Raw genomic sequence first — 72089 nt, forward strand, 5'->3', positions numbered from 1 at the left:
TAAGTTGATGGATGTGATCCTAAGTAAGAAAAATGTGAATATTTTACAAAAGAAATTTTCCTTAAAAAAGCAACTAAATTTTAAAGGTTATGTCTATTTTAAGAGGTTTATAGTTAAAAGAGAAAAAAATAATAATGGTAAAACAAATTGTATTAAGCTAGCGGAACATTCGCCTGACTTTGTTCCATATATGTACATATGTATATATGTATGTATATGCACTTGACTATAAAATATCGTAAATAACTATCAATGTGGGTGGGTGTAACATTGAGTAGAAAAGTCCGTCTTAAGTTCAAGGATACTTACATACATACATGTGTACATATGTTTGTATGCATGTAAGTTGGAATGTTTATCCGATTCGAACCACTGTAGGTGTAACATCTAGCCAGCGCTCTGCTCTGCTCTGCCCGGTACGTCGTCACAGTCGACGATGCCGCTTAGAGCTAGACGGAACGGAACGGTAGATGGGGGTGGGTTGTAGAACAGGGAGAAATAGCAGAAGAGCGGTGAGGGGAGCCAGAAGAAATGCACAACGTGACTCAAGGTGTCTGTTGGGAGAGGGGGGGATTTGCCGAAGGAACCTGGAACATGGACAGCAAACGGAGGAGCAGAGAAGAAGCAGCAGCAGCACCAATTCGGCAAAATGTTCGTTCCGTTGCATGCCCTCGGTCGCTGTTGCAGCAGCAGCAGCAGCAGGTCTGCTTTTGCTCTGTGTAGTTTTGTATTTTTTCTTTTTACTCTATATTCGTACGTATGCACACGTATACATATATATGTGCATGCATATATATATATATATATATGTATGTACATATATATACTTAAATATATGTAGATATATATTTCACCGCATACACACAAAGCTGCTGCGCTGCACTGTCGCTGTCGCTGCCTCAGCCTCAGTCACAGCTGGCGTCAACGCCGCAGTCCCTCCCGCTAAAAGCGCTGTCTCACAAACTGTGTCTTTCTCACTCTCTCGTTCTGAGTGTGTGTGTGTGTGTGTGTGTGCCGCACACATTTTTCAGTTGACTTCGTTGAAATAATTTTCGTAACAACGATCACACTCGTTTGTTTATTGCGAAGACGGGAGGACGTTGTCGTCGTGGCACTCGTACAGTCCGCAGAGTGAGAGAGCGAAACGCAAACGCGAAAAAAAGTCAGCAGCCGCAGCAGAATAGTAGTGTTATTTTGTTAACTTTTTTTTTTTGGTTTTTTAAAATACCAAAACCGCGTCACCCTTGGCTGTCACGTGTCTGTGTGTGTGTGTGTGTGGAAACCCACATAGAATTGTTACACCTTGAAGTGAATAAATATAAAGATTGCAAACTAACAACAAATGGTTGAGCGGATCATCCAGAAAATTGGTTATAGTATTTTTTTTTTTGTAACCAATCTGAAGTAAAATCATTGAAAAATCATGCAACAAAAGCAACAACAGCAGCAGCAGCAGCAGAAGTCACAGTGTGTTTTGTGTAAGAGTGGGCGGTGATAAATAATATATAGTAAATGTAAATAGACGTTGTGTATGTCCCGAAATTTGTGTGCATTTGTGTGTGGAGATTGCAAATTGAATGAAAAATGCAACAAAAATTACAACAACCAAAAAGCAACAACAATTACAACGGCAAAAACACCACAAACAACATAAAATACCAACAACAACAAAAACTGCCAAAAGTGCGCGCTCGAAAGAAACAGCACGACACACACACACTCGCAGCGAGAGAGAGAGAGAGAGAGATTGAGAGAGAAAACACCAAAGAAACATCACGTTTCAGACGTTTACTTGCTTGTGTGCGTGTCCAGTGTGGCCATATCTGTGTCAACTGTGTGCGCTAAAGACAGAGAGAGAGAGTGAGGGAGAGCGCGCATACCGGCCACTAAAAGTGTGGCCGCCCCTCTTTCCCACGTATGCCAGGTGCCCATATGTGTGTGTGTTGTGTTTGTGTGTGTGTGTGAGTGTTTCTCTAACAAAACGTCATCAACTGAGTTTGAGTGTGGCAGAGAGAGAGTGCTGTGCATTAACTGTTTTTTTTAAGTGTGTTTTAACAGAATTATCTTTTCTGATTCTTCCTTTAGCCACTGGGGGGAAATAAACAAATAAAACGAGTAAAATCCCTTACAAACAAAACCAAACAACGGGAGTGTGTGAGAAAGAGAGCAACGAGCAACGCTGCCACAAGGGGAGAAAGAGAAAAAAGAGATAACAACAGAGAGCGTGCAACATCCGCGTCATGTCGGACGAGGATGTGCAGATCACCAGCGTCGTGGACGCCAACGGCCAATCACTGCCGCTGCAAGGCAACAGCCTGGGCGGCACCCCTGGCACCGTCAAGCAGGAGCGTCCTGACGATGCCGAGATCCGGGAGCTGGCCGCCAAAATTAAGGAGCAACAGAAGCACCAGACCGCTCAGCTGGCCAGCCGCCAGGCCATGCAGCACTCCAATGGCGCTGGCTCTGGCGGCGGGGCCATGCAGCCGCCCATCACCAACGGCAATGGACAGACAAACATCATGAGCTACTTGTCACGACACCAGAAGCTGCCCAACGGTACCATGCAGGTGGTGCCCGCCCTGGCCCCCAACGGACAGCGGGCCAACGGATCGGTGCTGATACAGAATCAGGCCGCTGGCGCAGGCGGCGGAGAGGCCGCTGAGAAGAAGTCATCCTCGGGCGGGCCGTGCGACGAGGAGTCGATCATGGGTCGCTTCGGGTGGGCCCAGTTCGGCAAGGTCTCTATCCCGTACATCTACCGGCAGACGGAGAAGTACTGCTCGGTGCGGATGATCGAGCTGAAGCTCCTCGGCAAGTACCTCAACTGTTTGCACCCAGACATCTACTCGAGCTGCACGTGCGTGCGCAGCTACTATATCACAGACTCGGAGGCGCGCCTCTTCATCGAGGTGAACCACAAGCACTGCGACGGCGAGTTCGGCCGCGACATATTCACGCAAAAGGATCTGGTTGTGCGGCTTGGCGACGCCTCCAAGTTCTTCCAGTTCCTGGACATCTGCTACCGAAAGCTGGTGACCGGCAGCAAGACGCCCTCGGAGAAGTGTGGCTTCATCCGGATCAACAAGGAGTCCGTCGTCCCGTACACGGTGCGCAACAACCAGCAGGTGGTGCCACTCTTTTACTTCGAGGGCGAGACGGAGAACCTCAAGACCAAGGCGGAGCTGCTCAACGGCTGGGACCTGGCCTACCTCAAATTCTGCTGCAAGGTCCAGGGCATACGCAACGAGCTCTTCTCCAGCGAGAACGTCGCCGTCATCTCGCTGACGGACATCAAGAGCTACTTCCCCAACGGCACGGAGTTCGAGGACTACTGGCCAAGCAAGGTGGTCGACTCCAACCTGCTCATTGGCAATCGGGCCAACGTCAACAACTCCGTTAACTGGACCCGCCAGCCCTCCGCCCCGCCCCCAAAGATCACGACCACTGTGAACACAAACTCCTCAAGCAACGCTGGCACCGCCATCAGCAACAACAACAACAACAGCGGCGCCAGTGGTGCTGGCGGAGGGGTGGTGGGGTAGGCCGGTAAAAAGTCCCAGCAGCACAGCTCGGGCGTGACGACAGCTGCCGCACAGCAACTGATAAAGCAGCGCGCGGCGGCTGCGGCCAACGCCAACGGAGTCTCAAATGCCAGTGGCTTCGGCGCCTCGCAGGCAGCGGCGGCAGCAGCGGCCTTCAATACCCAGGCTGTCGCGGCGGCAGCGTCGGCAGCGATGATGCAGCAGACAGCGGGCAACAACCGCATGCTCTCGCAGGCGACGGTGCAGGCGCTGGCCAGCAGCGGCTGGATGTCGGGGCAGAGCAACCTGCAGCTGCACGCCCAAATGATGGTGAGTACCGATTGGTATCCTTTGTCGGACACTTTATTCGTTACCGATCACATCCGTCACCCCCGATACCTTATTGGCGCCCATAGTAGAGCGGGAAAGTCAACGGAAACATCGGAAAAGGCTCATCCCTAAGTTTGCAGCAAAGCAGCAACGTAGGCGCTGCTCCCCCAGCTCAACTGGAAGTCAAGCTGTCGTAAATATATATTTATCTTGCTCTCACTGCAGGCTTTTCCCATGAGGCTATCTCTGTTTTCGCAGTTAGTCCGTTATGGTGTTATGACATTAGACTTTGCTAACTGACTAGCTGCCAAAATTGAGATAGCCTTATGGGAAATGCCTGCAATCAGAGCGAAAGATATATATATATGCAGAAATTATGTACTTTTCAGAAACAATTTTTCTGGCTTTTTTGGCTGTGTTTGCTGGAAAACATAATTTTGTCTCAAGTAGTGTTCAGTAGAGGTGTCTAGAGTCGTCTCTTATGCTATCGCTCTCTCTCTCTCTCTCTTATCAGAGTCTAATGTCATATGGCCATAGAAATTATCGGCAGAAATGATCGATTGTTACACTTTTCAGATCCAGTGTTAGGAAACATAATTTTGTCACAAATAGTGGCCCAGCTCTTCGTCTGATAGCCGGGAGACGTCTACAAACACTAATTTTGTGTGTTTGTCACGTGCTCTCGTCGCAACAAATCATAATTTCATAGCTACCATAATAATGGCCATATGACATTAGACTTTGCTAACTGACTAGCTGGAAAAGTAAAGATGGCCTTGTGGGAAATGCCTGCAGTCAGAGCGAGAGAAATATATGAGTCCAGTTGGCTTTCCAGTTGAGCTGAGAGAGACGGCTGCGAATAATAATGTTGCATTTTGTCTCTCATGCTATCCCTCTCTACGCAAAAACAAAACAGTGTAACCGTAGTAGATGTGCATGCACCTGGTCTCACTCTTCCGTTAGCGAAATTTAAATGAAACTTATGCCAGCTAAAAAAGGAGCGTAATTAGACTCTGTCCATGTGGACTCTCCTCCTGGCATGGCAACCGTGAGATATTGGTTGATCTGATTTAAACATGGCGGACGGGATGCAACGACGATTAACTTAAATTATGGTGATGGTGAGCAAACAATTGGACAGCCAATGACATTGGGAACTAGGTAAGGGGATCTAGGGATATTAGGGATCTGAATAAGGTATCGACCGATGGGTCCCGATATTGCTCGAACTCAAACAAAACAAACAAACATCCATCAAATTGGCTTAGAACCAATGTTCTGTGGTAGCATATTTAATGATTTAAAAATGAATGAAAAGGCTCGGTGGCAATTTCATCAATGAAAAAGGTAGATTTTGAGGACATCGAGATAAGCTATTACACATTTGGAATATTGGGAAATTGTGGAAACAAATGCATTGGGCTACATATGTATGTATAAACAAACAGATAAACCAAATGCAATTCAAAATACATATACATACACTGAAACGTAGCAGTGGACCAAAATTGCAGGGCCATCGATTATTTTTCCAGTTCTAGACCATGGCCCAAAAAAGGTTAGATTAGCGTCAGATAATTACAATTACGATGCACAAGTACGAAGGGCTAGAAAATGGTATGATATCACAGGGGCGGCGCACATTATTCGCACAAAAGATAAATAATCTGTTCTTGTAGTCCGTCTAGACCTAGGCATGCTACATGCTATACTTCTAAGAGTACCGCTTATAGAAATGGTTATTGGTGCACAATGCCTAGATAGGGATGAGCATTTATTGGCTTCAGGTGAGCCCCGATCGAATAGAGATGATTCGTGTTTGGTTATAGACCAGGGGGGTCGGCACGGTCCTATCTATTGTGCATGGGAAAAGGCGCTGCTGCTGCGCTGCCGCTCACGTACACGTGCATTACAGTTTTTCCTGCTGTATACGCACACAGTCGCACTGCAGAACATTTGATTGAGTGCGTGCCTACCACTGTTATATATGGTTACGACAACACACATTCATACACACATACATATGTACTTAACATTGTTATTATTGTTAGTAATTAAGAGTAAGGGAAACAGGATCTATCATTTCCAAACCAATGCTGGATTGGATATTCCACATTTGTAGGGGTCAATATCTATTCGAACTTACGCTAATTTTCATACTTTAAGCTCCATCAGCTGTTACAGCCATCGTTTATCCGATTCTTCCACTTTCCACGCCTTTTAGACAGTTTTGCCCAACTGTTTGACTGATTCATTAAACTAGCTACAGGCAGGTCCTAAAATAACGTAAATATAATTGCGATTGCAGCTTGCGACAAATATTGATAATTAAGACAAGAGTTACCCTGTAATTGCCGAAAATGATGCACATCCCATAGCATACATTCACATGTTTTGTACTGCGGTTGTGTGCGTAGACGACAGACCAGCTACTTCGGTACGTGTAGAGCGGCAGCGCAGGAGCAGACAAAGAGAATATCCTATGCCCAAGAGATAGGACCGTGCCGACTTCTGATTTTGTTTTTATAAGTAAAATTTCATATAATTTTTTGTTCTGCACCTCCAATGGGTATATTTTGATAAAACTCCACTTGGACTTGAAAACGAATAAATACATAAAACAGGCATCTGGTATTTATTTATTTTCAATATATTTCCAATCAGCTTTATTACCGGCTAATTATGACAGAATGCAATGCATTCAATGCAATTGAAATTCTCATATGTACATAGTATAGTATGTAACTTACTTGTGTATGTAGTACATACTGCCATATGCAAATTGTCTTTAGCTTCTTGCTCCAACTTAGGATACGGCGGTTATAGACGAATAAATCTAGCTGTGTACTAGACAGGGTGTACTACAGTAGTACGACAGTGTACAAATAAATGTGGGGCCCACTGTATTATGTGCATATGTATGTATGTGCGCTCAGCTGGGTTGAGTTTTCTAACTGAGTTTTTCACAGTTTGGCAACCGCACAGCAGCCGCGCAGTCGGGGAAACTAGGTCAGCCGTCGTGTGCAGCAGCAAGCACGATGGTGGAGCAGCGCCTCTCCCTCACCTCACACTTGCACACTTGTATGCATATACAAGTGTGTACACACACACACGCACACACTCGTGTGTACACATAGTTAGTGGCAACCTGTTGTTGCTGTTGATTGTGCGATTTCTGAAGCCTCCCTTTTGCAGTTGTTTTAATGCGGCAACTCTCGTTCTTGTTCTATCATTTTTGGTATCTTCTCGATGGACGGAACTGAAACACAGGCGCAACAGTCGCATGCGGCGAACGCGAACCGCGTGGGAAGCTACCGCGAGCATATGAATAACCTGATGATGAGTAATAGCAGCCGTCAGCCGTACTCCTACAACAATCCTGCGATCTCCATGTCCTCGGTGAACAGTCACAACGCCAGCGGCGGCGGCAATGCCCCACCACCATTGGTTCGTTCCGCTGCCGGCCAGAATGCCAATCACATGTAAGTGCCCACCACATTCGTCTATCGATTGTTGTTATTACCCTCCTATCCTATTTATTTTCTGCTAATAGTAAGCAAACAAAAAAAATATTAAAAATACAAAAAAAAAAAAAAAAAAATAGAAAAAAAAATCTCATTTACGTACTATACTATTTGATTTTGCTTTCCTTAATGATATGTACTACATTGATTACATTTACGACGTTAATTTTGTTGAATCTCGATGCAAATGCGCAGAAATTGTGTTTTTCAAATTTTGTTGTAATTCGTTTTTGCCAATCAACCTTACTCTATCATTTTTCTTGCTGTTGTTTTATTTACACATAGCAATGGGTCTAAGTGGTCGAGTTCTCAATGTCTCAATTTCGAAGCGAAGGGTTGGGGTTATACATCGATTATAACCGATCGATAAATTAAAATTTGTTCTCCTGTTCCTATAGCTAGCTGTAGCTGCTCAATGCTCAATGACAAAATTCGGATATCCCTGAGTGACGAGACGTACAAGAGACATTGAGAAATCGCCGCTTGAGCTATAATTGTTCTGCCACTAGGGTGCCACATGACATATAAAGACAGTCAATATTATTTTTGCTCTTTCTTTATTCTCTTACCTAATGCACCGATTGTTTTTTGGATCATCCTCAATGTTAGATATAATGAAACAAAATGATAAAAACACACAAAAGAAATATAAAGCTACCGATATTGGCGTTTTGTGCACGCATTTTATTTAATTTGATTGAACATATTTTCAACTGTGTTTACCGTTTTACATGAATCAAAAAATACTATATATATAATACATATATACAATTTTAAACCGAAAAAAAAACAAACAAACAAACAAAAAAACAAATAATACTCGCTCCACGCATAACTTCTCGCTGTCTCTGTCTTTGTCTCTCTCACTCTCTCTCTCTGCTCTTTGTTTGCCTTGTAAAGTCATGCAACATTTTTTAGTATTTTTGTTTTATTTTTCCCTGCAAGCTCAATTATTCCATGTTAATCGTATCGTGGTTGTTTTAGTCCAAAGAACGAATATTAGTATCACATCACCAACATAAAAAACCGAAAAACCAACCGATTATTACCGTTACGACTTGGCGCTTTTGCGATTAAAAGTACAGTCGACTTTTCAAGGACAACGCGTCTACACAGTTTATGTTATGTTTTTCAAAATAAAATAATTTTCCAAAACCGCAAAATCAGCCAAAATCAAATGACCGCAATACCAGCAAGCCCGACCTTTTGCACCTCAGTACGTTTCGTTTTCGGTTCTCCACATTAGGGTGACTCAAGCGAGGCTATACCCCAAAACAGAATAAATCAGATCGGTTTCGGTATCGGTATCGGTATCGGGAGAGCGACTGGGAGTATATTGCACATACATAAATATGTATAACATTGGGAACGATTCCGACTAACGATATGCCCGAGCCAAGTCCCCAGTAGAACTAAACTAAAATCGACTTAAATTAAACTCAACAAGCACACACACACACACACACACACACGTACACTTACACTTACACACACACTCATACATATATCATTTTGTAGAGTTTTTGTTTATTTTGGAAAAGATTTTTTGATGGTACCCCTAGATATTGCATGTCCCTTAACTTTCCCTTTTTGATGTTGCTCAACCCGAATGAACCGAACAAGAAATAATACAAAATCTAAAAATCTATGTAGAATACATTTCTCTATAAATACATACATACATATATATACATATAAAATATTAGTTGTATTAGTTTTCGAGATGATTTTTTTTGTCTTTGGTTGTTTTATTTATATTTGTTTCTTGCTGTACAATTCTGTTTATTCCTTTCCCCTACCCCAACTGCTTCTTTCTTTGTATTGTACAATATTAAGCTCAATAATTTTTAATATCCTTTGGAGAGATCGAATGTCAAAAGAGGAAGAACAACATATTTTGAAAAACATAAATTCGCATATTCAAATGAGAAATCAATGAAATAATAATGTTTTTACATATATCGCTATATATATATATTTATATATAATATGCAACAAACATATCTACATTTATTTAATGGCTGTGTGTACTGACTACCTCTAATGAAATCGCGCGCACACACTCTTCACACACACCTTCAACATATACACACACCCAAACACACGCAAATACACTTACGCATACCGATGACTCACGACCTGAGACGAACGATGAATGGACGGATGGATGGACGGACGGACGGACGGACGGTTGGGACAGAAAAAACAAAAGCAACAAAAGCAACAACGACAACGAGAACGAGAACAGAAACAGGTCTTTTGGTGGTGGTGGCAGGTTTTAACCCCGTTTCGCCCCACGCGTCCCCATCATTTCGTCTCCCCCTTACACACAACACACACACACAGTTAAAAATCCTAGATACATTATATCTACATACAAATATATATATATATATATATATATACATAATGCGTGTAGAAATTGATACGATATTCATCGTTTCAAACGCAACGGTAAAGAAAGCAGGAGAGCAGCAGTAAAAGTTGAGCGAAAGTTTGGCAAACTTAGGGAGAAGAGAATAATTTAAAGAGAGAGAGAGAGCTTTCTGAAAGCTTGTCATATTGATCACACACACACACACACACACACAACTAGCATACACAGAACCACACACACAAATACTCACGCACATATTCAATGTTCATTACAAAAAAAAAGTATTTGGCAAAAATAAAAACAGAGAGAAAAGAAAGAGCGAGAGCAACAATAATAATAATAATAATAATAATAATAAGAACAAAAAAACAACAAAAACCACAACGAGCCCTCCAGCGCCGGCGCCCCACGAGTAAATAAACAATTCGACTAACCTGAACTACGGGAAAACCAGGAAGGTAAAGAAAAACCACAAGAGAACAACCGCAAGAAAGAAACAAAGAAGACAAACCGCAAAGAGAAGGCGAGAGACAAAGAGTGAAGTAAAGAGAAGCAAAAGAAGAACAAACCCCGCAAGAAGGAGAAGTAAAAGAAGAAAGAAAAACCCGACGAAGAATTAAAAGAAGATGAACTAAAGGGAGACTTGCGCTGCCACAACAGAGAACAGGAAGAACAAGATGCAAAACCAGAAAAAAGCAAATAAAGACAGGTGCCATTCAAAGCGAACACAAACGCAAATGCAAATAAAAAAAAAATTTACAACACAAGTTGTATCTTAACCTAGAAATTGTAAACTCTTGGCTGATAGGATCCCATACCCGTCCCATTCTTTTCGATTTCTGTTTGTCCAGAATATGATATGTATTGTGTGTGTGTGTGTACTTAACGGTTAGCTAGAGATGAATAAAAACATTCTGCTGAAAGAAAACAAAAACAAAAAACAAAACGTGCAACTATGTACATATGTATGTATGTACATATATGGCACGAGTATATATATATATATATACATGGGAATGTTCAAATGAGAAATCAGAACGGCAATGCGAGCAAACAGAACAATTACAACAAAAATTGAAAAAAAAAAAAAAATGTAAATGTAAAAGCAGTTCAAAAAATAATTAAAAGTTGACCAAATGAAATTGTAATGTAAATCAAATTTAAAAGAAAATCTTAAATTATATACATTTTTAATAAAACTTTTACAAAAAAAAAAAAAAAATAATAATAAAAAATTTAAGACCAGAGAGCTCTCTCCAACAGAGGTACATCACTTATGTATTATATATAATGTTTCTAGGTCAAATGTCGAGCAATCACTGGTGCAACAACAGCAACAACAACAGCAACAGCAACAACAACAACAACAACAACAACAACAACAACAACAACAACAACAACAGCAAAAGACTCAACAACAACAACAACGACACCAACCACACCAACCACACCAAAACAGCACATTCAACAACAACCACGTACAACAACAACACACTCCACACCACAGCCAAAACCAAAACCAAAACCAACAATCACACCAACAGAACAACCAGAACAAGAATCCCCACAACACCCATAACACCAACCACAATAATAGTACATACAATCATTCCGGCCACGCTCTTGCCAAAAGCCTCAGCAACCACAGCGGCGGCGGGATAAAGAAAAGTACCTCCTCCTCCTCCTGCGCCTCCACCAATGTCAACGCCAACGCCAACGCATCCCAATCTGCCGCTGCCATGGCAGCCGCGGCCGGCTATGTTCAGGCCCTGTTCGGCGGAGTTGCCACCGGTGGAGGCAACACGGGCAACTCCTTCAACTACAACCTGCCTTCGACTAGGGCGGACTACACGAACCTGGCCCTGTGGAATCAGCTGACGCCCGCCCAGCGCCTGCTATTCAGCCAGCAGCTGAAGGGTTGCTCCAGTGGTGGTGGTGGAGGTGGCGGTGCTGCAGCCAGTGCAGCCAGTGGTGGCTCTCATCCAGTAATCGCAGGTGTTGGAGCGGGCAGTTCAGCCCTGGGGCAGAAGAGCTTTCCGGCGCTGCCTTCCCTGCCGCTGGACACGGACTTGATAACGATGCTGGACTACAACAATCCCAACAAATCTTCCTCCGTCACGGCCAGCAAGAGCTCCAAGTCTGGCAGCGGCAGTGGCAATGGAGTGTCAGTGGTGGAGGTGGTGGAGTGACCTTTACGAAACCCAATGTCCCGCCACTGATACCAGATGGAGGCGGCGGCGGAGTTGGAGTGGGAGCTGAGCAGATGAGCTCCGGCAAGAGTCGCAGAGGAGTAGGAGGAGGAGGAGGCGATGGCTCCGGAGGGGCCACCACAATATCACTGAACTCCACCCAGGCGCTCGAGGACTTCGAGAAGAAGCTGAAGATGACGGACGAGATGCGGGCTGTCATCCAAAAGGTCCTGGCCAATCCCGATCTCTCCACCTTCATCCAGACGAATGCAGCGGCAGCCTCCAACCATGGGCAGGGGCACCTGGTCCCCTCCTATATTTCGCCGCCCATGTCCCCATCGGTGGGCGTGGGTATGGGCGGCATGGGAGGGTCCCTGGGCATTGGCGGTGTAACCACCTTGTCCCTGGCCTCCAATCCGAATGTGACCATCACGCCACAGCTGCCGGGGCACTTCCTGCACTCGCCCTCCAGCTCCTGTTCGAGCTCGAGTGCCTCTACTACGGCCGCCTCGCCGCTCGGCAATGGTCAGGGCCAGGCTCCGGGTGGTGTGGCCGGAGGTGCCGCCACACTGGGAAAGGGGGGAGTGGGGCGACAGAAGAGCGTCATCTGCTCGACCAAATCCAACAATCTTCCCATGGCCATCCTCTCCCTAGCCTCCGCCGCATCCTCGCCCCAAGGCAGTGCGGGCGGTCGTCGCGGGGGGTCCGTCAATTACGGGCGTCAGACACACAGCCATAGCCATAGCCATAGCCATAGCCACCACCATCATCATCCCCACACACATGCGCAACTGTTTAGTGGTAGCAGTAGTAGTAGTAGTAGTAGTAGCCACTATCAGCAGGACGGAAAGAATCTTGGTGCCGGATCCGGTTCGGGCACTCCCAGAACCACACCCACTGACGTTATCGATTTGTCCTCTTCCCGAAGGTCTCTGGCAGCGTCAGCGGCCTACCTGCAGCAACACCAGCAGGTGGCTGTGGCGCAGCAGCGCATGGCGGCGGTGGCCGCCCATCATGCCCAGCAGAACGGACGCAGCTCATCGAATGCCGGCGGTGGCGGCGGCAGCACTGGCAGCACCGGAGGCAGCAGCAGCGGCAGTAACTCCTCCTCCTCGGGGTCGGCGTCGGCGAACAGCGCATCCCTGCACCTGCAACGCCACGCGGCGCTGGCCCATGCGGCGGCTGCTGCCGGTGCGGATGGTGCCCAGCGGCTGTGCGTGATTCCGGAGATACCCACAAACAACATGAACCTGCATCCGTACAAGATACAGAAGGTGTGCGTCGACAAGCACCTGGTGCCCTGCATCAACATGAAGGCCTACAACGACTCCGAGCAGCTGATGACCCTCATCGAGTTCCAGAAGAACTTCTTCCCTTCGGTGCAGCTCGATCACTGCAAACGTCTGATCGAGGCCCTTGGCGTGGAGCTCTATAAGGCGAACCGGTAAGATATCCATATAACTAAAGATTCTCTAATTGATTATTCTCAAAAGTCGAGGACAGACTCAAGTTCACCGTCGTCCACGTTCACTTTGATCTGCTTCCAAAATTGGACAAAGTGATCAAATTTAGCAAGTGGGAAAAAATTAAATTTTACATTGCCTGGATGAGTAGATCCAATTAAATTATACTTCAGTTACGGCGGAAATAATAGCACTGTTTGGTACCACAGCCTTTAATGTTTCAAAAAAGTATCTCTAACCAAAATATTTTGCAGTCTACAGTAATATCAATTGGGTGGGTTTACATGTCTCCTCTTTGGTAGAAGTTCCTAACGATTCTTATTACTTTAGGCAAATTTCCATAAAAAAGAAGCGAAATGGGACGGCAACAAAAATATCACTACATTTTTTTTAATTTTTTTATTTTTTTTTTTTTATAAAAAATTTTACTTTTCCGAGCTTTTTGATATTTTATGCTCTTGATTAAATACATAATTGGTGGTTTAAAACGATTGCAGCAAGAACGCCACAAAATAAAAGTAGTAATGGGTCTTGGAAAGCACTTTAGGTAAGAAATCAGCAAGAGGATCAAAACTATTATTTCAGAAGGAGACACCTATCTTAGGGTGAAGCCAATTGTTGATTGCTCAACTAAAATAATTCGCGATGCTTTAAAACGAGGAATAAAGGCCGCGATATCGCCATTTCCGGTCAAACTACTACTTGATGAGAGCAAGAAGAGGACCTTTATAAACCGTCCATAGAGCTAAAAAATGATCTTACAAAATCGCCAAAGATGAGCAAAGTTAGTTCTTGTTTACAAGAACATAAAAAAAGTGCCAAAAGTCCGATAAAAAATCCACTTTAGAAAGAAAGCCATGGGGCAAAGTGAGTGCAGTATGCGAAATAGCACTGGAATTGTCCCAACGAAACATCATGTGGTCAGGAGAAAGCCTCTTATGTAAGAAGACACCTTATGCATACAGCCTCCTGACTAACATATAAAACCAATAAACACTGAGGGATAAGGCATCATTGCATGGGCACGCTTTTCGCATTATGGAGCGGGTCCAGTACATGGCACAAATAGATGATGGATCAACATGTCTATGTATTAGAAAACAATGATGCTGCCTTGGAATGGAATACATGAAGTTGTGGTACCTGTGACTTTAATGAGGTGTTTAATGTTAAAGAGGGTATTTTTTAGGGTGTTGATTCGCCACATTACTCATGAAGTTTCCCATTTTCATTGCAGTCGACAAGTGCAGATCCTGATGGAGTACGATCGGAATTACACTGAGATTATGCCGCTCGTTCAGGTGCGCGACATCATCAAGTACATGACGCAACTGACCTTCATGACACGCCAGTCAGAGCAGCCGCCAGCTAAGCGGACGCGAACGAGCTAGGATTTAAGCTGGGGAGCACAACATTTTCCACCAACAACAATCACAACAAGTACCACAACCACAGCAGCCACAACAGCCACCACAAGCACAAGAGCATCATTATCAATTACAGCGGCAGAAGCAGTAGCAGCAGCAGCAGCACCACCACCACCACCAGCAGGAGCAGCAGCAGCAGTGGCAGCGGCACCACTGAGAAGAAGAGCCATAACACCGCCACACATCCTGGGCAGTGATGTGCTGCCAGCCAAGCGAAAGTCGAGTGCAGCTCTAGCACCGCCTCCCGCACCACAGCAGCAGCAGAAACACCATAACCACCAGCCAGCACATCTGCAGCAGGCACACCAACACTTTCAGCCACAGCAGCAGCGAACACTCAACAGCAACACATACGAAATGTTGTACTCCCACAACCAACACCCGCACCACCACCAACAGCAGCAGCAGCAGCATCATCAACAACAACAGCAGCAACATGCTGAGCAGCAGCGGCTGCTCAAGAAGCGGCAACATGCCGAGCAAAGCACCGCAAGGAGCAGCACTACCACCACCACCACCACCACCAGCAGCAGCAGCAGGAGCAACACTAGCACCACCCCCACTGCCAGCAGCAGCAGCAGCAACAACAGAAGTAGCAGCAGCACTACAGCCACCAGCACCGGTAGCAAAACTGCCGCTCAGAAGATGGCAGAGGCGGAGCACGCCTACCTGTCCAACCTGTACGGAAAGGCGGCAGCCAATATGCTGAGTCCTCCGCTGAGCAGCGCCCTGCCCGAGTGGAGTCTGGTGCAGCAGAAACAGCAGTTGCAACAACAGCAGCAGCAGCAGCAGCGTCAGAGAAGAGCTGCCCAACTGCAGCAGCAACATGTGACAGCGGCAGCACCACCTCCAGCAGCACGCGCACCGCCGCCACCACAGCAGCGGCACGTCATGCTCCGCCGGCACAGCGTGTGCGCGGCAGGATTAGCCAGGCTGTCGCCCGCCACCAGCCACTCTTCCTCGGCTGCGGCCTCGCCCACATCGGCAGCAGCCGCTGCCCTTGCCGCAGCCTCCTACTACGGGAATGCAGCGGCCGCGGCGGCGGCAGCGTTCACCGCACCATATCAGCACCACCATCACCATCATGCGGCTGCGGCGGCAGCCGCCCACCATCATGCTGCGGCAGCAGCGGCTGCTGCAGCGGCTGCGGCGGCGGCCCATCATTCGCACGGCCAGCCATCGCCGACGATATATCCGCCGACGCCACCGCCATCAGCGCCGTGGGTGCATCCTTGGTACGCGGGTGATGCTCCCTTCTGAGAGCGGGGCCCAAGGCGCCTGAATCAGCAAGAGCATCAGCAGGAGCAGCAGCAGCAGCAGCAGCAGAGATAGAAGCCCAACAAATATCCAATTGTACATTAGTTTTAGGGATAAGCTATTTATTAATTAATCTTAAATACGATCCACATTTTTTTTTGGAGTAGTTCTTAAGTAGGTTAACTAAAACAATTTCTGGGCATTATATGCCACTAACAATAATCGACAGACGCAGACAGCTGAGGTTTAGGAAGAGATTTAAAAACAGATATAGATAACCGATACCAGATGCAAGATGCAATATACAAGATGCAAATACGATACAAGATACAATATCCATACGGAGAGGTTACTGCTTACGGAACAGAGTGGACGGACAGATCGATGACTATATATGCTTGGATTTCGTATAGACATTTGCAGTAGAACACTTTCAAATGAGAACTCAAAGAACTGATTACAATTTATTATCAAAACAAAACCCACACTCAAACAACACACAAAAATGCTAACCACAAAGGAACACAACAGAAGCAGAACTGTCGATTTGGCTCGTTCGCTCTCGACTGCGCATTAGATATTGAAATGAATGTCTTTTTCTAGCAATATTTACATGCATATACAGATGGTATATGCTATACATTTGTAATATATACATATATCGTCATATATACCTACATATATACATGCATACAAATAAGTTTTAAGCCAATCAACAACTCGTAAATTGTAAGCAAGAAATTTAATTTCTTGCATTTCAAACTGCAACTAAATCTTAAATCTAAAACTACCACTAAACTTACAACTAAAACCAAAACTACGACAACAACTAGATCTAGATCAACTATTCGAAGTGAGTCAAGAAATAGTAATAAGTGGAAGAGAAATTGAGAGATTCCACTTGCTACAACGAGTATATCCATGCTAACATGCTAACGATCCTACCATCATCATTATCATCCTTATCCTCATCGACATCTTTCTGATCGAACGATCAGAGCAGCATAAGTATAAGTCTAAGCAATTGTCTAATTGAAAAATTTCCAAATCTTACCAAGTACATAAAGCTACAACTAAAAAACTGGAGAAGAAAAACGAAGAACAAAAATCAAGAAAAATATGTTAAAAACATACAAAAAAGAGATCGATCATAGTGTCTAAGAACAAAATACCAACAAGAAGATTAAGTTATATACAGACTGTATATGTATGTACATATGTGTATGAAATATTTGAATATCCGTTTTATGGATTTAATCAACTCTTTTTTTTTTTTTTTAGGTTAATTAATATTACTATGATAATAATTTGATTGGCAAATCAGACATATTTATTTTATTTGATTTCTTCACATCCTCCCCAAACATGAATTTGTGCTGTTATTAAAATATCTGGGCGATTTGTTTGAATGAATGGTATTTTTGTATATTAAGCATGCACCCGCAGACATACTCAAAGAACGCTAGAGCGTGGGCATTGAGCAAGGACTATGTAAGGTCTATGACTATGTATATACATATATTATGTTAACATATGTACATAAACTCGCAGTTTGTAGAGAAATCCGTAAAAGTATTTACCCAATTGTTTTGTTTTTTTTTTTTCATTTTGGCCGGAGCAGAAAAAAACCAAACAGCATAGCGGGAAATAAATAAATGAAGAAAACCTAAGCAAGAACAACCTCAAAAATGTTTTTCAATTTCATTGACGGCTGGAACGACGGGAATGTCCTGTTCGAACTGTCTAACAGAGCTTTTTTTTGTATTGTTATCTAGCTTTTTGCGCCTAACAGTACGCGAGTTGGCGTTTCCACTACAATTTAATTGAACAACTCCATGGCGAAAATCATGCGGTGAGTATGACTATCTGTATAAGTCCTGCAGAGAACCGATAACCGATGCTTGTGATTCATACTACACCGGTATTGAGGAGTAGCGGAATACGACTATTAGCAGAGTCTAAGCGCCAAATCAAGGAGTGGGCACAGGACAATTTATCGATCTATGCTATGGATCGCAGAATAGCCGCAGACGCAGATTTTTGTGGATTGAGAATAACTTATTTGTGTGTTTGATGACTAGGAAAGCAATCAAATTTTGGAAATCAGTAAAAAGAATTGAAAGTGCACGAAATGGATGATCATATTTAATTATTATTTTTAGACATTTCTTTGTAGAGTTTGTTGGAGTTCTTACTCACACCATTAAAAAAACTGGAGTTCTCCTCTATACATATACGAGTACTAATATCCAGCAGTGCCTTTACGGTCTTAGGGGTTCGCTAGGTAGGTAGGATTATCTGTTTATTTGTACCTTTTCCCTCAACCATAATTTTTTCGCGCTAGTTTGCATTTATCCAATATTGTCTGCGTTCTGACAGTTCATCGTCCTCATTCAGCACCACAGCGCCACGACCACTGCTTGATGTAAAGCTATATATATATATACATATATATATTGCCATATCTCTGGTGTCAACACCACAGAGTTGCTGGCCGGCTGTACAGTGCCATTAGTGAGACTTTTTGTATTCTGAGCAGCCAACTTATACCTTTAAAGTATAATTCTGCCTTTTCCCTGCCGCTCCGCTGGTACCAGTTCGACTACAGTTGGACTTTTGCTGTATGGGTTTTATGACTGTTGTCTCACTGCCTCAACTTTGAGTCTGGTGGCGTGCAGACATAGGAGCTTTGCGCCTAAAAGCACATGTTAAAGCGCAGCTTTGCGCTTAGCAGCTCGCACTGTGACTAAAGCTGCAGCTGCAACTGAAATGATTTCCGTTAAAAAGCTCACCCTGGCAGGGTAACTGTTTATGGTGTGTGGTCATCGATGCGTCGCCAGTCAGTTGTCTGGTCCAATGAAGTGCAAAATTCTGTTGGCGTTCATGCCACTCGCCCACACCACCAGTCTGACAGAGGGTGGAAGAGGGAGGAAGTGGACCACGGTCAGGACAAATTGCATGAAAGCTGTGTGCGCGTGCATGGGCAATAAAATACTTGGGGAACCAAACTGTGTGGAAAAACTGCAACAGAGCAGAACAGTGACAGCAACAACAGCAGCAACAGCAGCAACAACAGCAGCAGCGAATGAATGAAGTTTAAGGGAATTTTCAGTGTAAGCGCAAGATAAACATGACCCTTGGGAGGGGCCTTGGGTGTAGCAACTTCTGGCACTACTGTGTCCATGTGTCTATGTATCCATGTGTCCATGTGTCCTCCTGTACCCTGGCCTGTGTCCCCTGTTTGCAGTTTTCACCGTGTCCTGTGTGTAAAACGCATATGTCTGCCGGGCAGGATCAACAGAACCAACAACCACTAGTGAATATTTTTCAAGTTGACTGCCCCAATACTAAAATACCCTCTATTGGCACTATGTTAAAGAATGAAGGCAACCCCTCCGGTACGTCACGCGTTCGTGTACGAGCCAGATATTTAATATTGCGCTCATCCGAAAGTGCTGATTGGTGTTATGGACAAAGAATGCCCCCATTGTGCAACTACCACCAGAACCATTGAACGGGCTGCTCTTTGGCACGGATCCAGAATCAAACCTTGGCTACGTAGACCAAAATCTTCAACTTATTGAAGAGCTTAAGATCTATTTGTGTGCAGAGGCAGTTGGACGACTGGGACAGTGGCGGGACCATTTTGTCATCCCGACTTTGCAACCGCTGTCTTTCACAGATAGACCCTTGGAGGCCGTCTGAACGGGGGGTATAAAAAAAGTTGCCTTTGCTTCGCTTCGCTTCAGTCATTTCATTTTTTTCACCCCCGCTCCACGTATTGTGCTCCCTCTTGCACTCATTCGTTTTCTGTCTCCTGACTCCAGACACATATGCAGTTGACTTTCCACCACACTCACAACATGGGGGTAAAAAGTTGATCCTTTGGTCGGCGTCTACTCTGGCCCTTCCCGGCACCCAACGAAAACTGTAATTCCGACAAATAAAACATGGAAACCGCCATGCAAACAAAACAAACAAACAAAAAATGCCATGAAAGGCAGAAATTTGTTTAAAAATATTTATGAAATATACACAAATTGTTTATGAAGTAAGACCGCAAACGTTTCAGTTCGTTGGCAGGTCAGGGACGGTCAGCGCTTCTGGGACTGAACGAAATGCGATCTGTCTCCCATCTCCCATCGAGCAGATTGTGTCCTGGAAAACGGAAAGCGGAAGCCAACTGGGATACATATATGTACATATATGTATAGTCAGCAGATATGGCCCAAGGATTTAATTTCAGACATGCGGTTGAATTTTAATTTGAAGACAGCTTGCCGCTTGAACACGCTGAAGGATTCTGCTGAGTGTTCAAGCGGAATCTTTTTAATATTTCCACTCTTTTCCTTCGGCGTGTACTAATTTTTCGCTTCTCTTTCCTTCGACACTGTTTAATTAGAGGCTGACTAATTGATGAGTGTCCCACCGAGACGAAAAGAAGCGCATGAAAAAGCGGTGGAAACCAGTGATTGACAAGCGGTTTTATTGTAAGAAGAATGCCGGGACACTCAGTCGGTCACACAAAATTGAAGGAAAGAAAAAAGCTGATGGCGAAAATGGTGTCCTTGTTTTTGCATTCACCCAGGAAACTTTTGGCCGCCTATCCTGTGCATCACTCTGCCGTCTCCTGTCTCCTGTCTCCCGTTGACCACGATGTATAGCCGGGCATTATTCAAAGGACTCCCGGCCACTCCCCCCAAGGCCCCCAGACATGACTCGCGAATGCGTTTCGCTTCGCTCCGCTTCGGTTCGCCGCGCGTTGGTTCGCTCGCTAGTAAAACACGGGCGAAAACATAATGAGAATATAAATCGACAAACAATCAAATGCCAAGAAATGCCTCCTTTACAGCACCGCAGAGGAGGAAAACTCTCTCTCCACTTATGCAGTGCAGATTTATATCTTAGGAAATTTTCTTTGCTTCTTAAAATGGGAAGCAGCTGAAAAACATTTCTGTTGAATGAAACAAAAAATCTTGGAAGCAGAAAACAAAAGTGAATTCCATGGTTTTAGGCATTTTAAATAGTTTTCAAAGCACTTACACGTTGAAGGGAATGTTCAAGCACGAACCCTTTATTGTATTTAAAGAACAAGATTCTATACACGTTCTTCTATGTATAAATGGTTTTAATGTTTATGTTTTCGAATCTTATGTAAGGCCTGGAATTGAAGAATAAGAGTACGCGCGAGTTCACAAGTTTTCCCTTAAGGTCTTAACAGAGGGCCTTGTCAGGGTCTTTTGGTGTAGCTTTATATTTTAAAATATTTATATTATTATTTAATCTGTGCAGATGTACGTAATACCACGTGGAAATACTGGAAAATTTCGAAAATGGTTTACTCTAACTAATATGTGCCTGAGTACTGGAGGTCCGTCAATATTTATTTCAATATTGAGTTCTTTAATGGCGTTCAAGCTCCAAGTTTAGACATACATGAAGATAAGATCCTCCATCAACTAACTGAATGTCCAGAAAGGCTGGAGCGAATTTTCTTGATTTTTGATTTGTGGAATTTGTCGCGTGATTGCCCAAAAAGAAGATCGAACCTTTCCCTACGGAAAAATTAGGCTACAGATCATTAGGAATCAGTTAACTGATAAAGAACAACAACAAATTGCACGAGAAGAGGGCCGCGTTGGTATGTCACGAAAGTTTGCGAGTATTGCGGGGCATCGAAGTTTTCTGGAGAAACGTCTGGATCAATCGTAATCCTTAGTCTGAATAGTGACCAGTGCATTAAAAATAAGTTTTACTTGTAGCACTAGGAAAAATAAAAATAAATACAAATCAAAAAAAAAAAATAAAAATATGAATGAGGAAGAATGGGAACCCGTACGAGATAATAGCACGAAGTATCCATAAGCGTAGCGGGAGACGGAATGGGAGACGATCAACTGAAGATGACGTAAACTGGAACGGACTTTTGGGTATTTTATACACTGCAATTATTTAAAAAATAAATTTATATTAAACGTAGTGCCACAGCGAAGCGTGGCCGGGCCGCTGGCAATTTTGATTTTAGATCCAAGATACACTTGATGCATAACTTTTGCGTGGAGTTGGACAACTGAGAGCGGAAGGGGCTGCTCCATCAGGTACTCACAAGTACACACACACACAGGGGCCAGAACGAGTTTTGCCTTTGGCCCCATTAAGCTATGGCAAAGTATTTGTGGTAAAATTAAAAAATCATTTTACAATTATCCGCCTTTGGTGAGGACATCTGAGCATCTGAGTGTGGTTTGTGCTTGGGGGATCTGCAAAAGTTATTTTCATGCCTGTGCCATGGCATCTGCACGTAGACACGTAGATGTGGCTTACACTTTGTCTTGGCCAGGACAACAGAGAGCCCCCGCTACAGCCTCTTTTTTGTTGTTGTTTGCTTTCCCCCGAGTCAAGTTGCTGGCTTTTGTTTTTGTTTTTGCCATTTTCTTTCTTTCCCACTTGCCAAAAGTTTTCTCTCCGCTTTTTATCGGGCTTAGGGATACTCCGTATTCCTGACGAGCTTAACGCCTTTCCTGCGTCGGTTTTTCGCTCATCCTCTGAGGTAATTTTGCCCAATGGTTTTTTGGTAATTAGTTAGCAACTAGTGAGCTGTAAATTGCGTCTCGTCTCTGCGGTTGCTTGCCAAGTTAATACGAGGATGCGCTTGTGACATTATCGTTAGAGCAGCCTCCTCCTACGAGTGCCTGCGCCTCCTTCGACCCATGGCAGAACTTTTAGACAACTTTGGCGTGTAAGTTGGCTTTTTATATCATATTTGACTGGGGAACAACAAAAATTTTTTAGCTGTTTCGCACACAAATAATTGCATAAATTAAATGTCAAGTATTCCAGAACAACTCAACCAAATCTGGTACTACATTTGCGGGCCACCTTTTGCTGTGGCTGTTGCTGTGGCTGTTGCTGTGGCCGAAAGATCAAACATCAAAGAACACAAAAGATGGAAACTCATTCCAGAATTTGTTTGTGAACTGTGCTATATTACGGACAGATCTGGTGGACCAGTCGCCAGAGTAGACCAATGCTAATCGCGTGGAAATGCTATTGAGAAATGAGGCCTATTGGGGCAACAAAATTTTTGCATCTCAGTAGTTTCTGTCCTAACTGGTATACAATACATATTTGACAATACAAATGCAAGTTACAAGTAGCATTTGTTGATTCAATTATCACGGAGAGTGAACCACATATAGCTATTTATTTGTCTTGGAAGATCTGCGGTTGCACGCCACTATTTGCTGCAAATACAACGTGCACGAAAATTAAATGTGTAATTTTGATAGCTGATTGTAGAACTATGGAGCGTAAATTTTCAATGATGTCCTCAATGTCCATGTCGAGCGGCGCCAGAATGCGAGTGCAGCGAAAAGAGAGGCGGACCCAGAGAGGCGACAGTCTCTGTGCCGCCTTATTTCTGATTCTGCTGGTCACGCAGGTGGAGTCGAGCAGCGCCAGGGCAGAGCCCCATTTCTGGCGCACAGGATATTCGGGCGACGGTACCACGCACGAGCAGACCGGACAGCTGCACTTTCCCGAGGTTCAGTTCTCCAAGTACGTCCCCGTCACGAACTACACCGAGAGACAGAAAGTCTCAAACATGTGGGTGGATATTGTTTTTCAACTTTCACGAACCTTTTTTGACAAAATGTTCCCACTGGATCCGACCATACCGAGAGGTAAGTGAAACCTAAACCTAAACCTGTCTGCCTTTGGGTTTTTGGGTTGATATTGAACGCCCTTTAATGCTGGCCGCAGGCTACATTAAGTTCATGGGCACGGAGAACATGAAGCTGGGACCGAAAGTGGACAAAAACGATTGGGCGGAATGGCTGAACGCATACTGGCTGATGTGGGCCTGGGTGCTCCTGCAGGTTACTCTCATTATCACCATACCCTTCATAGGGTGAGTGCATTGCCATAAGTTGGCCTTCCCCTGCCAGAGCCTCCCAATATTCTCTCCTCTCTTCAGCGTCATTTATTTCTGCCTGTGCTGCTTTCGCTGCAAGATGGGATGTCCGGCCTGCGAGTCTGGTCTTAATGCGCGGCGACGGGCTCTTTGGGGCACCTGTTTGTGTTTGATCATACCACTGATCGGGTAGGTCAGGCCAGTGGGCCAGTCGCCAGTTGCCATAATTGATAATTTTATTTCCGGGTCCACAGCTTGTGCATGATCCTGTCGTTCCTCTCAAATGGTATGCTCGAACGCGGCCTGCAAACCAGTAAAGAGATCTTGGAGGTGGGCACCGTGGACACCTGCAACTTCCTGAAGGATGTCAGCGACCACATTCATCATTTGTTTGTGAACAACTACCAGGAGATGGAGACCCATTTGGTCACGATGCTCTTGAGTATAACGCAGCGCACAGGGTCCATCGTCCAATGTAGTAATGTGTTGACATATCTATCCCACCACAGATGCACCCAATCATTTGTTTACCGACCTAAACGACGTTGCAGAAGGTAATAGCCTGGCGGAGCTCGTCCGGATATTAACCAATTTGTTCAAGGCAGTAATGGACACGGGTCCGATTGAGTCGCTACAAGATCACTTGCTTCGAGATACACTCGTTCTAAGAGATGGTAATTATGTTTATATACATATTTGTACATAATCGTACACATATAACTTTTGAGAGAGAGAGTACCCTGAGACTTGTACTTGTACTTTCAAATGAATTGAAACTGGGCCGAAGCCCATAGCCCTATCTGTAGGCTGTAGGTTTCGAAAGAATCGGCTATACTCGTATCTAATTGGGCACCACAAGTACTCAAACACCAGCAGTAGGAGCAGGAGCAGCAATCAGACTTGAAGGATTAGTAATAGATATTTATTATGCCTATTATGTTCTCTACATATACATATGCATAAGTATGTTCGTTGGCGTTTTTATACCCGTACTCAAAAAAGAGTTAAGGGGTATATTGGATATGTGGTAAAGGTGGATGTGTGTAACGCACATCATGACACACATGACTGAGTACGGGTATAAGTAAAGTCGCGTCCCCAGAAGCGACTCACACGTTCCTTCTTGTCTCTTTTTACAGCTCTCCGCGGAGTGAAACGTAACATCAACTATGCGGCGGCGGTGCTTTGTGGTCATAAGGAATGCCTGAAATTTCTGCCCAATTTCGACATTAATTTCATGGACACATCCAGATGCCTACACTTGGACGAAGTGAATACATTTCCGTAATTGATGACATATTTCCTAAGACTTGTATCTGTACAGGTGCCGTCTATGCGAGATATCAGGTGGCAGATAATGGTGGAATATCTGCCGGAGGAGTGGAGAGCCCACTATTTTATGGGTCGTCTCCGAAAAGTGAGTGATCTGATCAGAGACGAAATGGCGCGAGTCACGCCCATGATGATCCGAGATTTACGCAGGGGAGCGCTTCTGTTTGCCGATGAGTCAAGAAAATTGGAAGAAATAATTGATGTCGTCATCAGTGACATTCATTTGGGAACTCTGCGTGCGACCAAGACTTTTGAGGATCTCTACGACAAGTTCAATGAAACACGCTACTTCCTTGTGCTCTACATCGCTGTGATCGTGATTGTGGTGTGTATCCAGGGCGATTAGTATCTGCCCATCTGTCCTATCAACTGAAAGACCCCCACTCCCACCCAGATACTGGCGGTCCTGGTTATCGCTCTGCTCTTCGGCTGCTTTGGAAAGCGCGTCACTGGTACGAACGAAGACTTGTGCAGCATGAAGCTGGGATCGTACGCCCTGATATTGTGAGTGCTGGCAGATAATTCTGGCGGCTAACACTCGGCTAATGCTAATACTAACAACAGATGGTTGCTACTTGCAGAGCCATGATCTTGATATTCTGCGTGATATCTGCCATGCTGGCAGTGGGCCTCTTCTACTTTATTATCGGCTCTGTGGCATACAAGGGCGCGTGCGCGCCCCTCAGGCAACAGAAGTCCAGTGCGCTCTTCCGCCAGCTGGACGCGCACATCGATCTGCGAAAGTTTTCTTCCTACCAGAGTGACGAATCGAATCGAGCGGCGGCACCACTGAGGGTGTCGTCTCTCATCCAGGTGTGCGAGGGCAAGAACTTCCTGTTCCGCTTTCTGCGCGAACAGAACATCTATAACGTGGACAATTTGCTGCGAGTTCGCGTGATGACCCCGCAAGAGAGAAATTTCGATGAGAGTCTAGATCTGTCCAAAACATATTTACTATTGGGGAGGGATCGGGACAACTACCTAACTCTGTCGGAGACGAGCATAGTGGGGCTGTATCACAGCCGCCTGTTCACCGAATCGCTTTGCCCCGAATTCGCCCCCATAGATTTGGAAAACCTCGGCCAGAATCTGTTGCGTCTGTCCCAGTCGCTCTCGTGGCACAACTACCATGCGGCCAAGGTCGCTTTCGAGAACGAGTATGTGAGCCTGAAATACCTAATGAGCGCATTTTATGCAGGTATACACAGAGACGTCACGATATTTGTTAAAACTCTTCAGGAAATTGATAAGCTTATTCTGTACGAGAACTATAACTTCGCCGATTCGATTAGAATACTGAGGCAGTCAGTTCTGGATACCGAGAAATTTATACAGACCAAGGGAACGGCCTACATTTCGACACTTGGCCAAAACTTAACCGCGATGATTGAGAGTCAGATCAACGCGTACATCACAATGATAGTCAACGAAGCAAACTATGAGGTGGGCCGCTGCGAGCCACTCAGCTATATATACGAGCGCGGTCTGGATTTGGTTTGCAATCGCATGGTTGATCCCATAGTAAGTAGCTCCCCGATTGGTTGACCTTCGACCTTCGACCTTCATCTTTGCATCTCTATATCTTTGCAGAATGGCTATTGGATTGGCGTAGTCATAGCCGCCTTCCTTCTCATGCCCGTTCTCTGTGTGGCTCATCGTCTGCAGTGCCTGTACAAGCAAGTCAAGTTACTTCCGATCGTGCCCGTTCGTGGCGCACACCCAGATCAGCCGAGGTTGGTTCTTTTTTTTTTTTAAGGATATTCCACTCACTAATCGTTACCCTTATTTGTCACATTTATCACAGCTGTCCGCTCTGCAGCGGCGATGGCAAACCAAGCAGGGTCGAAGGTGGTCAGCCGTCATATTGGTGTCCGAAGGGTCGTCCGGATGCTGAACAGGCGTCGTTTATCGATGGTGAGAGGACGATAACGGCAACGACGGCGATTATCAGCGACCTAGAGTCCAATAAAGACAGAAAGAACAAGCTAGATTAGCTATTATTAGAGATATTTATGTTTAATAAAATTTCCAGTGGCGTACTCTGATCCTGTACTCTGATCCCGTTGTTGTTGCGTGGCTTGGGTGCTTGGGCGTATACACCTACTCGTGCTATGCTCCACCTGTCCTTGCCTCCTATGGAGCCATTTGGTTCAGGACCCGCCTGCAGCATAGTAAATTCAGTCTCCTCTAGCTCATCAGTTCTCACGGTCAAATACTAGGCAAATATTAAATAAAGGAATTCCTTATTAACTTATGTACATACCTGACAGCTATTACCTGTGTGTGATTACATTTAAAAAATTGCTGATGCAATTTGATGCCCATGTTGCCTATGTTAATTAATAACACAAGGGTTTACCTTTACCTCCTCCCTTACGGATGCCTTCTACACTTAACGCTGCACGACGCAGAACACCCAGTTGTTACTACATATTATTATGTTTTATCTCTCTTTAACATACGTATACAGTAGTATAAAACAGTTTTGGATCGTCGCACGGTGGGGCCTTCTGCCATTTCAGCTTGCTAAATTAATAACTTCTGAACGAATCAAGATATCTTCATGAAATAAACTTTATTTGAAAGGAAAATCTTTCAAAATTTAGTCTGATTAAATGGGGCTACAATGTCTAGAAGCCTTACAACAAATAGTCAAAGTTTAACTTTGATTTCGGTGAATATTTTCCTGTTTGCGGTGCATTATGTGCTAAGCTTTGTTTTTTTCCATCGATAAATAAAGTTTAATGGTTATTATCATGGTTAGTAATCATTATAAGCTATAATTTAAAAATCACACAATAATAATTTTTTTTAGTTTTTGGGCAGAAAATTATTTTTATAAATTATTATTAATGATTATCCATAATAATTATATTTGAGCGAAAAAAATAAAACTCAAAAATAATGATTAAACTTTGAGTTTTATTTTTTTCGCTCAAATATAAAACTCAAAGTTAAATAATGAACATATCATGGGAAGCTGAGGAAAAATGTATACATATCATTACTAATTAAGTCAAAAGGAACGCATTAAACATCACTACACATAATAGTTTTTTTTAATTATATATAATAATAATAATAAGAAATTGTTGAAAAAAATACATTTTTTTATTATAAAACGTATTTCAAAATTTTTTTTTTTAATAGTCTCCTTGTAAAAAATATCTCATAAACTTAAAATTTCTATAAAAGAACTATTCTCCGATATATTTTGAGATATCATATGTCCAATGAATGAAATATATGAAATCATTTGAATATTAACCTCCTTTATGGAAGTTTTTCAACTTTGAACAGAATTTTTTATGCGTGCTCTTTGCATATTCCTTTACCAAATTCCTTAAAATCCCTATCTGCAGTTTTGCGTTGTTTGTCTTCTACATCGATAACAGTGACGTTACCTCGCACGAACAATTAGAATTAGAGCTGCGACAGCCCATTTTTGGCTGTTTCTCCTAACTAAAAGTCAGATTTTTTTTTAAATTGCATTTTTGAAAGCTCTGGAAAATTCTGTATCGGATTCGTGTATTGGATTTATCCAAAGCGTTCAAAAAATTCGTTGAATTTTGCCACCTCTTTGCGGCTCGATTTCTGCGCGTAAATTCTTGATTAGGTGCGGTGCATCGAGGGTATTTTCGTTGTTGGTTGCTTAAGCAACTCGTATTTTACCATCCATGAAGAGAACGTTGTCGTTGTTTGCACAACGGCAAAACAATGGGAAAGGACAATGGCAATGCAAATGAAGTTTATGCCACAAAGTGCCATGCGAATGGGTAGACCTGGATATATTTTTAAATATATTTCAGTCACAGGGACCCTCCCAAGGACAGCCCGAGGGAGGAGTTCTTCACACTGCCACTAAGCATAAAAGAAACCCATGCCCAAAACCATAGTCAGAACACCCTCTATCAGTAGCGTATCAAAAAGATGATGCAGGCGGAACAAAAGGAGATCTAGGACCCGCTTCGGCGGGTCCTTTGTTTAGACACGGCCTTCACACTCTCTTTGGCGATTTCCCTTTTGTTTTGAAAAACTAATGCCATAGTCATGCCGCATGCCGTTGACACAATACGTTAATGTTGATTAGGCCCCGCCCTAAGCACTGCTGGAGGCTGGAGGTGCATTTGCAACGGTTTACCTTTTGTTGTAGGATGAGACTATGCGCAATTGCTTTCCACTCATTGTATCTATTGCTACAGTAGGCGGTGAATGGAACCCCTTCCAGCCGAATTACCCACCTAAGCTGCAGATGGACTGAGCCGTTTGCTTTGGTTCCACTCTCCAATGCTCAAAAAATAAACATATGTTAAAAGGTTTTTTTTTACTTAGTTCTGGCTATAAAAAGGATCCGAATTAATCAAAATTAATTGAACGCTCGCGACGTATACGTAATGGAATAATTACCAAAAATGAAGTTGTTGGGGGTTGAACTGATTGTACTGCATGACTGAGCATTGATCAAGCTACGGGCCACACACATACATTCATATGTACATTGTACATCGATTATTTAAGCATAGACATACCGGATCTTAAATCTGCCTAGGCTGCACGGGCGGTAAAGAAAGCGTCGAGCATCGTCAGTACTACATTTAGTAGTACATGCAGCCACAGGCCGGACTGGCCCCATCATTTTTGCCCACACATGGACCGACTTTGTGCATAATTACCATATCTAATAAATCTTATTTCCATGGAGAGCGCACGATGGATGGAACAGAATTGGATGCAGGACACAGGATGCTGGCCCTGGACGAGCCAGAAAAGTTTGCTGCCGGCCACCCCGTATGTGAGCTTGGTTCTGGAGTTTGTGCCTCGGGTCAGTGGCAGCACGATTTCCAAATCTACCCCTTCACCACACAACTCTGCACAGCTCCCCTATCCACGTCAGCTTGTATTAGAAATAATTTAATATTTAAAAGGCCTAATGACAAAACTTTGGGCATTTCATACCAAATAAAACTTAAACTGATATGCCAGAGGAACAAGGGAGTCTCCCTTCTCAGTTCTGAGGGTTGACAGGAGAAGGAGCAACATGAACAAAGGTTCATAGCTTCGCTGAGGTTCCCAGTTTTCGGTTCCACTTACCACAAAATAATGGGAATTTGTTTAATGCTGTAGCCGAATAAGGAGCGTAATAAAATATACCAATATAGGACTGTAAGGATTATCTTCGCATATCCACCAATTTAAAATAAATTTTTTTAAAATTTATTTATTTTTTAATTTAAAGCTTTATTATTATTAAATATTAGTTTGATTTCGCACGGGTAGCATTTTTACCCTGACAATAGAATTAGACTATAAATCCTAATTAGCCGTATAAGCCACCGATTATAAGCGGTACTAAAATTGTAGTTGGTCAACTTTGGTATGGGACAATAACAGAAGTGGTTGGAAACGCCAATTTCAGTGTGACCTCAGACAATACTTCAATGTGAATCCTAATTTTGAGGACACTGCATTGATTTGTTTTTAAAACATGTCTTAATTTATCCAAAAATTATTAGTAAAGAGTGTTCACAAGTTCAGTTTCTCACTTTTAAGTGAGTGAACAACTCACTCACTTTGCTCAGTTGCTCACTTGCTCACTTGTTCACTCAGTTGTTCACAAAATGACTTTGCAGATCTTACACTTGGCCTTTTGGTTGTCCAAATGCTCAAAATGAACAAGTGAGCAACTGTGCGAACAAGTGAGCAAGTGAGCAACTGAACAAAAAATGTAGTGAACATGTTCAGTTCACTCAGTGAAGTGAACAGCTCTTTTTTGTTCACTCGCTCATGAGCAACCCAACTCTAATACCAATTGTTCGGGCCAGCAGCTGGGAGGAGCAGCTAAATCCTAATCCTAATTATTACACTACTCGACAAAATTTAACTTTTTATTTAGGCTGTGAACCAAAATTACTTTTTCTGATAGACTTCGGGATTTAAAAATTGCTGTAGTACTTTATTATTTTTTTTATGGTATAATTTTTTTTTAAAGAATTTTTAAAATCTGGTATTTTTTTTCATGGTTTTTTTTTCAGAGGTTGTGCTTCTATTTTTCACATAACTTAAGTATCTTATATCTGGTTGCATAGACCTTTGCAGTTCTAAAAAGCTAACAAATGCAGCTATAAAAGCTATCGCATTCAGCGATTTGATCGCAGCTTGGCTAGCACTATAAATATTTATATGAGTTGCCGTAGGGGCACGTTCCTAAAGGCAGCTCAAAGCTTCCCTGATCGCTATGACTTCCGTTTGGAAGACACTGCAGTGATCTGGGAGCCTGAAAGAGTGTCTTATGTTAAGCTGTTCGGAGTAGATTCCTCCTCCGACCTTGTTGTCCAGCTTTGAGCCATCAGTAAAGATTTGAATGGCTCCATCTGGGCCAGGTGGTCCCTCGAGCCTGTTGGTTCTGTGAGGGATGATTGTTAAGATACTTAAGTTATGTAAAAAAAATAAAAGCAATACTTCTGAAAAAAAAACAAAAAAAAAATACCAGATTTTTTTAAATTCTTTGAAATAAAACTACACCATAAAAAAAAAACCATAGTTCGTTAAAAATTTTTAAACCCCGAAATCTATAAGAATCTATATTTTGGGCCACAGCCTAATTCTAGTGTTGACTAGTGTTATTAGAGCATAGATATGTAAAGATGCATAAGATCCACTAAACCCAGAGCTACAGAGGTAATCTCCAGCGTTTGGCAGTGCTGCTGCGCTCTCCCTGTTAAGCGACGCTCTGCCGGCGACCTGCCGCTTCGGCTGTTGCTTTGATCGGCCGTCGTTGCCGTCGTTTAGTTCTATGCTTATCTCTCGCCGAACCGCTGCCGCTACTGCCAAGGACGAGCAATTGGCTGCAGCTAGCCGCCGTTTATTTGGCTTAATTGATTTTGGATAGATTTGGATTGAGCTTTGCATCTCAACCACCAATAAAACTATTGAGATTAAAAATGGTCACTGTGCAGACCAGGATATCTCATTGAAGTAACAAGAATTCCAAGACTTATTATAGTTTTAGTTGACAGAAAGGGATAGTTGCGTGAAGAATTCTAAGTGGATAGCAACAATCACAAGAATGGGGTTTATTCCTGCTAGGGGCAGGGCCACTGAACCCCGATAGAGATGGTGAAACGGAGAAGTACAGAGAGAGAGAAGAAGTAGAAATCTTTTACCACTGTGACCTCTTGGATATCTATGGCAATCAAATTGCAAATTAAATCACAAAACAGAGTTAAGCGATGGGAAGCCGCAGAATGAAAATGCTAACGAAGCAGAGCTGGGGAACAAGCAGGAGTGGGAGAGAAATACGAGGAGGGGAACAGAGCAGAGACAGAGTCTGAGAGAAGAGAGAAGAGGCAAGGGGAAAAGTCGCTTAAATGCGTTAGTCAAACAAGTCGAGTTATAAGTTTATTTTCCGGCAACCGACGGCATATCCGACCAAGGTAGCTTAGCCCCAGGGGACTCTCTTCCAATCCCGTGTCGCCCCAACCCCATCCCTGTGCTATGACCCGCTGAGCTACCTCCTGTCGCCGACAGAGCAGCGAAGCGTGAGATTCTATAAGAATCAGGTGTGGGCCACAGTAGAGACCACACCGGGATGCCGGTGACTGGCCAGCGAGTCCACGGAATCACACGCTGTCGCTTCGTGGGCGAAAGGTGGAGAGCGAAAGGCGAATGTCCACGAGGAGCAAGCAGTGGACTGGGTCGGCCAGAGGACCAACTTCCAAGCTGTTGCAAGGCGGCAAGAAGAGTTAACGGTCCCCTTTGAACGTTTTCCAAAGGATCCTCCTGGGGTACAGAACGGGAGGGACAGGGACAGGGACAGGGACTGGGACTGGGACTTAGTCTGTGGCAGTGCTACTCAACTGAACTAAACTGACGACAGCCCAGTGGGGGAGCTGAGAGAACAGGGAACTGGCCAACTGTAGAGACTTGTGCTGGCCCCCACGAAACCCGAACATGTCCCAGCCGAAGGGAAAGACGAAAGCCCGTCGATACCCTGGTGAATGCCAGGCAGGTGGCCGCTCAGCAGAAGCGGAAATTAAGTGCAGCCTTGGGAGGGATGCAACCTGCACGTGGAGCTGGATAGCTGCAGTTTCCCGCTGGGGAGAGGCTGCTCTACCGCTTAGCCCTCCCACTTATTCTGTCGAATGCAGCGCTGCGCTCATCGGTTTGCGTCAAAGTTGCCAAAGTGATAAGCGGAGAGCTCTCTGAGAGTCGCGATAGTCGTTTTAATTAGCGTAAGTAAGTGACGTCCAACTGTCAGCCAGCTCATCCGTGCCCCTGCATCTACAAAGGCAGGAACGGAACCGCACTCGATGTGTGTGAGCTCTCAAACGAACCGAATTGAACCGAACCGCGCTGCGCTGTGCAAACACTTTCCTTGTGGGCCCCACTACCGCCCAACCACCCACTTGTTTTGTTTTTGTTTTCGCTTGCTGCCCTTCAGAGCTTGAACTGTCCATTTGAATGTGTGTGTGTGTGTGTGTGTGACCCACCGATTATGAGTGGTTATCGATTTGATTAGCTTTGACGCGGGTTTCTGTTTAATTACCAACATTTGCGTGCCATATTTGCCACTAACACACACACATACACACACACACACATATATGTATGCACCTGCATGCACGTGTATTTGTTCAGATTTGGAAGAGTTCTCCAGTTGATTAGGCCCCAGCGAGATCCATCAAATAATAATATGATTCTGAGGAAGAGCAACGCTAGGGGGTGGGGAGGTAGGTGAACCTACCACGTAAAATGCCTTTTTTTGCCACTCTTAAATCAAATTTCAATTCCAGAAGCTGCAAGCCGATGCCTGGAGTCGCCTCCATTGGCCAGCAGGCAACGCGTTGCAACGGTGGCCCTCCCATGCTCCGCTCCAAGCTTAACAATCGAATTAGAAATGCGACCGAATGTCGCTGCCTGAAGTTGATGCATTACGCATTTGGCTGGCTCCTGCCAACGTTCATCCCATCCCAAGCCAAAGCCATAGCCGAAGCCGAAGCCGAAGAAAAGTTCCCCATTAAGGTGTCTGTGTGCGTGTGCTGCTGCTCCTTCTCCTTGTCCTTCTCCTTGTAGTTCATTGCATTTTCGGGGCTGCTAACGTTTCGCCTGCTAAATTGGCTTACGTACGTACGTACGTACATATATGTACATGCACTCGCATTCCCACACATACAGTACATATATACCAAGTCACTACCATATACATACATATCTGTATGTGCATATCTATGTATACGCCATTTCAAGTGTAATAAATTTTCGTATGCTGCCTCCCCGTCCCTTTGCTGTTGGCACCCGTGTACTGACTGCGACTGAGACTGAGACTGAAACCGAAGCTGAGAACGAGAGAGACGGAGATCGAATCAGGGGGGTGGGGGGTAATATAAGGAGGAATTTTGGCAGCGAGGACAACTGCGAACGCCATTTGCCATTAACATGGTGCACAGTTGGAATTTTCCGTGCAGAATTCTAATTCCCCCCGGCTTGGCTTGGCTTGGCTCTGCCTTGTCTCCAACAGCCTCAATGCCATCGTGTCTGGATGGCTGCGTTGGCCCTCGGCCAGAGCACTTCTCTGGCCATTTTCTAAATGCAACTGGTAAAAGTTTTACGGATTTCATTTCGGGCCAACTGTGGCCGTCAATGTCGATTAGGAGATTTAAGTGTGCAAGCCGGACCAGAACCAGAAACACTACCAGAACAAGAACCAGGGACAACTAGCTGGCTTGGCCTGGCCTGGCCTGACCCATGTGTGCTAAAGAGGATGCCATGGCGTTCGGTGGTGCTGGATGTTGCATTAAAATTAAAGTTGCATTCCCCACTTGAAACCCCAAATCCAAATAGGATTCACACCCAGTGGGGTGGGGAGGGGTTAGAGCTGAACAGCTGAAGGACGGAGCACTCATCTTTTGACTGGTCGGCTTTGAGTGCTGAAACAGCAGAAGACACCAGACAGCAGCCAGGAAGGACGAGGCACGAGTGGAGAGAGAGAGAGAGAGAGAGAGAGTGCCTCACGGCACTTCATAACATTTGAGTAAGTGAGCAACAATATGAGCCAGCAAGTGCACAAATGAATGACTCCAGTCAGACACTACGTCCACCCATTCCCATTCCCATTCGCCTTCGGATTCGCATACCCAAGCTATGCCACTGCCACTGCCACCTGGAATTGCTCCATTTCACAGTTCGCATGTCCATGGCACGTGTCTGGCTGGGAGCTGGGAGCTGGCCCCCGACCCAGGTCCCAGAGGGAGCGTCTCGAGATGCTCTGCCTGCTGCTGATGATCCCTTGACTGCCTCACTGCGTCACGCGCTCGCCTGGCTCCGGTGCTCCCGAGGTGTAGGGCATTCAAATGTCGCCTGTTCCATGTCCGATGCTCACCTCCACTCCTCCTCTTTCGCGCTGTTTTAGTGCAAGATGTCCCATGCATCTGCTGCTACTCGCTCCACCTAGTGCGAGGTACGTACCTGCCTCTGACTCTGCCTCAGCTTCTGCTGCTGCTGCTACTGCTGCTACTGATGATGATGAGGCTCATTGCTTCCCGTGCTTTATTATATACTCGTAGCATACCCTATCGCCCTGCTACCTATGCGAAGCTTCATTTATGGTCCCTACGTGAGCTCCGAGGCAAACGGAGCCCGAAACATGGCAATGGGCGTAGCAGCTCCACGGAGGGGGCACTTACAGCTGCGAGTTCATACCGAGATATGCTCCAGTTCCTTGGGCCCCCCTTCGGCCTGAGCCACTGGCCAGTGCACTGGCCACTACCCACACACAGCTTTGCATTACTTTTGTACGACGCGAATTATGTATAATTTTATTTGAGAATATTTTTCTTGCTGTGATTTCAGCACTCTCCCCCTCCCAGCCCCTCCCCAGGCCAGGCACTGCGAATGAGTTTTATGGCCAGTTGGATGTGTCTGTCGCTCTGTCTGTCGCCTACGCCACACGCATCGTACCCTTTACAGCTCATGGAGGGAGAGCGAGGAAGGGGCTGTTAGGAGGCATACTTCAATTAGCAGATAATTTACTTTGGGCTCATCAGAGTTCATCAGAGCGCTAATTGAAGCACTTTCAGTAGTTGGCAGCCATAAAAGCGAAGCCAAAGGGGGGGGGGGATCTCCTTAGCATGCATGTACCATGCGGGTGCTCGTCAGTAGGTGTGTGTGCCTGTGTCTGTGTGTGTGTGTGTGTGTCTGTAACTGAGTGTGTAAGTGAGTACTTCTGTCTGGGCGTGTCCTGAGTATGTGGCTTTGGCTCTGTTTATGGCTGTGTGTGTGTGTGTATGGCTGCTCTCTTTGCATTTTGAATTAAGTGAAGTAGTTGCATTAGCGGTGGTCTAGCGCGTACACAGACGAACACTCTCAACGCCAGCAGCTAATAGAATAGATCAATGGATGAAATCCGCATTAAAAAAGAGTTTCCCTGCCCCGCTCCTATGCCCCACCCATCAAGCACGCAATGTTGCAATGTTTTGGCCTGTGCAACAGAGGAAACAGTCCAGTAGACTCGTGTAACGGAATTCCTGCATAAATAAGTAATCAATTGGTGTCTGGCCCACAGCTCCATCTTTGTTATCCATGGTATTTTCCCCAGCCAAAAACTAAACCATGAAACTACTTTAAGTCCGATTACCTACCACTGCGACTATGCTTCCGTCAGTCGAGACGCAAAGGTGAAGCTGGGGGCAAGCGCAACCTTAGCCCCAGCCCCAGCCCCCCCCCCACAGCTTCAGCCTCATCCTGAACTTGAGCACTGGCAAGAAGTACCCATAATCGTGGGGATGAGGCGTAACGAAATGGTGGCCGAGATAGCGGGTGCCTAATTGTCATAAAAGCGAGAAATCTGGACAGTTTCAGCCCTCACAGAGAGCTTGTCCCCCATTGCGACCAGCCGAAATTGTTCGCCGCCTCAGCTCATTGAAATTTTTGCATTTGTTTGCATAAAAGTATGCACTGGTATCTCAAATTGTATTTTCATTCAAAGTAATGACAGCGCAAAGGAGACAGTCCTTACAGCTCCTGTGATGGTTAAGGTTTTGAATATATATTTTTCTGCTGATTATATGAATTTTAGTGCAGTGTATAAGGACCCGCAATAATTATACTTCTTTTATATTTTAACAATCACACAATGATAACACAGTGCGAAAAATGAGAAACTTTTGAATGTACTTTGCACGAGACAAAAATAATGGTGTAGGCCTGAATGACTTACTCCTGCTTAGAAACTTAGAAACAATATACCCCCAAAATCGTGCTTGAAAATTTACAAACTTCAAAGACAGCCCTCGGATGTGCTTTAACATTTTTCAGGCAGCCCTACTGCTTCCGATCTCGTTACGGAAGTCCTTTACTAAAAATTTAAATTTATTTATAAATAAATAAAAATATAAATTACAATTTATAATTCAAAAATATATAAAAACATTTCTTGAGCCAGAAGTGATCAGGAGTGTAGCTGTATTTTTGTTTTACCAGAAGAATCGTAAAAGGATCGAAGGACTTATTTAGCTTTCACGAGAAAATAATACGAAACACGCGAAATTTGAAGACTTAATTTCCCTCCGAAAAAATGTGTGCAAAACCCGGACATCCATTCACGAAATTTAATGCACTGAAGATGGACAAAAAATATCTTAATTGGTGATTGGCTATCTACACCAGCCCAGCCTTTTCTTTATCCTTTTTTGCCTCTTATTTTCTTCCGAATTACCCAACCGTACCAATCGCTCCTGATCCCATTACAAACCCCAGAGGCCAGAAACAGTTTCCCTCTAATTGAAAATCGCATTGGGTTAGCAACGCTTAGTTGGTCAGTACAAGAAACGGCACAGTGGGTAAAAGGAACATTTCTATGTGCTCCTGTTTTCTCACATGTTTGTCATCGATGAGATTTATTTTTACATGTCCCTGTGCAACGCACAATTTATTGCGAGCTTCCCTGTCCAATTATTTTAGAGCCTATTTTAAGAATGGGTAAAAAAATAAACGAGAAAATCGTAGATTAAACATAAGGGCTTTTCCCAAAAAATTACATGGTTGCATTTATTTATTGTTTGTTTATGGACATTATATATTTTGACTAACATATTCTACGTGTACTTTTTTGTCCTTGAACCTTTTGCGCTGCTTTTATTTTCTATGAATGGCCTTGCGGATGTCCTTTCCGCGGGAACATTCGGAAACTAAACTAAAATAATATAAATTCATTTAATATATTTGTGATTGTATAGATTTCTTTCCAGGTCGATCGGCATACATATAAGGTTAGTTATACCTGTGAATCGAAAAGGGATATATTAGTTTTGTGGTGGATTTGGATGTAGATGTGAGTAACACCCAGAAGGAAGGGCTTTCGACCCCATTAAGTATTTAATTCAAAAAGGTCAGAAACTACATAGACATTAAAGAGCGAGAACACTTTTCATGAATGAAATGTGTGTGTTCAAGGGGGTACGAGAGTTCACACAAACCTCTAGCCATATTAATTGATATTTTTAAACAACGGAGAGATTGAAAATTGAGAAATTGAAAGCGATTTATGTATGTGGCATTCCAACATAATTTTGCAAGCTTTTGATATATTTTAAAGAAATGTTCTCTTGCCTTCCATATTCTTTTGCATGAAGGGAGAAGGAGGAGGGAATTATTAAAGCTCCGACGAGGCAGATGATGTTTCATCAACACATCAAGTAAATTCGTTGTAAGTATCGTACGGATCTGAGGGAAATAAATAGATATAGGATGACAGGGTGTTCATATGTAGATTGTGGGATCGCAGATGCTTCCTTCTCAACGCTGAAAATAGCTGACCAAATTTATGACACCAGCGTCAGGCAGGGCAGGACACGCGTACAAAGACGTCACAAAAGAACATCCCAAGTAGACGCGCTAAAAAAGCAAAGACGGCTTTCTTGTAAACGGCTCGCAGCCATAAATCATGACGAGGGGGACATAGGCACATAGAGAACGAAAGAGGGAAAGGTCGAGACGGAGTAGAAGGCGCAGGAGGCGTAGCAGGAGGCTGCTGGGACAAGCGTAATAAATTCTTTGACAAGTTGGCAGGACAGCGCCGCTGTGGAGCAACATGTTTATTATAACAAATTGCGCATACGCCATTTGATGGCATACAAAATGTAAATTGATGCCGCGAGACGATGGAGCGGCGAATATAAATCCTTAAAGTGACCGTAAAACCGGTTCCTAATGGGCACACAGACGGCAGGGCGCCGGGCGCCATTTTCAATTCGTTTCGCTGACCAATATGCAAAGCCCTGGACACCGCATTCTGGGACCGCAATCAGAACCGAAGCGAGCCAAGGAAAAAGTTGCGGTAAACACCCGTCTGACGTCAAGTGACAAGGCCAACTAAGGCCATTCCGCCCTGCTCCAGCCCCCGCTCGAAGAACCCTGCCAGTGCCAGTCCCAGTGCCAGTGCCAGTCCCAGTGCCAGTGCCACTCAGCCTCTTGGCCTCACTCGCAACGTGTCTTAAAGGCTTTGGCGGCCTGGCTGGCCCGCTGTATTGTCAGCTTGAATTAGTTGTATCGGTTTCAGTTGTGGTGTCGGTGTCAGTGTCGTTTTCTGTTTCTGTTTCGTTTTCGTTTTCGCAGTAGTAAATTTCCACGTGCCCGAGAAATTCGGCCTGAGTCGTGCCCAAGACGAATGTCTCAGCCGCTTTCCTGTCGTTTGAGTGGGGGTGAGGAGAAAAGAAGTGGCTTTACAAGGGGCAGTGTCTGGACATGGGCAGAACAAATAAAATACAAAGCGTGCAAAAAATACAAAAAAAAAAAAAAAAACAAGACAAAGACTCGACCATTGGTTACCCTGCTGGGGTCCAGACAAATGTATGTATGTATGTACATTAGGTGTATCCATCGAATGCTTTTGATGAACCGTTGAAATATATTTGTTCGGAGCAGCTTCGTCTTGCTCGTTGCCCGTTGCCCTATACCCTTTACCCTTTTCTCTGCTCATTCGAAACCCTCGTCGAACGCGCAGCATCGCATTGACTGAGAATTCCGTCAAACCGTTTTGCCATATAAGACTACGGCTACGGCTACGACCTCGAACAAAAGAACTATGTAAGTTAATGTCGAATAGTGCAGAAATCTTCATTCCAATAGCACTTATATCTCAGCTCTCTTTATGTCTCTCCACTGCTGGCTCTTTCCCAGTAAAAATCACACTCGAATACTCGTATTCCCCTTCCATTTAGGCCATCAAACCTTGGCTATTTGCAGCATAAATATGTTTAATATATCCGCAAGTTCAGTGCCAGTTTTCTGTGTGAATGTCAAGGAACATTTGATATTTGTGATATTTCACTGCGACTTGAGAAAATCTGCCACCATCTTATTGCTTTTTGCAGATGTCTTCCTCTTGCAGGGCTGTTTGGCATATCATCCCACGAAAGTAGTTCATACATTTTTGATTGATGGGTATACTCGTACCTGAATGGTATATGGCACCACAACCCACTGACCCAGAAGCATGGGATGGACTAAGAGTGGTCCATTGAGCCATTCAGTTGCTGGGAAATGTATGTGGCTGGGAAGTCTACTTGCCTTTACTGGCTTTAATTGCGGCACAAACTGTTGAATTTACACTCTACGCCGCCCAGCACAATCCAGACCGAGTGTGTGGCTCGGACGGATGCACACCGAGGAGTACCCGTGGTCCTGGAGAAGGCCGCACAAGCAGTTTGGCTCACTCTCTCCGGTTTGTTCTGCAGGGCACGGGTGCTGGAGTGTATTTGTTTGAGCATTAAATAACTGTAGCTATGCCTCTGCCAAATGCAAATCCTGCAGACACTCTACGAGACACGGAGACTTCTTCTGAGGGGGAGAGCATGGCTCGCACTTCACACCTGCCCCCTTCTTCTGCAGCTCTCCCGCTCTCCGGCTCTCCAGCTCGGTTTCGTGTTCAACTGCCCAGCTAAACGATAAATTGTTGATATCGATTCGACAAATTTGCCACCCTGTTTGTGTGTTTGTGTGTTTGTGTGCTCTTTGGCAGCCCTGGCAAGACGCAGGCCAAGCCACAAATTAACCATGGACCAGAGGCTGCCAGGAACAAGGATTGCTATCGAGTGCATATGAATGGGCATAAACTAGATGATTGCCCAGAGCGGATGAACTTGACAGGGCAAGTTAAGTTTAGTTCGGTTTGGTTTGGTTTCTTTTCCAGGACTCTTCACCTGGCTGCCCTGGATAGCATTTTCCCTTTGCCGAAGAACCGACTGTGAGCAGTCGTAGTTTTTTCTGCCCTGCACTCAAAAGGGGTCCAGGGAGAGTATGACGATCGTTACAGAGTCTTGGAGGAAAGCGAATGCCGTACACAGCGATTCATTCATTGAATATATTTTGAATGTGCTCGAACTGCGAGCTTCATTTCCATTTTGCACAGCTGTGCATTAGTTGTCAGACCTTGGGCATGTGAAATTCTTGGCCAGGATATGCAGGATGGGCCTACGCTCTGGCCAAGAATGCCTTGCAGCAGCTTCCTCCTTCAGTTGCACAACTATTTCCATTTTTGAGGCGAAGAGTGGGATGCAGGCGGGGGCCAGGAATGGTTGCTATATGACACTCTTCCAAGATATTTGTTGTCACTTTATTTAGCGCAGTCCTGGGATAAGTTCCGGAATGGAAATGGATGTAGGAAGTGCGATGTAGGATGCACTGTGTACTGTTGTACTGTGTACTGGCTTTGGCTTGCAGGATGCTTTTGGCACTTTCACTTTGGGATGCCGACACGTTGCCACAGCGGATGAGCGAAAGAAGTCTCGCAGGCAGCATGAGTACGAGTATGTCAGTATGTCCTATGTCCTATGTCCTGTGTGGAACGACAGGCCATTCCTTTCGTTCTTCCTTCTGGTCTGGTCTGGTCTGGTCTGTCTAGTATGTCTGAGCTGTTTCTGCCCCTCTTTGTTTATTAGAACGTTGATATGCATACAAATTCAGCTGCTAATGTGCATGTCCATCACTAGTTTCTCGTATACCCCTCTATATATATATATACATGCCTCTATTTCTGTAGCCCCCCGCCCAGCCAGACAGTTTGTCCTTCTGTTTGCTAGTGTGTGTGTGTTTGTGTCTGTCTGAACGGGGGTAAATATGCATACTGCATGTATTTGTAATTTATAGGTTTCCAGAAACATTTCAATTAAATAAACTGGCAGTTGCTCTATCTGTCTCCATGTCACTGACACAGATTGGACTGCTCGTGTGTGCGTAACACCCATAATGTGCAAACAAAATGGCATCTATTTGGGCACTTTTGAACATACAACATACAACCAACCAACAACCAACTAAATCTGTCACAGAGACACCGAACCAGCCCCAGCCCACATGCAATGCAATTTATGAATTAGGCAGCACCGAGGAATGGGTCTGCTCTGCTCTGAGTGATTTACAGGGTAGCATGGGTGTCGTTGTGTCAGTTTATTCATTACCTACAATTTGTTTTCCCGTGGCGTGGCATAATTCCAAGCACACACACACACACACACACACACACAGACCCACAGTCACAGCCGTGACATGAGCCCGTGTCTGTTGACCTTTCTCTCGGTCTGCTCTGTCGGACTGATTTTCATGAGGGAAATGCTCGGCTCTTTGCCATCGGTGGGCGAAGAGCTTTTCCCTTTTGTTTTTCCCGTTTGCCACATGTTTATTTGATTTTGGTTTTGCGTTTTTCGCATGCCCCTTTGCCCCACTCTTTGATTGCCCGCCCTTATCCGGATGTGCATTCGATTGGCCTGCCCGTCCGCAGAGGCGTTTGCAGAAGCAATTTCGAATTACAGGCTGGCCGATTTTGGCCTTTCACTGGCAATCAATTAGCACAAAAAAATATATGAATCAGAAAAGAACGAGAAGAGACGGCAGGCAGAGTTGCCATGATTTTCAACATTTAATTGAATTATGTCGAGTTACACGTACATGTATGGACAGCCAACAAAACCAAAAACTGACCAGAGTGGGTGGCAAGCCGAAGACTGATGCGAAAGCTAATACGCATGCCAATTTGCTGACATGGAGAGCATGGACGGGGCTCTGGGCCTCTCCCTTTCATAACTGCCAGCGTTTTTCCACTCACCAAAGTTATGGCCACTTCAACTGTTTCTGCCCAAATTCACAAAGCAGCAAATGGAAATTAAATTGCCAAACACAACATGAAAATTATATTAGCAAGCACTAAATGGAAATTTAAATTGGCACACATAATATTTTAAACTAATCATTTTATGCGGTTTTATGTTTTTGTTTTCAAAGGAAATTCAAGAACCATTTATTAAAGGTACACATGTACATTGTACGTACATACATGTATGTACATACGTACGTTAGGCTGGGACAAAATTTGATCAAAATAGCGGACACCCCTTATTCCGTTCTTTGTTAGTTAACAAAATTATACAATATTTTTCAAATTTTTAGTTTAATGTTTGGGGGTTGTTACCACGAAAAGAAAAAACCTTTTTTTGGTTATATATACATTAAAAAAAATATTAATTCGTCGGTTTTTTCCAAGTAGTATTGAAACTAGTTCATTTTGATAATAATAATATTTTTATATTTTCTTTTAAGTACTTTTAAAAAGTTAACGATTGCTGAAAATGAGAAAGTTCAGCTCAGATTGATATTTAGTTAGCTTTTTTTTTTTTACTGAAAATAAGTGATTAGTGACGATATTAATGGTATCAATATATATGCACTATATGCAATAGATTTCAGCGCATTATCCAATTTATTCCGCATATTTTTTATATTTTCTTGACAAATTAATTGGCAACCTCTAATAAATGTTGTTAAATAAAAAAACAAATTTTACTATTTCTATCAAACCTAGGATAACAAAATTAAGGGGTGTTCCGTTTACATTTCAAAAACACATTTTTTTGGCTCAACCTAATGTACGTATGTATGTATTTATATAAATGTATGTATGTATGTAAACACCATACAAGCAGATACAAAATTCTTGATTTAATTTGATATGTTAACATCAAACTAACAAGGAAGGCAAATTAACTCCAGAAACAAATAATTATTTGTATGCCTAAAATGAATAAATACTATTAAATATTGTAAGAAAATATTGCGGCAACAAAATAAATCATCTTTACATTGAGGGCTTCATACATTTAAGCAATATTAACTAGCAGACTTCAGACTTTATGGCCCAGCTGTTTTTATGCCGAACGGTGGTAAGTCATAGACTTACATATTGATTGAATGATTGAGAAATAAACTAATGTTGGAGCACCACCATTGCAGGTGTAAAATCGGATCAGAGTAGGAAGAGGAGGAAGAAGAACAAATAGCAGTGGGACGAGCTGTCATTCCTGGACAGTTCATTAATAAATAAAATTCGTGCAGTTCGATTCAGTAAGTGGAGTGGGAATGCAAACAGGGATGTAATTAGCGATAATTGAAAATTAACAGCTAAATGCTGTTAGTGTCGAATGCAAATAAAACAGACGAGAAGACTTAGCACTGCCATCAATCATAGAGAGTTTGACAGGAAGATCCTGTTTTGAATGAATGACACATCTAATTGGATCCGCCAAAGAGGCTGCCACCAAACGATTAAACTGAGCTCAGAGCTCATCCGTTTCGGAGATCCATCGACCCAGGACAAGTAAACAAAGAAATCGTTGCTACCACAGACTAATTCGGACTAGGCCCTCCTTTGGGACTTAGGTGTGGCCAAAAAGCCGCACGTTTGGGCCCATTATTGTTAAGCAAGCGGGTCAACCAGAGACGACAAGGTGCCAAGAATTGGTAGGTTGGGGATGGATGGATCACTGCTCGTACTCGCACTTGCAGACAGTTGGAGCAGCACAGATGGGGAAGAGGTGTAGGAGCAGAGCACCTGGAGCAGACTTCGAGCTCCTCGAGTGCCTCTCCATGCCATTAATTTCGTATTAAATTCAATTCACTTCAGCATTTTGAAGCTGCTGGCACACACAAAAAAGGGAACCTTATCGCATTTCCCAGAGTCCGAGCAGATGGATATTGTGGCAGAGGGCAGTGGAGGGAAGCGGAGGAAGTTCCATAAGTGTCTTATCGCCATCTACACACGCCAGGTGGAGGAGCGATGGACAAAAACCAGTGAACTTCGCTCATGACATGCTCTCCCTCATAAATCAAATCAAAAGTACAAAAAAACTAAAACCAAAAAAACAAAAGCCGGAAAGTCGAAGCTTCGAATACTCTTCAGGATTGCACATCTATCAGTTTGATCAGCTAAAGCTGAGCCGATTTGAGTATATGAGAGAACAGAATTATGTACAGGCAGATACAGAGGTGATCGGAAGAATTATAAGCGGCTAAGCTAATGGGAGGAAGACCAGCAGGACTTGGCTGGACAGTTGGACAAACTAACTTTAGTGGAATGAAGAGCTTGATGGGCAGACTAATTTCGATTTATGCTTATCCATATCTTCACTACTGCTATTAAATCATTTTATCAAATGGATAAACCTAAAGATATTTGACTAAGCATTTCTGCGCTTTTGGCTATAACTGCATTACCCCTTTTACGGCTGAGTGCAAAAAGTGGAATAAAAACAGGGTAAAAAGAGAGAGAGAGAGAGAGAGCGTAGGGCCAGCTACTGTCAGCTCTTTTTTATTTTCATTTGCCGCTTGCCTTGTTCTTCCTCTCTCCTGTCTCCTGTCTCCACTAGTTCCTCCTGCCCCCCCACTGAGCTTTAATATCCGCTTCCTGGACACATATTGTCAGGCATTTCTCACATATTATGTCTGCCTGTGTGTGATATCCTCTGTTTTCTTTTTTTATTACACTCTTCCTCGCTTATCAAAGTTCGAGAAGTCTTTCCACATTTCATGGGGCAGGGCAGTAGACGGGGGAGGAGACTTCCCCAGTTAGGGTTTGAGTTGCATGCCACACCTGCCTGTCCATGTCTGTCTGTCCTCCATCCGCTCTGAATCTGAATCTGCCTCATGTTGCCTCGGTCTGTGCCTTTGCGAGACCAATTTGATTGAAAATGTATGCCCAATTAGCTCTAATTGCATTGCGCAAAAGTTCAAAGACTGAAAATAATTGAACCAAAATTTAACTGCAATTTTCAGGTTAAAATTACATTTTTAGCACCAGACCTACATAAATATATGTACATATATATGTATGTATGTATTTATGTATGTATGTACATACATTTATTCGTTCCAATTAAAACTAATTTAATTTCCACTGGAAAATAATTAAAACGTGCTTCGAAAATTATGGCAGCGGAGGATACAGGATATAGGATAGAGGAAACAGGGAATGCATATATACATACATATATGTATATAAATACCCAAATAATTGTACATACCTAGAAGTATGAAGATGGAAATGCATTTCCAGGCACTTCTTCCCCTTCCTCCCGACTCAAACATCCTTCCGCCCCATCCACATGCCCATGCTCTATATATTGGCTAGCTGCTGCCCCGCTGCGGTTGTGGAAAATGATAAATGTCTGGCTCGACTCGGCCCCCGTCAGCTGTGCATTTTTTTATAATCGAAAAACCTTTATACCCGTCACGTGGTGGGGGGGAGGGGGATGGATGAAAGGCGCTGTGCGTGGGGTCCATGTCCAAATACTCTTTCCTAACCTGTTTACCAAATGATATTGGATTAAAATTAATTCTTGAAAAAAAATATCCAAAAAATATGGCCCCTAAATAATGGCATTAACTTGATCTATTCTAGGAATAAGAATTAAAAACACTTTGTATTAATACACCGATAGAAAAAAGCCTTGAAATTTTAATATTTTCACTTAGATTTTAATATTTATGCCATTGATTTTCATCCAAGAGTGGTTGTATTAAAATTGAATATTTTTCACTTAAATTTTGATATTAATATAGAAATATTTAAATTTAATATGTTTCATATTTAAGTTTAATATGTTTCATATTCAAATTTAATATGTTTCATAATTAATGTTAATATGCTTCATATTTAAATTTAATATGTTTAATATTTAAATCTAATATGTTTCATATTTATATTTATATTCATTTTTAACTAATAAGTTATTATTTTGCGTACGCAAATTACATTTCAAGTCCTCATGGTGTGAATTGGTTAAAGTTTTCAACTAGAAATAATCGCAACATGAGTAGGACTGCATTGGTTGTGACTATGCCCCTGCGCTAAGATAATTTTACTGTGCATTCAAGGCAGCAGCAGCTGGAACTAGTTGGGAATTCGAGGGAAATAAAAAAATAATATAAACATGGTTAAAATAAATACAAAAAATATTTGATTTCATTTAATATGGAATATTTAAAATAAAGTTTTTCCTTTGGATTTTAAAAGAAAAATTTTGAATTCAAGTCATATTAATATTCAATTTAAATATGAAACATATTAAACTACAAATTGAATATATTATAGTTATTTTGAAGTGTTTTGTATTTAGATTAAATATGACCGTATTAAAAAAGCATTTTTAATACATTTATATTTGAATCAAAGTGAATTCTATTAAATTTTACTATGTTTGTATTTAAAAATGGCATTTTAAATTCAAATATGATTGTAGTTATTTTTACTATGCCTTTTTTCTATCAGTGTATAGCTCATCCACCCAAAGAAAAGACACTCTCCTGCAGGTATTAAGTTATCTATGTAACTATATAACTGAAATTAAATGGGGCTTCAAATGGTAAGAAATACTCGTAACTCTTATATATTATATTATATTATATTATATTATATTATATTATATTATATTATATTATATTATATTATATTATATTATATTATATTATATTATATTATATTATATTATATTATATTATATTATATTATTAAATATAATGATATAATATATATTACAATATAACATTATATTATTTGCTTATAGTTTAGTTAGTGGCTACCGGACCAGCTACTTGCATAAGTCATATCTACAGACATTATTTGGTGCTTGTTTCTGGTTTCTATTTAACTTTATTTAATTATGGCTCTGCTCTTCCATGCAAGTTCGTTTCGAAGTTTTGAATCTTTGTTTCTGTAACTTTATACCGATGGCTTTTCTATCTACGCAGTAGATATTTATGGGTAGGTATAGCTACGTTCACATGCATGTACATTATGTACTTTGTATATACAGTAGTTGCCATGGGACCGATCGGTCCTTGTGGCCAAAACTGATTCAATGGTAAAGATACTCTTTTGCTGGAGTATCAACCAGCTGCAGTGCCAAGTGTGCTGGAATGGCAACATTTTTAAACATTACTATACTATATATGGAGCTGTTAGGGTATTAATGCTGTGGGTCTCAAAAAGGCACTCCTTTAATATTTTTTAAAACACACTTTATTTTTATTTATTTTTATTTTTTGGTAATTTTCGCTGCATTTTGCTGTAGCCTGAAAATCGATTTCATTGTCGGCCCGTGTCCCGGCCCGAACAGATGTTATTTATTGCCAAATGTATTGTGTGTCTACCCCGTCCCACTGAACGAACGGAGAAGGCAGAGGGACACTCCGGACTCCAGACTCGTCCGCATTAGTTCCGGGGCCCTGTCCGTCGCCGTCGTCTAACTCATTTTGGGTGTCGCTGAGCTTCTGAGCTTCTGGGTTTCTTTTCTTTGTTGGCCATGGCTCAATTAAAGTGCTGTCGTTGCTTATGAGTGCTGTGAAGGAGGGAAGACTGTGGAGAAAGTCTCCCACCGGGTGCACTCTGTGAAGAGGTGGAGCTGCGGCACCAAAAAGTATGCAAAGATTTTCAGTTGATGCTTTATTTATTGCCTGTAATTTGCGTTCTCGTTCTCCGCTTTTATGTGCAACTCCTGCTGCTGCAGCCACTCCTGGATTCCTCTCCTGCCATTTGCTCTTAAAGAAGCGTCTACCCACCCTAAATGGCGCTCCTTTTCCAAAATGTTGATGAGGCTTTTTTTCTAAAATTACCGAGCATAAAATTTAATTAGCCAAAACCGAAAAGGCAAAAAGAAAGAAATTTCGCAGCCCCAGGGCTGTGACTGGAACTCGGTCCTCAGGGTTGCACACACACACAGACACACACACAGAGACACAGACACATACAGAGAAGGAAATTGCATTAAGTGGGGAAGAGGATGGGTGGGTGGGTGCTGGTACTAAATCAGGGTGGACTGCTGCAAGGCGCAGCGTGTGAATTTTAAAAGCTTTCCAAAGAGGAGAGCCGAAGAAAAGGCGCCTTGGAGCATAACATTGTGGCCCCCTTGGGGGCTTGTAGCGCGTCGCTGCGTCGGACTGTGCTGCTGCGCTTTTTGGGGCACCGACGCTTGCATACTTGCAAGCCACACAATTTTTTCCCTTTGCCCCAAGCAATTTGTGTGCATTTGGCATTCAATCGGAGTCGGCCGCGTCCAGTCCGAGGGGGGGGTGGCAGGGGGCTGCTGCTGGCAATCCCTTGGCGGAAATCGCAAGCGTTAAATTGCCAGGGGCCATAAGTCCGCCGACTGTGGACCGTAACCATAACCGTAACCGTAATCGCAGCCGTAATCCCGTTCGAGCCCTCTTCTTGCCATTCCCCCCCCATCCCCATTTGGCCATATTAACCTTGGTTACATTTCAAGCGTCACTTGCCCAAAGTCCGCGGCCCATAAAAATTTCTGCCATTTTTTTCGTATTTCTGTGGTCGGTCCCGGCTGCAGCGATGTATTTGGTGAGGAGCGGAGCAGAGCAGAGCAGAGCTACCACAAAACAAATTTCGAAGATTAATGTCGGCCGCCTGCAGTTCTCTCGGCATTTTATTTTTGTGCCTCGCTGTAGTTGTTTCTTTTATTTATTCCGCCGCTCATTCACTTGACACAGTTTCCGCTTACGGCCATAAGGTTACGGTTGTGAGCTAACCCCAAGTCCGGCTGGCCTTCCTTTCCGGCCAGTGGCCATGGCTGAGCTTGGCCACACTTGACATTGGGCAGAGTTTTGGTGCCCGCGGATCAGGCGGGAAAAAACCAACTCGATTTCGGTTATTCTGTTTGAGTTTCTATCTGTCGCTCCCCCGCTGCTCCCGCTACTCCTCCTCCTCCGCTGCTGCGACCCAATGTTTAAACAACGGTCTACCCACCATCCTGTTTGCCCCTGTTAGATTTACCGAGTGGCGAGAAGCCGTCTTTACCCAGCAAGACACAAACTGACACGGAGGCAGAGACAGTGTGTGGCAAGTGGCAAGTGGTTCCAATATTTCGCTCAAATATGAGTTGAATTATTCTTCCATGTCGTTCCACTTCCCAGCCTCCATCTGCAGCCAATCCATCCAATCCACCTCTTCCCGGTGCACCGCCAGTCGACCAGGGATCGACTTCGCTCTTAATTGAAATACTCGCATGCATGTACAAAGTTGTTCAACTGGCCATAATTTAGTTACCCAAAGAGCAACAAGAACCTGCAAAAATATTCCCTTACATAAATACATACATACTCGCATGTATATGTACATATGTATTTATGAACACTCCACAAGTGCAATGCTGCAGGGAACTGTGAAGCAAAACCGATGGTTTCGGATCATCATAAGATATACGATATACATCCAATAAATTAAGTTATCCATAAATAAATAAGTCTTTGATCCTACGAGAAATTAAAATCATTTATTAAGTAGATCAGTCATGTGTCATGTGTTATATGCTACCCCGTATGTATCTTGTAATTATTTATTTCAATTAAATAACCATTATCTGCTAACTGTGAACTATAATAGGAATATAAATACTTAAAGAAAAATTATAATAGAGGAAGGTTTAAAGAAATTTGGTTAATTTGGTTAAGGTGGATAGTAAACGTTACGTACAATCAAATCAAGGGATATTTCGGGGGATATGGTACTGTAGTAGGAACTGTAATTATTGCAAAAAACACGGAAAGGTTCGTGCTGGGCGAAGTTAGATCTGCAGAAGGTTAAACGGATAGGCCGGAAAGTCTGGGTTGGTCTGAAAGGAACCGGAAGGAATCTATCTTTCCCAACAGAGTTTGGGAGTCCACAAGCCCGAGAATGAGCTTGTGAATGAATAAAACGCCATTGCAAATTCTGCGATGGTGTAAGGTGGGTAGGTCGAGTATAGTACGTAATATATATTTACAAATACATTGATATACATAAAAATACATTAAATAATTGCTGATATCTGGAACTGCAGCTCCTACAGCTCTTCTTTGTGTACAGATTCCTCTGATAGCTGATAGTATCACACCGAATTAATTCTAGAGTCTGAAAGATTGATTATACATACTTCCGGCCGCTGACATACAGTTTCGTAACATACCGTTTGTACACCTGAATGTAAAGTTTTGTCTGTGTGCGTGCGTGTGTGCGTGTGGGCTTTTATGCCACGTTCCAATTTGTATGCCACATATAGAATGGTCACGTGGAGGCTCCTCGTCATCATTGCTATTGCCATTGATATGGTTTTGCAGTTGCTTGCACTTTTTCGGCGTCCGAGCCTCCTCCTCCTCCTAGTCCCGTCCCACTCTTTTGCCTTACCCAACCGAACCCCTCACCCAGCCTATACATATGTATGCCCGAGTATATTCTCGTGCACTGGCGTGCATGTGCACTCCATAATGGTATTTATTCGCGATAGTTGTACAATACAAGAGAATACTGTACTCGTGGAAATGTACGCAAAAGTTTGCGCATCATCCAACCATGACGATGAGCATCGATGGAGTCATGCCCGTCTATATCCCTGGCTGAACGAACACCTGACACTCGGAGATTACTTACCAGAACTAGGGACTTAGCAATCATTGTACTTATACACAGATACATAAATTATGTACTGATCCATGGATAATCGGGATCTATTCACTTCTTTCTACAGGTTTCAGGCAGCTATGTATCTATTTGGGGCCTATTTCATGACAGTTGATTGGATTAATCCCGACTAGCCGGGTATCCTCTAGTCGGGATGGTGGCTTTGGCCTCCTTTTTTTGCATGCAATTTTTTGTTTGATCTTATTTCACCACGCCTACACATTGCATGTGGGCTGCTGGGGCCGGGCCGTTGTTGAATCGGTTGGTTTTTCGCCATGAATTTATTGCTTGCATATTTCGGTTCTCTTAAGCTGAGAAGCAGCCACCCCCCATGGCTCCACTACCCCTCCTTCTCTTTCTCTTCCGCTGTATGTATGTGGGTGTGTGTGTGTGTTGGCCATTTTGTTTGGACACGAATATGGTTAACAATAGCAACGGAAGTTGTGTAAATTTAATAAATTTACTTTTCGCTACTCCTGTTTGTTTAACTCATTTATGCGAGTATTTTCCTTGTTATTTTTTATGGCCTGCATTCCGCTTTGCTTTCATTAATTCCCTCTGTGTGTGAGTGTGGGTGTGTGTGCATCTAATTAGTATCTGGATTCGGGCAGTTTCTGTTGGGGAGGGGTGCGTTTGTTTATCAATTGACAATATTGACTCCGCATAATTCGCGCAGATTATAAATTGTACAAATAGTTGATATGTTTAACAAGCGAACGACGACTTTAGCAATGCTAATTCCCAGATTAAACGAGCGGGGATTGTTTTGAGCCCCGGTAAAGGCCGCAATTTGTATCCGATCAGATTCTCACCCTCTGTTAAAGTTCTCACCCGACATTGATTAGCTATGTTGTCTCTCAGTTATGTTGTAATGTTAATTCTGGCACTGTGTTTATCCACTTTCAAGTAATGAATTATTGCATTAGAATTTTGGAATATTTTATCCGTTGTATTTCGCTACATCTGTCTCTCTTTTCACAAAAACACCAGCCGTTACTCCTCGCCTCCCTCCGACAGGTAAGAGAGTGAGTGGGCGGAAGGGGTAGCGTAGCCGCTGCAAATTGATTGGTTCCTTCTGGCTACAGTATGTGCTACATACATCCACATCCACCGCAAAACTAATATATCCCCATACTATTGGAGTATCAGCTATAAAAATACAGACAGAAAATGCTACAGTGATTGAAAATAGGAGAATAGTTCTCTCGCAATGAGAGAGATGGAGTGATCGGGGAGTATTTGCTTTCCTGTTTGTCGCTCCTTCGATATTATAGGAATTAGTTATCCATCTGGAGCTAAATGAAAGCAAAAATTCTTGCAATATAAATATAAATATTGTACAAATATCTACCTACATACATATGTATGTCTCAGGTTGGATGCTTTTGGAGCGACATATATCTAGTAGTAACTAGAGCTCCTGAGGTAGTACTACAAGTGAAAATTCTGCCAGGCTTCTGTGTACATTTAGCTTATCGGGGACTAGATGTGTCTTCTAGTTTGTCGCTAATACAACTGCCCTTCCAGAGGCTGGACCTATGTGAAAATAATACACACCCCGCAAATAATTAAGTAATTAAATTAAAACGGACAAACTTATATGTACATACATACGTATATTTCCTTCCTATAAAATACCCACTAAGTCGAGTGCAAATTCACGCGTTGGCAAATAAGTAAAAAAACCCAAAAGAGCTCGCGGCGAAAAGGTGCATTTTGTTTGTGCAATTTTGTGTCTGTTGCATTCCAAGTACAGCGGCAGATACAGTAAAACCTCAGGAACATCACTCACCATTCTGGCTCAGATTGGGTGGCGTGGCATCCAGTAAAAAGTAAAAGTAACAGTGGGGACTGTGTTGTCACTCTTTTTCTGCGGTTCGTTCATAATTCCACGGGCTTACGGTTATTTTTCGGCTTCGAAAACAAAACGATGCGGGATGCGTATTTCAGATCTGTTTCGACTGGGCGGCAAATGGCGCGGAACGAGTCCCACGGGGTCAGTTGACCCCTTCAGAGTTCTGGAGGGTGAATTTTAAAATGAACACCGCCCCCTACTGCTCCACAGAGGAAACTTATGTGTGGTAACCACAATTTTAAAGATATCTGACCGAATATACATGCATACATTTGTATGTCCGAATCTGGTTCACATCAGATCATTATTATAGCCAGAATGAAGAGAACATTTTACGTGACTTCTCTGCCTACTCTGCTACTCTCTCACACACACACTCTTCCTCGTTCAGAAATAACGGCTGCTGTTGTTGTGCGAAGAGAGAAAGAGAAACAAAACAGAAACAGATAAAATATTCTTAAATTCTAATCAAATGGGTCATTAGGTGGAAAGAGGATAAGCGGAGTGCAAGGATTACCATTATAACGTAACTAGCGGTCGTGGTTCCTCTCATTCCCTCTTTTCCCTCCCTTCTTTCTCATGACAAGTGCGAGCGAAATTGAAAGATATGCGCGGAATGCTTTTCCCGTCCGTCTAAGAGGGGTGTGGGGTCTATCTGTGTCTATGGGTAAGTATGGGAGGAAGTATCTGCGTTACCTTCGTTAGGGTATGGTTTCAATCACCTATTTTTCTTCTATCGACAAGTAGTGGATCGGCAGCAACTGGCTCGTCTTCCAAATTGTCTCTGCACGACAAGAGCGATTCGGAGGGATCGATGGCAGGCTGTGGCAATTGCCCTATTAATTGCGTTAAAGAATCAGCAGATGAAGCTAATAGCACACTTCGGAAATTTAATATTCGTTTTTCATTCATCCAATTGGTTAATTGGTTCTCACTTTGGGTACGAATCGATGAAAATGGGAACACAATTGAGATAGTGGCGTGGCTTGGCTGGATCAAACTGATACTGAGACTGTCTTGATCGATGCGGGATTAGCTGCCCAAAGAGTATCTAAAATGTAAGTGTGACTGCACTTAGATTTGGGTGAGCACTGTACACTGTACAGTGGAAAATATGTGCTGGTTGATGATCATTTCTCCATGCAGCGGTGTTGGCATCTTCTGTTTTGTTCTTTGGAGCCTTGAAGAGATTTTGTGCAGCTTTTTCGAAGCGTTGCACAGTGTGAGATCAGCCGAAAAGAGGTGGCAAAGCCATTTGATGAGTAAACACTTTGGATATAATGAATGGACAATTTTTCAGAGCTTTTCAAAATTCAAACTATAAGAAATTTTAGTTCAACAGATATCAGATTTTAAAGTTAAAAATTGTTTCAGTGTGCAAAAATGTATTCAAGTTTTATTATCAATATTAAACTGCTCTGTTGCATAAACAGTTATAACGGCTAACCTGTTTAACAATTGTTTAATAATAATAATAACAAATTTTTGGGATATTTTTCAACTTTGACTTGACTTTGCAAAAATATTTTCTAGATTATCCCCAAGAAATTCGTTTTAATTTTTTATTTCGGGAGCGATCTTAGATCTTACAACTTCGAGCGAAAAACGGACAAATTAAGGCTGTCGCGGGTATAAATATCCTTAGGATAAGTTGTATTTAAAATCAAAACACCATTTACGCAGACTAAATTTCCTTTTAAATGCAGTTCATTTCATAAGGAAATCTTCATTCGTTCAAAAGGCATTAATTTTGCAAGCTGAATTAGCCGAAGTCCCACTGTGCGTTCCTTTAAGGGTGGCGATCAGTAGGATTGCCATTCACGTGACAATCGTCGCGTCACGGCCCTCTTCCTGCACTCTTCATATCCTTTACCGATGCGCCTATCAATTGATTCGTTGATTTTGATGATGAATCAGATCGAAAGCGACGGAGTCGCTGTTGGTGCTTTTTATCCGGAAGAAATCATTGAAAATTCAGCACAGCTCCGACACAGCCTGCACTTGAACAGGCAAATAAATTGATCAAAATCACAAATCTTTTTACTAACTTCTTGGAATTGGTTCCCCGGAATAAATCCAAATTCCAGGGGCGCTGAGTAAAAGGACCAGATGGAAGGGTTCACGAACCATTCGATTGGGTGGGCATCTGTTGTGGCATTTGGAAATCATTTAACGGCAATTTGACGTGCAATTTATAAAAGCATCAAACTCTGCTGGCATTTGCATTTCAATTAGGTTCCGAATTGGTGGATAAAGTGAAAGAGCGGCAAAGCAAAGGAGAACGCCGGGGGGATATTCCAGGGCGGACGGCCTTCAGTCGGTTTGGGCTTTCTAGTGCTCCAATTAATGGCGGAATTAAATGGTGTCCACAGCATTTGAACAGGGCATTTGTCAAGTGGTAGCCGGGTCCTTGAATCTTCTCCCCATCCCACTCCCACTCCCACTCCCATCTGACCCCCCATCCTAGCATCTCCTTCCCCCACCACGCGCCCGACCGCCACCGTACAATGACCAGCTGATTGCTTGGCAATTTTCCTCAAGCTCTTTGAATTTACTGCCTCTTCAATGTATACTCTTCCCCATGGCATTCGGGTCTGCTGCGGATGTTTTCCTTGAGGAGTAGGATGAATTTCGCACTTTCACACTCAGTTAGTATGCCGCCTCTACGTACGCTTATGGACAAAATAATAGGTGTGCTTTTTTTTCTCTTTTAACTTTTAATTTCTAATTCATATCTTCTCTAATCGCAACAAATCAAAGTTTTTCCAAAACTTATATTAATTGTCTTTAAACAAACAATAAAAACAGTTCTACAGACCCTTTAATTTACAAGAAAATTAAATATTTCCTTAAATCCGTAAATTTCGGCTGGACACAATAACAGGTGTACGAAGATAAATGTTTAAATTAAATCGACATTTCACTATTCTAGGTATTGTACATGTACTCACACAACTCATAAATATACTCATAAATATACCAGAATAAATTCTCACTCTCAATTTTATGTTGAAGGGACAGTGCGGGGAGGCGGCTGATTGTGGCAGTGCATGGACAGAGCAGACCGCGCATCAAATTTCCTCGCACTTTCCATCAGAAAAGAGATGGCAGTGATGAGCGAATCATAGAGAGAGCGAAAGCGAGCAGTAGGTGTGCTCTTATACTAGTTCTTGCACTCCGTCTATTCCCATTCCAGCCTATGACCAATATTACAGCTGTTTCCATAATGTTGAATATTTTACATTCTCTTCAACGAAGTACCATTCAGCATAGCCCTATGCTCTTTGAGTATCGGGTATGGAAGGAAGATGAAAGATACACTGACCAATATCAAATAATTATTATAATTATTTGTAAATTTAATAAAAACTCCAAAGTAAATATTCTATAACATATTCCAAATTCAATTCGATCCGATCCCATAGATGGCATTGACATTGGAATCATTGGCCAGAAATCGTATTTTCCCACTCTTGGCTCAAGTTGCCACCTCCAAACGTTGTCGAATCGTGCTATAACTCTGCCGCTGTTTACTTTGAGGCATACGAATATTTTTGAGATGTTGAGACCTTTGAAATGAACAACTATGTACATGAGTTGGCTGCCAGTGGAGCGATGGATCTGAAAGGGTATCTGAACACTCGGACGGGCTTCGCTCTTTTCCGTGCAGCATCTTCAGCGTCTACATTCTGCAATTCAGTTGAATTCAATTCGATTCTATTGCCATTCCATTCGGCTGCTATTGTTTGCGTTTGCGTTTGTGTGTAATGATATAGATTTATTTTCGAGCAACAATTGTATTGGCATTAAAAGTGCGCCCCCCAAAGGGGCCTTTTCCTTTACTCAGTGTGACCTCTCGGTGTGACCGGAATGGAGTGGTAGTGGGGTTTGGGGGTGGGGTTGGGTTGGGTGGCATGTGCAATTGATAGCCTGGGTCTGCGACACGTTCGCTGCTGTCGCTGTTGCCATCCATCACACTCAAAGTGAAATAAATTGAAACTAATGCCAAAAAGGCAATCAATGAATGTCGCTGCACTAGCTCTGGTGGCAGCAGATCTGTTGCAACTTGCAACAGCTGTTTTTGCACGCCATGTCACTGTTACTTTCTAAGTCGGCACAACTCGAAAATCCTGTTTGAATGCCATTTATGGACAGCCATGGACGGGCTGGTCTCGTCTCGTCTGGGCTGGCCTGGCCTGGACTGGACTGGACTGGTGAAAATATCACCTCATCTCTGGTTAGTGGAGCAGCGTGTCCAAGTCCATGCAGCCCCCGCGCCGGTGCAACTACTCTTGCCGATGGCATGTACGAGTGTGTGCAGCATGCCTCACTTTCTATCAGCGGCAGCTGGCGGGGGACCAGGATCAAAAGCAGGCCAGTACACAAAATTCATTCGCAAAGAGAGTACGAGAAATCAATCCGAGTTCGAAATTTCGTTCAAAATTCACAATTAAGTCAAGCAGAATGGGCAGCAAAGGTAAATTGAATCATTTGAATCATTTGAATCCTCGTTAACTGCTGCTGGTTGCATTTCCTTACAGTGAGTCACCATCCGGCCCAGTGTGGTTTTCCGGGCCAGGCTCAGAGGAGCCAGGTAGAGGCACAGTCGCCGTCGCCGTCGCCGTCGCAGTTCCAGCGCCAGCGCCAGCGCCAAGACATGGCCTGGCTTAGTGGCACCTCCGCAGATGATGACACCAACGACGGACTATGCGTGTTCTCCTGGGGCTTCCTCAAATCGTGCTGCCTGTGGCGGGGACAGAGCTGAAAGATGCCGAAAAATCATAATTAAAACCAGTCACAGGTTCTGTAGTCCCCTCCCTCTAGGCAGCAGGCAGCAGGCAGGAGGCACCCAGAGGGACGCAACCCAACCCAACCCGACCCAATCCAACCCTTCCACGTGCACATTGCTTCTAATAGTCAAAGTGACACGCTAAGCTGATTAACTCTAATCTAAAGTTGCAACCAGGGGGAAATAAAGCGCCAACCGAAAGCGAACACAATCAGAAACATGGTGAAAAGAGAGGGATAGGGAGTGGAAGTGGGAGAGTGCCCCACATGCCACAGCCCGCATGGGCCCGTACAGTCTCCTGCTGGGGACGGGTAAGGCCACGATGGAAGGACGACTGTTTACATTTGTCATAGATTTAGTAGAAAATGGGGGCGGGCGTCGACAAGGAGGTATACAATGGAGCGAGTGAACAAAATTGCCACCGATAAGAAAGCAAAGCAGAGAAAACGAAAGGTGGCTGCTGGCAGGGCACAGAAGGAGCCACAGGAGCGGGAACGGAACCAGAAACAGGGCATAGATAAAAGTGCACCTAACGTGGCACCAAAGTAACCCACAAAATCTTCAACCCAATCCAACCCAACCCAAGCTGGCCCGCTCCCGTCCGGTCCGGTCAAAATCCCGCCTGAGACTCTTATCTGACTTTGGATTTGTTTCTCTTTTCCCCATCTCTGTCACCATCTGTGTGGTGTGTGTGTGTGTGTTTTCATGGTGTCTGCCCTGTTCGATGCTGTTCTTTTCTGGTTTGTTTTGGCTTGGGCTCTCACGTCATGTGTCCGAGCTGTCCTTGATTTGGCTTTGGGGCTGGGACCTGTGTCGGGATTTGCATTGAAATCGTCTTAGTTTACCCTCCCACCCGCCACCCTCCAGCCGCTGGAAAATCCCCATCAGCCCTAAGCTGATCGTGAATGGATCTGGTTCAGGATCAAGTTGGAGCACGGCCAACAGCCGCAACTTTTCCCATGATTCCCGTGATTATAATCACAAGATATTGAGCGAGAAACCCTGTCAGCCACTGCCAACACCTTGCAGCAGAAAATGAACTGGCCACTACGACCCCTTTAGCTCTATTTTTATTAAATATTACTAACTTTTGGAATGCATTTTTTAAGTTTAATATTAATAAAATTAATATAGATCAAGACTAAAATAAATGGTGCAGAAATTTACGAGCTTTGAGGCTCGCACCGCACACTCTTTCTCGTCCAGTATGCGCCTCCTGGCGGAATGATCGAAATACAATTGTCGGATGGTCATTCGTTGGTGGAAAGAGCTGGAATGTTTGTTTTTGGGTGGAAACAGTTAAGAGCCAGAGAGCAGGAATAGGTTGTATTTGTTACACAGCTCATAAAGGCATCCCTATATCCATCTGTCTATTTGTTTTGCATCTATCTATGCTTTCGTTTCTCTTATGATACTTATCATCCATGTGCATAGTTGTGTATGTGTCACAACATTCATATCTTCCTCCCTATAATCTAATTATATTCGTCTGTTGTATATATCAGATCCTGTATTGCATTGTTCTCCTGCATTGTTGGACTTATCCCATCAGTATTCCCAACTCATAGGCGGATCTATGCGTTCTTGGGGAACTCCCTCCGCAGCTCTCCTCCACAGACACCTTCTTCCCCTACATGACCCAAGCTGAAGCGGTCAACTCAAGATGCTGGCTAACTGAGTCGACACCCAGGATGCTCTGAAACGGAACAGGCAATTGCAGTAATCATTTCAGCCGCTCAGCCCGCAGCGGGAGCGGGCCAGACCAGGCTGATGGAGCATGGAGCATGGAGCATGGAGCATGGAGAGGGTGGATGGGAGTGGGGGGACGGTACCGGCATGGCCATATTTTGGCGCAAGTTTTCACCAACGCCCAATGTGGAATATGCAGACGCTGCACTCGCTTCTGCCTCTGTGCCTGGGTGGCTGGGTGGCTGTGGATGTGGCTGTGGATGTGGCTGTGCGTGTGTGCCTGAGGAAAAGTGGAAAAACGAGGTGTGCAATTTTAACCATTCACGCTCGGACTCGGTTCGGACCACGTCTGTGCCTCGGTTACGCCTTCGGGCTGAGATTCGTGTGGCAGGTTCGGCTTCGGTTTCGGTTTCTGTTTCGGGCTCGTCTTGGCTTCGTTGGCTCGTTGGCTCGTTGCTGGTGCCGCCGCTACGGCAGGCGGCATTATCAGACGGCAACTTCAGTTGCAAGCGTAAGCTCAGCGTGTGTGCCTCGTGTGTCTCCATCGTGGCGCAACATCAGCCAAGCATCGACATTAGCATCATCTTCGGCCAGTTTCATTGAACAGTAGTCAGTCAATCAGTGGAAACCAGTAGGCGGGTGCGTCTGCGTCGCGTGTGCTACACTTGCCACTTGCCACTCCGGCTTTGGTTTTGGCTTTGGCTTTGGCTCTGACTTTGACTTTGTACAAAATTCGAGCGGGTTTCCGAGCCACGCCGCGCTGCGCCGCGCTTTTGTGCATTTGTTTTGGATTTGGATTTGGACTTGGACTTGGATTGTTTCCCCTTGTCACGTGCTCGGTGTTTTCTTTGTTTTTTGTTGCTGTGCTGCATTCAGTGGAGTGGTTACGCAGTGGCAGAAGAGAGGCCTAGCTCCAACCAACTTGCAACGTTTGGCGTCGTCTCCACAGCTTGGACATGGTCTGACTGGTTCGTGATTTTTCAGATGATTTTATTTCATTTTGTGCACATTTTCGTTTGATTTGAGCGAAAGTTTTTTCTGTGACTTCTGCAGCCGTTGTTGTCGATGCTGCGGGGGAAAAACGAAGACAATTTGCAGCATTGATGCCTGCCCCTTTGCCCCCCTCCCCCGCCACCACTCATTCCAGTTGTGGCGCCCCTAATTAAACCGGTAAAGGCATTATATTTTTGCCGAGGCTGTTGTTGCTAATTGCCAGTGAAATTTGTGACAGCGGCAACATTAGCAGCAGCGACAACTTTGGCAACAACATTGGCCGCTGCCATGCTGTGTGTCCTTGTTAATGAAATCGTTAAGCTTCCTCCGATAGGGGGTGCCTGTGTCTGAGTTTGGAAAATATGGGAAAACTCTCGGGTGGAACGCCTGCGAGCCGCAGTGGGAGATTGTTTTTTGGGGGATCGTTTCGCGCTAATATTGTAGCAGAGCTTACACTTCGGCAGTGGAAAAGGAGAAATGAAAACAGGTAAAAAAGAGATGCAGTATTGGGCAAGTGGAAAGGTATCAGAGACCTGGAAGGAGTGGGCACTATTTATATATTTGCAATGCACTTAGATAGAAATTAAAAGAAAATTCTTCCGAATTGTTCAGCACTGTTCTAGATTCCCGTCAAATACCTTTAAAACCTGCTGCCGTTTTCAGTTCTCCATTGAACAGGGAATATTTTTTCATTGGGGATTTCTATCCGATATTCTCTAAAAAATTCTCTTCTCTTGCTGTTCTGACATACTTAAGGAATTTATATGTATGTGCACACGGTATGAGCTATAACGATCGGAAGACTTGTGGTATCATAGATAACTAATGAATCAGTTGAAGAAAATACTGCCTTTTAAATTCAAACTGAACGATCAAGGGAATGAGCTTAATTGAGATAGCTCTGATCACAACACCCAATTAATATACCCCCTTGAGTACAAAAGCTTTAAATAAATTTAAATATGTTTTTAAGATTGATATTCCTTTTATTATTAAATTGGTCGCCAGCTATGGTGAATCTCGAATATTTTTTGGTGTATCCTCGCCACGGGTCACTAAACGTTTATACCAGGGTCGGCGGAATTATTTTAAGAAGCCGCTATAATCTTTGGATAAAATAAAAACTTTTTTAAGAGTCATATCAATGCGCAACACTCGAAAATTAGTCACATTGAATTATTGAATTGCTTTCCGTTTGGCGTTTGAATCGTTTGCCGCGAAAACCATTTCTATTGTTGTGACATGCGAATTATTTGGTTTTTGGAAACTATCATAAAATACAAAAAATTCACAAAATCAACCTTAGCAACAATTGAAGGGTTTGGGAGTTATAAATCAAGTCTATTGTCAAAATAAAAATCCGTTTTATTTTTAAAATATTTTCACTTTTGACGTGTCCACGCAACATTATGTAAATGCACTTATAAATATGTATGTACATACATATGTTTGTACAATTTACATTGTACAGTCTTGTTTTATATTTTTTAAACAATTTTTTATGATTTATTTTGCTTTCCTCGGGGCTTGCCCTCTTTTGTGATTTCCAAATGTGCAAAATGTTTCACTGTCTTTTCTTCTTCGGTGTGTATGTTGTACTCCCCCTGCTTCCTTTTCTGATCTCCTGTTTAAGTGTTTCTTTAATTTCAGTCTTTTCTTCGGGCCTCTCGAAATTTACGTTTCATTTAATTTGGCAACAGAAAATATTTTATTGTCATTTCATTTGATTAAAATGTTCATAATGTGAATATCGCTGCTGCAGCTTCTTCAGTTTTTCTTGGCTTTTTTTTTTTTGCTGTTGTGGGATGTTTTGTCAACAGCAACGAGGGGAAAAAGTGAAAATCTAAACAAATTTCTTGCCCGCAGGCTTCACTGCTTTTCCCTCTCACTCTCTCTTTTTGGCTGTTTTTGTATCTGTGTGTTGTGCTTCAAAAGCAGACAAGAATTAATAAAAAAATAAAATGAAAAAGTGAGATAAAAACAAAAATGAAATTGTGCCGCAGTATTTGCGTTTGGCGGCATTTTTCCGCTGTTGCCTGTCGCCTTCGTCGTCGCTTTGCGCTTTGCGCGTTTTTCCGTTTTCCCCCACTACTTCAGCACCCTACCACTCTCCGCCACTCCAGCACATTTTTTGTTGCTGCATATGGCACTGCTGATGGCTTCATATTCATTTAGTTGCCCGATTCCTTTTGTTCATCTTTGTTGTCCGTCTATCCGGCCGTCTTTCTCCCATTTCTTATGCCCCCCTTCCTTCCTATCGCCGGTCCATTGCTTTTTTTTTCCATCCGGGTTTTATTTACATTTAGATGGAATTTTTAATTTTAATATAATCTTGCCCGAAACAAAAATCATCAGGTAAGGACTAAAGTCAAAAGAATGCTCGGTCGGTTCCCGCCACAAAATCGTTTTGACTTTCCAATTAATACACCAAATAAAATAAAAAAGGTCATCTCTTTGAAGAAAGGAGCTTGGATTCATGATTTAGTCATTCCCACTCTCAAACCGAAACACTTTCATTGAGTTTTATCAGCCAGCGTTCACGCTTGGCAATTACCAAAAATTTGCTTAAATTTATCTGATTTTCTGCTATAATTTTTCTCTTTCAATTCAATAATTCAGCTAATTAAAACGTAAATAATTAAAAAAGTGTATATCCTTGGTAATCTTTTGTTATGTGTGCGTCTCGAATATATGAAGCAAAATTCCTTCCGAGGCATTCACAGGAATTCACTTCCTATTTGCAGAGGCTGAGAGAAGCTACAAATGGGCCAATTATGCAAAGTAAATTTACAGATTTGCAAATTGATAGATTTGCATTCAGATGCAGAATTCGTTGAGCGCTGGGCACATGCGGCATAATTGATATTAATTTTGTAATTAAAACATAAACTGATTTAAAAGGCAGCGGGCGGTCGAGCGGCAGGAGCATGCCACATATTCCCGCAAAACCAATTCAATTGAACAACAATCAAATGGCAAATCGCAGGGCAAATTGTCAAACTTTTTGACAGCTCCGACAGTAACATACATACATATGTATGTATGTACACGAGTATATGGATATTCCATTTATATATTCCTATAATTTTAAATAAATTCAGCATGGCCTAATTTATGCAATTCTGATTGAGTAAGTTTTGTAATGGATATTTCGATTATGAATCGCTGAATTAAACTCAGCCTAATCCAATTAGCTCTGTCCAAAGCCTAAAAGAGAATCAAGTGGGGAAACTAAAGAGGGAGAAAATAAGATTGTGAAATGCTCGATTTTGAAAATTGCAAATCGAAAATCGAAAGTCGAAATCTACCACCCCCTTCCCATACGAGCACCCGTTGCACATGCCAGCGTATGCAGCCGAGCATTAAAATTACCTCTTAATTAACACGAACCAGCAGCGGCAGCAGAAATACGAGCACGAGCACGAGTACGGGTACGGGTACAAGTACCATCAGCAGCAGAAAGTGCTGGGGTGCTGGGGTGCTGGGGAGTAATGTGGTCAGTGATTAGATGAGTTTAACTATTTATTGATATGGGGATGTGGTACATCAATGGTACACTCTTAAGACAGTTTCTATATCCTAAGGGTTTTTTCGGTTCCAAAGAATTCCTGTTTCAATAATTCTCTGGCAGTTGGAGCTCTTAAAGCCTTCCAGTAGACTGGGCTTGATCGGGCTCAAACGATTTCTTCCCAAAGACCCAAATATGTTTTTGCTAGCTCAACTGTCAGCTGCCTCCCGACCTTCGCTCCTCCACCCTCCACACCTTTATCATCCCATTATATCCCGGCTCTGCCTGCTTTTTTTTTGCACCTCATCAAGCAAGGAGCAAGGGAACTAAATGCGGAAACACATGTTCCCTTTACACCCATGACACGGGAATCCTAAATGCTATGAGTGTGTGTGTATGTGTGGGTTGGTGTGCTAATGTAGGTATTTGCGTCTCCTGCAGGAGGCGGTTCAAAAAATAACCTACAACATAAATTGCTAAACAAAAAGTTTTGGCCTTAGCTTTTGGATTTGGCTTCCGATTTGGCCAATGGCCATAACGAGACGAGACACGGGAAGCAGAAAGAGAAAATTTAAAACTGGTAACAATAACTGCACTAAGAGAACCGATGGAAACAGAGAGAGAGAGAGAGAGAGGGGGAGACAGAACAACAGACGTGTGAGATTGAACTTTGGGACACGACAGGGCAGAGTGGGGCAGAGTGCGGCAGAGTGGTATAGTTGAAAAGAAAAGGAGACTCCATTGCTCAGGAAAGATTCAACGATCTTTACGAAAATCTTTACGCTCGGTTATGTCAAAAAAACTAAAAGTAATTGGATTTTAAGGGTCAACATTTTAACCATCTATTCCTAGAAAATATTTAATTCTTGTACTTTTGTATCCCTGTGAAAATTAACTACATCAAAACTTTCAGCCTGAATGATGTCTAAAAGTCCTCGGCATTTTTTCTCATTAAACAGGCAGTGACATTTTCAGCGATTTCCGTATCCTTTTTTCCAAAATTCTCTAAGCATGCTCCATGGGGCTTCATTCAGGAAACTAGGATGCAGTTTTCAGGTGGTTGGAAGAGTGTCTGGGCATGTCTTGATTGGCACTTGGATGCAGCCCCAAAAAACAATGTTTCCATATCCAACCAACCCTACAACTGGCGTCCAATTTTGTTTACTAATGGCATTGTTTACTTCTGGCTAGAAATTGGGATCAACATCAACATCTATTAGGATTCAGCAGTAAAAATAACATTCTCCAAAAATGAATTTAGCTTTTGGTTCCTCCGAATGTCTTAAATTTAGCAAGCGCGTGGAAGGGGAACCTTTTCCACTGTCAATTGATTGGTTCATTCTGGCTATGATATTTAAATAATAATTTAATATTTTATTAATATAATATTATTGAATATAATGTTTGAAATACACTTTTAATAGTGTTATATCTCAGGAGTCTGAATACAAAACTTTGTTTGCACTACCTACGACAAACAAGACGGATCTGCGGATAGTCAGACATGCCTATATCGACTCGGCTATTGATGCTAATCCAGAACATATTTACTTGTGGGGGTGCAAATTCCTTTTTTTCTTCTACTACCAAACTTATATATCCCTCATATATTTGAGTATCGGGTGTATCGGGTATTGTAGATGTGAAATTTATCCGAAGATTAAACATATCCCAACTATTATACCAGCTACTGGCATAAGACTCATTCGACCTGTTCTGATTTCTGATTATGTATCTTCCCTTCTTGATGCATACTTTTCATCATCTGCTTCACCTGCTTCACTGTTTGATTTTACCTATAATCTCACTACTTCTTCTGGTCAAATGTTATCATTGCTCTTTTGGCGTTTAAAGTTGCTTATCTGTTCGCTTTCCAAGTGGAAGAGGATAGACTTATCCACAGAGAGCAGAGAGGAGAGAGAGAGAGAGAGAGAGAGAGAAAGAGAGAGAGAGAAAGAGAGAGAGAGAGAGTTCATAAGGACTGCAACTTTCGTTTGTTTCACTTCTCACAAGTTCAGAACGGTGCCCCAGCCCCCTACAGTGCTCCTCTCGCCAGCACTCCTCTCACTGTCCACCCTGCAGAGTGAGGGGGTTTGCCTGGGGGTCGGTTGATGTACTTTGTTTCCTTTGCCAAGGGGACCGACAAAATGGCTTAGTGTAACACTTCCGTTTTCTGACACACACAAATACTGGCACACCGATACAAAGAGTGGGACAGAGGAAAAGCCAGAAAGGCTCATTTGATTAATGATTTTTGGGGCAATTCCATCCTCGTGCTCGTCCGCATCCCCATCGCCTTTGGCCCTTTATATTTGCTAAAACCAAGGATGAAAATGCGTGTTATTATTTGGTGTTCCCCTGCCCCCTCTCTCATGAACTATCTATGATTCATTCCAGACAGATTCGCCGAGGGCTTAGGTGATGCTGAGAAAGAGAGCCAGAGCGAGAGAGTACCTGTGCCACTGCCAGTGGCTGTGCCACATTTTGAGTGCTGATTAGTTTTGGGAATATCCATCGCCTTGGCTGTCAAACACTTTGACTGGTTCTGGTTCTGGTTCAGGTCCTGGTTTTGTTTTGGCTTGTGCTGCTGGTGTCTGTCCTCATTCTGGATATGGCTCAGCATCATCATCATAATCGAGAGCCAGAAGCTTCGAGCGTCTTCCATAACTCATCTTCATATTGGGGCACCCCTTTGACTGCAATCGCAATTATGCATAATTTACGTTGCGCATACGCAACGTCTGACACCACACAAGTGAAACAAGGACAAAAGAAGGAGCTCAAAGACGGGACACGATTCCGGGCACTTGGCCAAAAGGTTAATTGCCGGAGAAATGTGCGCTGATTAAGGTGAGCTCCCCGTTCAATCCCTGACTGTAAGCCAGTCGGAGGGAGAGCGCTTGGGGTCACCGATTCCCATCCAGTATCGATGCACGTACCAGGCACGTCCCCCCCCCAATCTGTGGCCCGTGGCATGCTATACCACTGAAGGAGCCGTGGTTCCATTTGAGCGCTGGCCAAAAGTTAAGCTCTGTGCTGTCTGCCCTCTGCAGCAGTGCTCTCGATGTACTTTGTGCCAAATAGCCAATGGCCAGAAACGGAGTGAGATCGAAATTTGTTGGAATGCAAATCAAATTAGACACACGTACACATGCGAACAGCTCAGCTACCGAGGTAGTGCAGCTTCTGTCCTGTCCTGTCCTGTCCTGGTGCTTCTGTTTTCGAGCTCAAAGGCCGGATGCTTTTAATCAAAACAGCTACGTCGAGGAGGCCTCGGGCCTCTATTCACCCCTCCCGTCTACGCGTACTCTGCCACTGAAAAGAGAGCAAAAATATCCTGCAGCGAGTCTAAGGCCTCGCTCGGCTCAAAGTATCGAAACTGTTGCAGCAGCAGCAGCAGCAGCAGCAGCAGCATACAGCATCCCACCTCACTCTGGAGAGGCTTGTTGGCTGCATTCCCCGTTTCATTGCCTGATTGCATCGCCCATTGCCATTGCCGCCACCTAGCGCTCAGTACTCGCGACGGGTTTATCTTTATCAAGTGCCTTTCTCTCTCTCTCTCTCTCTCTCTCTCTCTCTGCTGCGTTACTCGATATTCTCCCATCAGAATATCTTCGCTCTGTTAGTGTTTTCTAAATACCCTTTCATGGGGCAATCAGACACAGAGAAAGAAGCATTTCCATGGCATTTGTGCTTAGCCTTGAATGTTTGTAAATTGATATCAATAATCCATTAAATTATACATTTTGCTAAGCAGCAAGAAAGGGTATTCAGAGTTTCGACCTTCGACCGAAGCTAGACTTGCTTTATTGTAATTTTTTGCCATATCCTGTATGATAGCCGTCAATCCAGCCAGACGACGGCCAAAGAACAGCGGGGAAACAGCTGGGGCTGGCTGGTGTGGAATGTGCAACTATTACCCTAACGAGCAACAAGGTGTCATGACAATCCCTCCATGGCTGCTCTGCCCCACCCCCTCTACACTGTGTGGGGCTCTTCCTCGCTTGCTGTTTTTATTTTTTGTGTTCTGTTCATTTTTCCCGGGATCCTTTCTGCAGCTACTTTCGCTTCCTTCTGTCCGGGACAGTCTTATCAGCGTCGCACGTTTTTATCATAAATTTTACACTCCGCTTGCACTGTTTCTTGCACCCATTTTCTTGTGGCAGGACGCAAAAATCTCCGCTAAAATGGGCATACAATTTGGGACGCCTCCGTCGGAGTCTGACGCTGTTGCTGGGCTGCTTTTCATGTTGTTGGAGAGTTTTGTGACCCATTAAAATGCTTTATGCAGAAATGGCTCTAAGAGCATTACGTCCATCGAAAGGGGCGGCAGAAGGGAGTACAGGACGTAGGAAGCCAATTTATTGCATATCAATTTTACGAGTCAGCCATAAATACCGCTTAAAGGGAAAGTTCTAAAGGGGGGTACACTGGGAGAGTGAATTTTTCTTGGGGTGACAACAGATTATACTGTTTACCTCAGCCTGGGGAAGACATCAGGATGGCAAACTCCTCTCCAGTGACTTCGCCTGTTCTTTATCCCTTACATTGCATTATATTATATTATTTTGTGTTGCGTTAGAGAATTTGTCGGCACCAATACAATAGCATTTTTCCGTTTGGCTGTGTCCGTAGACAACAGGCAAAACTGAACAGCAGACAACAAGGTAAAGTATAATTGTATTGGTGCTGAACGTTGTGCTGTTTTAACGATATATTTGAATGCATCATCGGGCCTATGAACCATTCAAAGTGAATGAAACGAAGCACGGGATTACCATTGCCACAAATTCTTCAAGCATATAAAGACCGGATCTTCAATTTAATAGGAAATACGTGTATGTACCAAAATTACCTACCAGATTCGGGTACGTGGAAAAAAGTGGTACAGGCTGCAGGCAGTTTTGCACCTAAACGGCCTGAAACTTCACTCTGTTAGGCAGGAACATGCAGGCATTCTGGAAAATCAAGGGATCCCCATTCAGTCCCATTCAGACTAACGAAAGCCAATTTATTTTGACACACATATGTACATATGTATGTGTATGTAAGATATTATTTAATTGAATATTTATTTATGATATGAAATGGCGGTAGACTGGCAAAGTAAAAGAACAATTAGTTTAAAAGCTACGGCTAGATTTCGGCTTATTTCTGCTGATAGTCCGCTTGGCTGCTGCCATTCTCCTTTTACGACTGACTGCCGTTATCTGATTTTCCTCTGCTGTTCATCTGCTGTTAATACCGTTATGCTGTGTTGCACTGCTTATCTGCTGTTTTCGTCGTTAGCCAATGCTCCTTGCAATGGGCCACAGCTGGCCCACTCCACTCCTTCTGACATGCATTTACATGTATGTATAGGGAACAGACTCGTACAAAGTTTGATGACACTTTCTGAAAATATAGAATAAATATGCCAATAAGCACTCATTCGTTTGTTGATGAGTCAGTCAGGCAGAGTCCACTATGCGGATTTCACACTCTTTGGTACAAGTACAGTATTACCTTCGTCTTTTCACCTTTCGTCTTCTGCCTTTGCTGATTCATCTACATATTTCAGTTCCAAAAAATGAATTCATATGAGTTCTGTGTAAAAATTGTACCTACCAATAATTGCACTCTGCCGCCCACTCATCAACCTGCAATGCCATTGCCGTTGCCGTTGCCATTGCCGTTGCCATTTACAAGCAGCTACAGCCCAATCAAGACCGCTTAACACTCTCGCGATGACTGCTATAATGATGATGGTTATTGGCCCATTTCAGTTACATACATATTTCCCTCTCACTCTTTCATCAAAAGAAAAGGGGCCGAGAGCATTGCGTATACGCGGTGTATGCCGTCAGCCATCAGAAGCCAGAATCCAGCTGCAATGATCGTTTTTGTGGCCGTGGCCATGTCCATTCCCATTCCCATTCCCACTTCCATTTCCGGATACTTGTGCAAATGAAGTGTGTACACAAAGTATCATTCACGCTATCATTGACACCAAACAAGAGGAGGCTGGCAGGAGGCGGGGACGCTGGCTGTTTCGAGGGCAATGCCGATGGGGACTGCGGGAAGGTAAACGAAGGGGACGACCAGCAGCAGCAAAAACAAGTTTGTTAACGAAGTCAAAAGTTGTCTGCCATCGAACGTTGAGATTCCTTTTTGGTCAGGCCAATAAAAAAGGAAAATTTATTTTCCCAGAATGCCAATGTTTGCTTATGCTTGTACAATGCATGCATGTATGTATGTATGTATGTATGTGTATGTGCGTTCATCCGTGTGTGCGTGCGTATGCGCTTGTACAGGATACCAGTATTTGCATTCATTTAAATCCAGCAACAAAATGCTTTCATTTTTTACGCACTGCACGTGGTACAATGTGGGGGGAGGGGTACCTTTTTTATTCTTGCGAAGATTGCAAGAGGCATCAACAGCCTATTCCATTCAGTCGTATCCGGCTATCTCTTCAGCAGCTCTCCTGCGTATGTAGCCAATTTTAGTGACGTCTATGTAGATCTAATTTACTCTTCTATTGTCCATAATTTGGAGTTCTGCCTATTGTTAATTTTATACATAAATAAATATTATTATATTATCTATCGATCCAACAAAAATCGTCACAATTCGAATTTATAAGCCAAAAACTATTTTTCAGATTTATTCAAAATATATTTTTCCCCCTTCTCTACCACTCTCATATCTAATTGGTCGGAAAGCCGTTTTTGTTTATCATTAACTAAAAAAAAAAAATAGAACGTTAAAGCTTGGAATATTTTCCGTGGATTAGTATTAGTGAATTTCGAAATAGATGTGGGAATTTTCACGCATGACCGGCTCGACCCGCTCGACAACCACATTCAAAAAAAAACATTTATTTTTCATAAATTAATAATTATAATTAACTATTATTGCCATTATAATAATAATATTTATACACAGAATGATTTGTAAAATAGTCATTAACATTTATTATACGCGGTAGTCGAAGAGTTTAGGGATTATTAGATTTGTGGTCGAAGTTGATGTGGGTAACGCACAGAAGGAAACGTTTCCGACCCTATTAAGTATACGAGTAGCCGAGTCGTTATAGCCATGTCCGGCCATCCGTCTCGATGAGCGCCCAGTTCTCATAGACTATAAGAGCTAAAGTAACCAAGTTTTGTATCCA

General features: G+C 43.4%; 3 protein-coding genes across 4 annotated transcripts in view; all 3 read left to right on the top strand.

Moving 5' to 3' along the window:
- The first annotated feature begins 1066 nt into the window (after positions 1-1066).
- LOC111070450 (serine-rich adhesin for platelets) lies at positions 1067-17618 on the top strand. Its single transcript, XM_041596170.1, is given in 7 exon segments — positions 1067-3851; positions 7122-7333; positions 11053-11894; positions 11930-13385; positions 14642-15083; positions 15086-15169; positions 15171-17618. Coding segments are annotated over 7 exon segments (5568 nt in total). The 5' UTR covers positions 1067-2240; the 3' UTR covers positions 16092-17618.
- Positions 17619-23187: 5569 nt separating this feature from the next.
- Positions 23188-27384, top strand: LOC111070407 (prominin-like protein). 2 transcript variants are annotated; one of them, XM_022360918.2, is made up of 11 exons: positions 23190-23770; positions 23850-23997; positions 24064-24189; positions 24255-24442; positions 24510-24674; positions 25140-25270; positions 25325-25657; positions 25727-25836; positions 25914-26853; positions 26923-27065; positions 27137-27384. In XM_022360918.2, the coding sequence occupies exons 1-11, from the start codon at positions 23392-23394 to the stop codon at positions 27324-27326; spliced, it is 2853 nt and encodes a 950-aa protein (XP_022216610.1). In that variant the 5' UTR covers positions 23190-23391; the 3' UTR covers positions 27327-27384. The 2 variants fall into 2 exon arrangements, with proteins under 2 accessions (XP_022216613.1, XP_022216610.1); XM_022360921.2 differs by lacking the exons at positions 26923-27065; positions 27137-27384 and having other exon boundaries at positions 23188-23770; positions 25897-25983.
- Positions 27385-60947: 33563 nt separating this feature from the next.
- Positions 60948-72089, top strand: part of LOC111070399 (DNA N6-methyl adenine demethylase) — a 75783-nt gene continuing 64641 nt past the window's right edge. Inside the window, exon 1 of the mRNA XM_022360905.2 lies at positions 60948-61400. The gene's annotated coding sequence lies outside the window, so the exon portion shown is untranslated. The remainder of the gene's footprint in view (positions 61401-72089) is intronic.

Source organism: Drosophila obscura, unplaced genomic scaffold, assembly GCF_018151105.1.
Source record: "Drosophila obscura isolate BZ-5 IFL unplaced genomic scaffold, ASM1815110v1 contig_96, whole genome shotgun sequence".
In the NCBI taxonomy this organism is placed as follows: domain Eukaryota; kingdom Metazoa; phylum Arthropoda; class Insecta; order Diptera; family Drosophilidae; genus Drosophila; species Drosophila obscura.

What these genes read in the sequence shown, in the direction of transcription:
- LOC111070407 (XM_022360918.2), top strand. Translation starts at nt 23,392, where the DNA reads ATGGAGCGTAAATTTTCAATGATGTCCTCAATGTCCATGTCGAGCGGC. An exon ending in TACACTCGTTCTAAGAGATG is followed by an intron (nt 24,675 to 25,139) that starts GTAATTATGTTT and finishes CTCTTTTTACAG; the next exon opens with CTCTCCGCGGAGTGAAACGT. An exon ending in TCGCTGTGATCGTGATTGTG is followed by an intron (nt 25,658 to 25,726) that starts GTGTGTATCCAG and finishes ACTCCCACCCAG; the next exon opens with ATACTGGCGGTCCTGGTTAT.